We start from the raw sequence: 66,549 nt of genomic DNA on the forward strand, positions 1-66,549 counted from the left end.
GATGGTCTCAATCTCCTGACCTCGTGATCCACCCGCCTCGGCCTCCCAAAGTGCTGGGATTACAGGCGTGAGCCACTGGGCCTGGACTTCCTCAGCCAACTCTTGTCTATCCTCACTGTCCCTAATGAGCCCTCTCAATGTTCTTGCTTTAAGTGCTTTAAATACCATTTATAAGCTGAAGATTTTCAAATCTTTAGCTCTGTTCTTGACACCTACTCTGAGATCCAGAAAGACTGCTCTGTGTCTCTAATATGCAATAGACACCTCAAATTCAGTTGCCCCAAATAGAACTCAAAATCCTCCCTCAGTCTAAAGATGAAAACAAATGCAAACAAATATTGAACTCTATTTAATAGATTGTTTTTCATGGTGATATGAATTAGCAATTCTGAAACTACTTTGCATACATTTCAGGACTGAGCAAATGGTTGATATATTGATAATCATGGGAACTAGATATCTCTGTTACAGAAGAAACTACAAATATGGGAATGAAAAAGTATAGACTGGAATGGAAAGCATTAGCATGAACTATGATGTTTGACATAGACGATAGAATGTAAATAAATATAGTTACACACCACAAACACACACACACACACACACACACACCTCTTTCTGCTGAAAAGACAGTAGCATTGACACCCCAGGAGCAATGACCTTGCCTAGCATATACATTTTGATTTCAAAATACCATTCCTCACAATAAGGAACCAAGGAATCTTGGAAATCATGAAGCACCAAAAGTACATCATAAACCTGGAATATCTTGTTCCAGAAAGTAAGCAATTGCTCAAAGAATAATGGGAGCATACAAAAAGGCTGCAAGAATTAGCATGAAGATGTTCTCAATGGCTATACTTCTTGAGAAATTGGAGCAGCAAAAATAATTAATGAGAATAGATAATAATCCATTGAATAAAGCAAAAATCCATAAACCAACACTAATATAAATACATAAATGAATAAGTAGTATATGCAGGAGAAAGTATAGCTTTATCTTAGAGTTGAATGCCAATCCATGTAAAAGCAATGACAGAGTTAGGGGAAAATTATCATTTTGCAACTACCCTATAAGAACTGATTTAGGTCAAAATCACCAGTGGCATGTTTGATGAGGAACAGGGTATTTACATAACCTCTGAGTATCCGACAAAGGGAAATATAGTCACTTTACAGTGGAGCCAGCTGGTAGACGGCTTAACGTAGAAATCAAAGTTAGTATCACCAATAGTGGGCAGCACTTTATCACATGCTTTCTGATATGATATACTGAGAAACACTTAACATTATTACTCTAATTTCCCTGCTGAAAATACATAAGTGAATCTAAGCATGAGAAAGCCATAGATAAACCCAAATTGAAGGACATTCTAGAAATTGCCTGTCCTCTTAAAATATTTAAAGCTCAAGAAAGACAAAAAAGACTGAGGAAATGAAATGTCCTAGATTAAAGGAGACTAAAGATATGGGAAAACTAAAAACAAATCATCACAGTGGAATACTAGGCTAGGAAGAAAAACACATTATTGGGACAACTAGAAATTTGAGTATATGAGTTAGATAAGAGATACTTAATATTTAGTATCCTGATTTGGATCATTTTGCTGTAGTTATGTAAGTCCTTATTCTTAGGAACTGCACCCAGAAATGTTTAAGGAGTTAAGGGGTGCTTTGCAACTTAATTTTAAATAAATCAGAAAAAAAAGAAGGAGAAAGCAAGAGGGCAGAGTGTTAATAAGTGCTGAATGTGAATATGGAGAAGGAAGTTGTACTATTTTTGCAAATTTCTTATGACATTGAAATTGTATTAAAATTAAAAGCCAATTGTTTTTAGAAGAATTGGGAGCAGCAAAGATATCATAAATAATGCCAGCAGCTAATATCAAGTTAAGCAAGAATAAGAGAATTCAAGTGTGTACTAAGAAGGAACTTTAGAGTTTTACCTCATAAAGGAAGCTATTCAGAAGAAGATACAGTCTAAATTATGGTAATGGTTGATTTTATATGTCAACTTGGTAGGCCTAAGGGATGCCCAGATAGCTGGTAAAACAGTATTTGTGGGTGTGTCTGTGAGGGTGTTTCTGGAAGGGATTAGCATTTGGGAGTAGACTAAGTAAAGAAAATTGTTCTCACCAATGTGAGTGGGCATGATCCAATTCACTGAGGGCCCGAGTAGAACAAGAAGTGGGACAAATTTGTTCCCTCTGCTTGAGCTGGGACATCCATCTTCTCCTGCCCTCAGACATTGACACTTCTGGTTCTTGGGCCTTCAGACTCAGATGGGGACTGATGTCATTGGCTCCTCTGGTTTTGAGGCCTTCGGACTTCAACAGGAACTACACCATCAGCTTTCCTGGGTGTAGCTGCAAGATGGCTGATCATGAGACTTCTTAGCCTCCATAATGATGAGTCATCTCCTCATAATAAATCTCTTTCTATGTAGAGTTGGTTCACAGTATCCGTGGGTTTGGTATTAGTAGATTCAACCCACCATGGATCAAAAATATTTAGACTTTAAAAAATAACACTATAAAAATAAAAACACAAATTAAAAAACAGTATTGGCTGGGCGCGGTGGCTCAAGCCTGTAATCCCAGCACTTTGGGAGGCCGAGACGGGCGGATCACGAGGTTAGGAGATGGAGACTATCCTGGCTAATATGGTGAAACCCCATCCCTACTAAAAACACAAAAAATTAGCCGGGCGTGGTGGTGGACGCCTGTAGTCCCAGCTACTCGGGAGGCTGAGGCAGGAGAATGGCATGAACCCAGGAGGCAGAGCTTGCAATGAGCTGAGATCGCGCCATTGCACTCCAGCCTGGGCAATAAAGCGAGAATCTGTCTCAAAAAAAAAAAATGTATTAAAAATATTTTAATATCAACCAAAAATAGTTGACATATTGCATTAAAAATAATATAGTATATCAACTATTTAAATAGCATTTATATTGTGTTAGGTATTACAAGTATACTAGAAATGATTTAAAGTATATGGAAGGATGTATGTAAGTTGTATACCATTTTATATAAGGCACTTGGGCATCCACAGATTTGGGTATCCACAGGGGTCCTGGAACCAAATCCCTCTGAGATACTGAGGGACGAGTGAATGTGTGTCCTACTTCCTACTGGTTTTGTTTCTCTGGAGAACCCTAATATACTGATAGTTTTAAAAAAGGAAGCCCAAGGTCTTGGCATTGTGAAAGTCAAGGAAGAGAGGCCAGTCATCAACAGAGAGCTTGAATTCTACAAATATGATAACAGTGATTCAGCTGTAGAGAAAGACTCTTTTTAAGTTGTTGAAATCTTTAAGATGGAATTAGTCAATCATAGCAATGAGGATGGAGAGAAACTGATCCAAGTGGAAAATATTGGGCATCCAGAGAAAGGCACTAAAACAAGAATGAGCTAGGGTACAGTGAGGGAGGAACAGAAAATAGGACCCTAACATGTATGATCTTTCCAGGATCCATGAGAAGTTAGAAATAAATCCTCTATTTAGTAGCGCAGCCAGGAAGTGATATATTATTGGGGAGAACTAAAGTTCTTCAAACAAAAAGGAGTACAAAGTGTTCCAGAGAAATATTGAAACTATGGGGTTGTGTATTAATTTGTTCTCATGCTGCTCTGAAGAAATACCTGAGACTCAGTAATTTAAAAAGAAAGAGGTTTAACTGACTCAGTTCCACAGGGCTGGAGAGCCCTCAGGAAATTTACAATCATGGAGGAAGGGGAAGCAAATACATCATTCTGAGAGACAGGACTAGCTGAATTTCCCAGGCTGACTAAGAAGTCCTAAGCCTAGCTGAGGAAGGTGAACACAACTACCTTTAAACACAGGGCTTGTAACTCAGCTCACACCTGACCAATCAGGTAGTAAAGAGGGCTCAGTAATATACCAATTAGGCTAAAAGCAGGAGGTAAAGAAATAGTCAAATCATCTATCATCTGAGAGCACAGGGGAGGGACAATGATTGGGACATAAACCCCAGGCATTTGAGCCAGGAGTGGGCAACCCCCTTTGGGTCCCCTCCCATTGTATGGGAACTCTGATTTCACTCTGTTAAGTCTTGCAACTGCATACTCTTCTGGTCAATGTTTGTTTTGGCTCGAGCTGAGCTTTCACTCACTGTCCACCACTGCTGTTCGCCACCATCACGGACCTGCCATTGACTTCCACCCCTTGGGATCCAGCAGGGTGTCCACTGCATTTCTGATCCGGTGAGGCATCCACTGCCATTCGCAATTGGGCTAGAGGCTCGCCATTATCCCTGCATGGCTAAGTGCCCGGGTTTGTCCTAATTGAACTGAACACTGGTCACTGGGTTCCATGGTTCTCTTCCATGACCCACGACTTCTAATAGAGCTATAACACTCACCGCGTGGCCCAAGGTTCCAGTCCTTGGAATCCGTGAGGCCAAGAACCCCAGGTCAGAGAACAAAAGGCTTGCCACCATCTTGGGAGCAGTCCGCCCCATCTTGGGAGCAGCCCGCCCCATCTTGCCAGCAGCCCGCCACCATCTTGGGAGCGCTAAGATAAAAGACCCACCACGTAACATTTGGTGGCCCCTACGGGGATTCTTCAAAGTGGTAATATCGAACAACTTTCGTTTGCTATTCTGTCCTGTTCCTTCCTGATAATCGGAACAAATACCGGGCACCTGTCAGCTGGTTAAAAACGATTAGCATGGCCACTGGACTTAAGACTCAGGTGTGAGGCTTCCTGGAAAAGGTTTTCTAACAACCCCCAACCCTTGTGGGTTGGGAGGGTTGGTCTGCCTGGAACCAGCTCCCACTTTCACAATTTCCTGAGGGAAGCTGCGGGCTGACTACAGGCAGAAAGCTGTCATTCAGAACTCCCGGCATTGGCCAGTCAAGATCATGGCACAGTTAGAAGTCTCTACTCAACAGTCACCTATGCGTGCGCACCTACCTCTCCTTCTGACCCATACCTCCTGGGTCCCAAACACGACCTTCTTGAAAGTGTAGGCCCAAAATTCTCCTTACCTCTGAATCTACTTCCTCCTAGCCCCGCCTCCTAGATACTAATGCTTCAGACTTTCACTTCTTCTCCCAAGTGTTAGAGCAAGTTGTATCTCCAAAGGGATCTTGGGAAGCTCTACACTGCATCCTTAGGCATCTAGGCTATGAACCCAGGGAGTCTTGTCCCTGATGCCCCTCCCAATTTAGGTATACAGCTGTCGACATGGGCAGTTATGTGGGACCTGTTCCCCACCACCTTTGTTAGGGCCCCAAGTTTGTAAATGGCTAGGAGGATTGTTCTCCCATTGTGTAAGATGCTCTCCTCGCCCAATTTCTACCCAGCTTATCCCTCTGCAATACAATCTCCAAGCCTTGGCTCTTTGGCCAAGGCATTAGAACTGATAACCCAGTACTTTAAGAACTAGAACTAGGTCTACGACAACATAATAGATCAGGATGAAAGTGAATTGAGTAAATTAAAGGGAGGCACATATTCCTATACTGGCAAATGGGGGCAATGAGAGAACGTCCTTCGGCTATATTCCCAAAATCCATCTACAAAAAGAGAGGAAAGAGATAGAGAAAAGAGGGGAAGAAGGGAAAGAGAGAAGGAAAAGAGAGAGAGAGAGAGAAGACAGAGAGTAGAAAGAGAGAAATAGAAGTAGTAAAGAAAAAAAAAAAACAGTGTACCCTATTCCTTTAAAAGCCAGAATAGGCCGGGCACGGTGGCTCACGCCTGTAATCCCAGCACTTTGGGAGGCCGAGACAAGTGGATCACGAGGTCAGGAGATCAAGACCATCCTGGCTAACACAGTGAAACCCCGTCTCTACTAAAAATACAAAAAATTAGCCAGGCGTGGTGGTGGGAGCTTGTAGTCCCAGCTACTCCGGAGGCTGAGGCAGGAGAATTGCTAGAACCCAGGAGGCGGAGCTTGCAGTGAGCCAAGATCGCGCCACTGCACTCCAGCCTGGCGACAGAGCGAGATTCCATCTCAAAAAAAAAAAAAAAAAAAAAAAAAAGCCAGGATAAATTTACAACCCATAATTGATCATTGAAGATCTTCTCCAGGACCCTATAACACTTCCATACCAACTTGTTGTCAGTGTAAACAAGGGCGTAGCCTGAAAGCACTGAGACCACTGACAACCTGTAGCCTTCCTATCAAAAATCCTTAACCCAGTAACCCATGAATGGCCCCAAAGCATTTAATCTGTACCAGCAACTGCTTTGCTAGCAGAAGAAAGTAGAAAAATAACTTTTAGAGGAAACTTCATTGTGAGCACACCTCACCAGTTCAGAATTATCCTAAGTCAAAAAGCAAAAAGGTAGCTTACTAACTCAAAATTCATAACGTATGGGGCTATTCTATTGGAAAAAGGTGATTTAACATTAACCACTGAAAATTCCCTTAACCAAGCAGGTTTCCTAATGAGGGATTAAACCTTAATTACCATACAAAGGTCCGACCAGACCTAGGAGAAACTCCCTTCAGGACAGGAGGATAGATGGTTCCTCCTGGGTGACTGAGGAAAAAAAACACACACAATGGGTATTCAGTAATTGATAGGGAAACTGTTGTAGAAGCAGAGTTCAGAAAATTGCCTAATAATTGGTCTGCTCAAACGTGGGAGCTGTTTGCACTCAGCCAAGCATTAAAGTACTTGCAGAATCAAAAAAACCATCTATACCAATTCTAAGTTAATTTGGACTAAACAAGGTCTTATTAATAGCAAAGGATAATTGAAATCCCAAACTTACAAGGTTTTCAACAAAAGTAAAATTTGCTAAAAGTTAACAGTGTAACCTGTATTATCCTAACTTCTAATCTTGTGGCCTTAGACAGTCTAGTCCACAGACATAAACGAAGTTCGCTTTGGAAAAAATGCTTACCATCTTCAAAACAGAACTATCTCAATCCTGACTCAAAAGGTTACCTACACCCTCTCTGAAATGAATTTGCATAAGAACTGTTGTTTATGGGAATGCATCTTGATGGGGCAGCTGGGTTGTTATGAAATACTCAGGAACCCAGCCCAGCTCTAGAACTCACCTCTGAGTGCAAAGCCAATGTTGGACATGCTGGTAAAGGACCACTAGAATCCAGCAGCCTGGACCCCTTTCTTTGTAGTCAAGAAAGGCAGGAAAACAGGTGCAAGACTGCTACATCAGTGAGCGTCACAAACCTGATAAGCAGAGGTCCATGGGTGGTTACGCACCCTGGAAAGGAATAAGCACTAGGACCATAGAGGACGCTCTAGGACTAATGCTCATCGGCAAATGACTAGAGGTGCTGGCATCCCTATGTTCTTTTTTCAGATGGGAAGCATTCCCCCCAAGGCAAAAACACCCCTAAGATATATTCTGGAGAGTTCAGCCCAGTCAGAGTGTATGGACCTTTTCCTCTCTCAGACTTGAAGCAAATTAGAATAGACCTAGGTAAATTATCAGATAACCTTGATGGCTATATTGATGTTTTATAAGGGTTAGGACAATCCTTTGATCTGACATGGAGAGATATAATGTTACTGCTAGATCAGACACTAACCCCAAATGAGAGAAGTGCTGCCATAACTGCAGCCTGAGAGTTTGGCAATCTCTGTTATCTCAGTCAGGTCAATGATAGGATGACAACAGAGGAAAGAGAACAATTCCCCAGCAGTTCCCAGTGTAGACCCTCACTGTGATGCAGAATCAGAACATGGAGATTGATGCTGCAGACATTTGCTAACTTGCGTGCTAAAAGGACTAAGGAAGACTAGGAAGCAGCCTCTAAGCTGTCCACTCTAACAGAGGGAAAGGGAGAAAATCCTACTGCCTTTCTGGAGAGACTAAGGGAGGCACTGAGGAAGCATACCTCCCTGTCACCTGACTCTAGTGAAGGCCAACTAATCTTAAAGGATAAGTTTATCTCTCATTCACTTGCAGACATTAGAAGAAACTTCAGAAGTCTACCTTAGGCCCGGAGCAAAACTTAGAAGCCCTTTTGAACTTGGCAACCTCGGTTTTTTTATAATAGAGATCAAGAGGAGCAGGTGGAACAGGACAAACAGGATTTAAAAAAAAAAAAAAAAAAAAAAAAAAGAGGCCACTGCTTTAATCATAGCCCTCAGGCAAGCAGACTTTGGAGGCTCTGGAAAAGGGAAAGTGGGCAAATCAAATGCCTAATAGGACTTGCTTCCAGTACGGTCTACAAGAACACCTTAAAAAAGATTGTCTGAATAGACATAAGCCACCCCTTGTCCATGCCCCTTATGTCAAGGCAATCACTGGAAGGCCCACTGCCCCAGGAGATGAAGGTCCTCTGAGTCAGAAGCCACTAACCAGATGATCCAGCAGCAGGACTGAGGGTGCCTGGGGCAAGTGCCAGCCCATGCCATCCCCCTCACAGAGTCCTGGTTATGCTTGACCATTGAGGGCCAGGGGTTAACTGTCTCCTGGACACTGGTGCAGGCTTCTCAGTCTTACTCTCCTGTCCTGGACAACTGTCCTCCAGATCTGTCACTATCTGAGAGATATCCTAAGACAGACAGTCACTAGATACTTCTCCCAGCCACTAAGTTGTGACTGGAGAACTTTACTCTTTTCTTATGCCTTTCTAATTATGCCTGAAGACCCTACTCCTTTCTTAGGGAGAGATCCTAGCAAAAGCAGGGGCCATTATACACTAGAATTAGGAGAAAGAAAAAGGGTAAATATATATATAATCTCTAAGTATGCTTACCTAGTCCTCCATGCCCATGCAGCAATATGGAGAGAAAGGGAATTCCTAACTTCTGAGGGAACACCTATTAAACATCAGGAAGCCATTATGAGATTATTATTGGCTGGACAGAAGCCTAAAGAGAGGGCAGTCTTACACTGCTGGGGTCGTCAGAAAGGAAAGGAAAATAGAAGGGAACCTCCAAGCGGATATTGGAGCCTAAAGAACCGCTCGATCTCCTGACCTCGTTGTGATCCACCCGCCTCGGCCAAAGTGCTGGGATTACAGGCTTGAGCACCGGCCCGGCCGCAAGAGGGGACTCTCCATTAGAAATGCTTATAGAAGGACCCCTAGTATGGGGTAATCACCTCCGGGGAAACCAAGCCCCGGTACTCAGCAGAAGAAATAGAATGTAGAACCTCATGAGGACATAGTTTCCTCCCCTCAGGATGGCTAGCCACGGAAGAAGGAAAAATACTTTTGCCTGCAGTTAACCAATGGAAATTACTTAAAACTCTTCACCAGACCTTTCACTTAGGCATTCATAGCACCCATCAGATGGCCAAATCTTTATTTACTGGACCAGACCTTTTCAAAACGATCAAGCAGATAGTCAGGGCCTGTGAAGTGTGCCAAAGAAATAATCACTTCAGGCCGTACATTTCAATCCCTGTATCTTTAACCTCCTTGTTAAGTTTGTCTATTCCAGAATCGAAGCTGTAAAACTACCAATGGCTCTTCAAATGGAGCCCCAGATGCAGTCCATGACTAAGATCTACCGTGGACCCCTGGACCAGCCTGCTAGGCCACGCTCTGATGTTGATGACATTGAAGGCACCCCTCCCAAGGAAAGCTCAACTGCCTGACCCCTACTACGCCACAATTCAGCAGGAAGCAGAGCAGTTGTTGGCCAACTTCGCCAATAGCACTCGGTTTTCCTGTTGAGAGGGGTACTGAGAGACAGGACTAGCTGAATTTCCTAGGCCGACTAAGAAGTCCTAAGCCTAGCTGGGGAAGGTGAACACAACTACCTTTAAACACAGGGCTTGTAACTCAGCTCACACCCGACCATTCAGGTAGTAAAGAGGGCTCACTAATATACCAACTGGGCTAAAAGCAGGAGGTAAAGAAATAGTCAAATCATCTATCATCTGAGAGCACAGTGGGAGGGACAATGACTGGGATATAAACCCCAGACATTCGAGCCAGGAGTAGGCAACCCCCTTTGGGTCCCCTCCCATTGTATGGGAGCTCTGTTTTCACTCTATCAAATCTTGCAACTGTACACTCTTTCGGTCCATGTTTGTTCCAGCTCGAGCTGAGCTTTCACTCACCGTCCACCAGTGCTGTTCACCGTCATCACAGACCTGCCATTAACTTCCACTCCTCCAGATCTGGCAGGATGTCCACTGCGTTTCTGATGCAGCGAGGCTCCCACTGCTGCTCCCAATCGAGCTAGAGGCTTGCCACCTTTCCTGCATAGCTAAGTGCCTGGGTTTGTCCTAATTGAGCTGAACACTAGTCACTGGGTTCCACGGTTCTCTTCCATGACCCACAGCTTCTAATAGAGCTATAACACTCACAACATGGCCCAAGGTTCCATTCCTTGGAATCTGTGAGGCCAAGAGCCCCAGGTCAGAGAACAAAAGACTTGCTGCCATCTTGTGAGCAGCCCACCACCATCTTGGGAGCTTTAAGAACAAAGACCCACCCCGTAATACTTTTCACACGGTGGCAGGAGAGAGCAGTGTCCAGCAAAGGGGAAGCCCCTTAGAAAACCATCAGATCTTGTAAGAACTCACTATCATGGGAACAGCATGCCCCACCCTTGATTCAATTATCTACACCTGGTCCTGCCCTTGATGTGTGGGGATTATTACAATCAGGACGAGAGTTAGGTAGGAACACAGAGCCAAACCATATCAGGTTGTCTCTTCAACAAATGCTGCTCAGTAAATGGAATATCCACAAGAATGAAATTGGTCCTTTACCTTACGCCATATATATGATAAACTGAAAATGAATTAAAGGCCTAAATACAAGAACTAAAACTATACAACTCTTAGAAGTAAACGGAGTAAAATCTTCCTGACACAGAATTCAGTAATGATTTCTTAAATATGACACCAAAAAGCAACAAAAGAAAAATTGGACTTTAACTGCTACTTCAAAAGACAAACTGTACTTCAGCACAATTTGAAACTTTTGTTTATCAAAGGACACTATCAAGAGAGTGAAAAATCATCCCACAGACTGGGAGAAAATATCAGCAAATCATACATCAGTTGAGGGTCTAGTATCAAGAACACACACTGAACTTTTACAATTTAACAACAAAAATACAAAAAAAAACCAATTGCATGTGTGTGTATATATATATGGATTTATATACAAGTATACATATAAATTATCCAAGGATTCCATAAATTCATATATATAATTATATATACGGTATGTTCATATAAATTGAATGTTATCTTGTTGAGACTTCTATATGTATTCTAAATGCATATTTAAATTCACATATATATGAATTGAAAACAGATGTTCAGAAACTTGTATACAGATGTTCATAGCAGCTATTCACTATAGTCAAAAGGTGGAAACATCCAAAGTGTCCATAATGGGTAAACAAAAGGTGGTATATACATACAATGGAATAGTCTTCAGTGATATAAAAGGAATATCTGATTCATGCTGCAACACTGATACATGCTGCAACATGGATGAATGTTGAAAACATTATGCTAAGTAAAAGAAGCCACCGCATAAGGCCCTATCTTGTATTATTCCATTTATATGAAAAATCCATAGTAGGCAAATTCATAGAGACAGAAAGGGCTGGTGTGTGGAGGAGAAAATGGGGGGGGGGATACTTACTGGTTATGGGCTTCCATTAGCAGTGGTGAAAAAGTTCTGGAACTGGATAGTGGTGATGGCTGCATCACATTATGAATATATTTAATGCACTGTATTTTACACTTTAAATGGTTAAAATAGTGTATTTTATGTTGAGTATGTTTTACCACAATTTTTTAAATCTGGAGTTCCTTCTGGGAACATAGTGGAGGGCCCTAGAGAGGTGTGAAGTTGTATCAGCTGTTGGAGGGATGGGGAGCAAGCTGATAGGAGGAGGAGTTGCATAAAGACACCAGAAAGGAAATTTGGGACCAAATTGGAAGAGGCCTGAACGTCATATGAGCTTGTGTATTACCCTAAAGACTATAAAGAACCATTAAAGAATTTTAAGTTGCAGGGTAAATGGATCTGGCAGTTCTAAAGTTTCTGTAATACTTTTTTGAATGGAGTCCTGGTAGGGTATCTAAGCAGCTATCAAACACTCTTTTACTGAGAGTTTCATTAGTAAGCATAATTAAATTATCCCCCGCCCTTTTCCAGGAAGCCAGGGCTAAAATGTCCTCTCCTAGTGTATAATTTTTGCTAAATCTTTCTTCAACTGTAAGCCAAAAGAAGTAGCCAGACTGGTGACCATCTCTAACAAAGTTTTAATACCTCTCAAAGAATACTTTTTGTAAAAAAGTATGAAGACTAATGCCGCCATAAACAATGAGTGGATTAAAGGCCTAGGCCTAGGCCATGTTAAAAGGAAAAAAAAAAAATTTGCAAAAAAGTTTCCTCTGCTCCCAGGCAGCCCTGAAACCTCCTCCCAGCTGTGGGATGATCCTCTGTACATAAGCACAAAAGCCAGGGCTGTTAACATTACAGGGCAGAAAGTCAACTCTGCCGCCTGCAAGTCTGGCATGTAAGGCATATAGATGTATCTTTAATGAAAACCACAAGCAGCTGGTACTTTGGGCACCCTGAGAATGCAGGCAGGAATTCTCCATGATCCAACCCTGGCCATAAGCGCACATGAGCACCTGATGCTGACAGACTTTGGTAAGATCATTGGTAAGTCTCTACCGCTGTCAATAGTCTAAGCGCTACTCTGTTTAAGTGAGATGAATTCGTAAATATCATACGGAGGCCTCATTACCATTGCTCCCCATTTGCAGGCCTTTAGTAGACTTTAAGTAATGTTATAGTTTCAGATTCAAATATCCAACAAAATAATACTTCTTTTGTTTTAAAAATCAACCACGTTAGTCAATGTGTATTCAAGACCCTCCTTGAGCTGCTTAGAGTCATTCTATGCTTCTAGACTCATCTCCCGCTGCTCCCCCAGAGAGCTCCGACTTTCACTCGTTTATCTCCTTGTGTACCTACTGATGTGCTGGGTGCTGGAATATGAAGATAAATAAGATATGGCTTCTGCTTTCAAGGTACTATCGTAATCCAACAGAAAAACAGAACTGGGCTATCGCAGGAACAATGTATCTTTCAAATGTATCTCCCCAGTGCTGTTTTAGTGTCTGCCAAAATTCTATGCAAAACATTTTAGAAGCTTTACAAAATTAGTCACCTCTCCATTCTAGGCAGGACCTTACTTTGCATTATTTAAGCACAATGAGATAGAAATATAGGAAAATTAAAGAGACTAGCCAAATGGGCTTTACTGTCTCTTTATGGCTGACAATGCTGCGCCAAGCAGTACTTCGATAATACTAGCTTTGCTCCTGCTCTGAGCATGAGGGTGTCATCCCCACCTGTGCAATTCAGACCTCCTAGACCAGGCACACATTCCACAGCCAGACCTCATGACCTTGACCAAGTCGATGGCATCAAAAGCTGAGGAAGTGCTATATTCTCTTTTATTACCTCCTGAGCCTCAAACTGTGCTATCTAATCACAACTTTCACTTATTTTTGAGTCGTAAAGGGGCAAGTCTCTAACATGTTCTAGAAACATTAAAGAGCAGGCAAACTCTGGATAAATAGTTTTCTCTCAGACATTTTATAAGATCAATATGTTCATTCCCCTGTGCAATATGCAGAATTTATCTTACAGTGACTTATTTAAAAACACTAAACTATGGAAACACTTAATCCTGTTTCCCATGAAAAGATAATAACAATTACATGCCAAGTATCAGGGATTTTGACTGAGGACCTCACATAGCAAACATCAAGCATGGTGCTGGGTGCATAGTTTATATATGTATTCGTTGTGGCCTTGGACGCAAACAATAAATGACAAAGGTCATGTGGAAACATGAGAAGCACACTGTCTGGAAATAGTCAGGCCTGGTTTTGGTCCTCCTTTGCTATTAATGACCTCAAATGACTGTGAGAAAAATCCCATCACTTTTTGTGGTTTTGGTTTCCTCATCTGAACATTAGAAACCGAGCTTAATTTCCAAACTTCTTTCTAACTCTAAAAAATGTATCATTTTGTATTCTTAAGCCAAATCTCCCACCCCATCCTCAGCCTTTCCTCTAAGATGCCCAGTCTTTTTAGTCTGACCACCAGAATATAATGAGCTCCATTAAATCTTAGTAATATAAGTTCTAATTTCTAGTATATGGTAGGCACTCAGTAAATTACATTTCATCTTACTATAGAAAGACAGTAATTTTAGTCCTAAATGTGGGCTTCCATGGAAAACTGGTACTTTTCTCCCAGTTTATACAGATTCTAATTAAATTTCTAAATATAGAACTTTTTTCAATGCCTATTAGTTCTATCCTATTTGCATGTAGGAATTCTACATAATCATTAATAAATTTTATCACTTGCCCCTCACTTCGCAAACTAAAGTCAATCTTACATTTTCCACCTAAAGTCATTAAGGCAGATAGCTTTCTGTCTGATATTTCCACCCTATGTGTCAAATATTCCATACCAATGGAATGGAATCACACACAAGGGAACAACTGTGAACTTCATATGCAGTCTTTGGATTAAGACAAAAAGTATTGTGGGATATATATTCACCATGAATGAGTTTTCATTTTGGCCTGCATATGTTATAGGATTATTATTCTAAGACTACTATCATCTTGAGACTAGAGTAAACTCATATGGGAATATTTCTCTTCTCCCTGCACTGCTACCTGGCAGTAAGGCAGCCCAAGATCCTCCAAGTAGTTAGTAGAATCAGGTCACTGTATGTTTTGCAGACCCAACCTTCTCCAAGGCCAGTTCAAGGCCATTTGGATGGAGGTAGTAGGAAGCCTCTAATATTGCATTCATTGCCAATCAGGGAGCCATGGGCTTTTGGGGTAATAAAACTAACAATTATATTTTATTTGATTTATCTGAATCTGTTTTGTGCTTGTTATTACCCAGGGCAGAAGAGAGGTGATTCCTTGGTACCCCAGGATGCCAACAGGTTTAGAAGGCCATTTCTACATTGGCTCAATTTTACTTTTCAGGACATGTTTTTATAACTTTGCGGGCAAAAGAACATAGAATTAGAGTGAACACTTGAATCCCTTAGCTCTAACTCTTCCTTTCCCTAAATATACGCAAAATCTATAGTTCAGAAGGCAGATCAGAGTTTAGAATACCAGACAAATCTGTGTGTCTCTAATTTACTTCCAAAGAGAAGGAGTGAGAATCTATTAAAGGGAAAATGATAAGAAATATGGGAGGAAAAAATAGGTAAATAGCCACAGAAACTAGAAAATTCAATCTTAGCAAAAACAAAAATTCTTATATTGAGAACCCTTAGAAAAGAAATGAAACTTATCGCTAGAAATACAATGCTCAAGCTAGGTGGTCATGTCAAAGGGCTCTAGATGAGATGTACAATTTGAAGGAGAAATTAAAGATTCTCTGAGATCCAAATACACGACACAGTCAGAAGACAACAAGCTGCCGTCCAGCCCATAGCACAACCTAGAATAACTCTCTTTCCTCACATAACAAGAGAGGCCACCAGGTGTCAGTGAAAGCTAGAAAATAAAAACAAGACTTTGGGCATTTTGGTTGTTTTGTTTGAAAAGAGCTTGCCTAAATTTACATGAGGTGGTAACATTCTGGATATGTTTGAGATTTTAAAAAATGATGTATCTCAAATATAGGAAATCTCAAATACAGAAATTCACAAATGTCAAAAAAAAAGTTTGTTAATAAACATCATGATGTACTCCCAATTTTTTACATATCAGAGAATGTCTATTTTAGTTAACCAATGCCACATTTGAGATGAAGAAACAAAGTTTTCAATTGGTTAGAGGCACAGGAGATAGTAAATTATTTTAATCAATTCGATTGTCAGATGCATCCCCACCCAGGATCAGTGCAAGCATCACGTGAAAGAGGCAGTCGTTTGAGGATCCCAACTATTGATTAACTCCAAGACATTTTAGCTGGCTTTTCCATACCACACTGCCCTCCCCCAAGCTCATGACCTTGCTTCAGATTGTTAATGACAATTTAGAGAAAGTACCATTTCACAAATTGTTGTGCCAGAAACAATCTAGTGAAAACAATCAACTCCCTTCCCCCCAATGGATCTTAAATGTACCATGCTTGGAATACATTAGAGCCTCCTAGAAAGCAATTTTCTATCTTTCTACTTTAGAAGCCAATAGGTCCCTGAGGGGCCTCACCTGTGCTTTAAAGTTAGCCCTGTTCTTGACTTAACTGCCTCTCTTTGCCTCAAAACCAAAATTATTCCTGAGTAAATAAAAACCAGCCTTTTTTAACTCTCACCTTATACTTACAGGACAATACATTCACTCATATTATTTGACATTAGCAGCCATTCTATTTTGTAGCTAAAATAATACATCCCTGTTTTATAAATGAGACTGAAACTAAATAATTCATCCAAGTTTGCACACTAACTTCTTAGCCTCAATTTCCAATCTGCAAATTTTTCTGACTCAGCTCCAAGAGCAAATATAAATACAGAGCAATGTTATAAAAAATATTTTCCGTTTCCAGAGAAAACTGCTATACAAAGGTAGAATAGAGACAAATGTGAATCTGGTTATCTGACAGAAAAAAAAAAAATTCAATACTGACAACAAAAGCAATATTAGTCAAATTTTAGCAAGGAGACTAAATTTGTCATGAGCCTATAGCACTATAAACAAAATAGAAAATGGCTACGTATTTTTTCATGTCTTTGGCAGAAATAGGGTGGGTTGTGAGGCAAACTCTGTGTTTATTTAAAAGGCTAAATTTTATATTTTTCAATTGTATTACCAGGAAACTGCAAGAAGCAGAAAAGTAAAAATTATGAAGACTTGAGAAGGAATGCCAATAATATAAATAATTTACCCACCTGGATACTCAACTGAGCTAAACAGAGAGGTCAGCAGATGGGGCTGGAAACATGTGCTTTATCACTGCGAGCTGTGGGAGAAGGTGGCATAGGTGGGAGGCAGCGCTGCCTAAATGATGGTCTCTAAACAGATTCACCTGAAGCAGAACCCAAGCCAAGGATTGGACTAGAAGTGGTTCATCTGGGAATTAATCCAAGAAGGGGAGTGAGGGAGTGAGACAGGGAAGAGAAGAAAGCCAACAAAGAGAATGTTCTAAAGCCCGATATTGCTGCAGGCAGCCTGAGCTCACTCCATCTGGGTAAGGCTGGGAGAAAGCACAGAACACAGCTCTCAGAGTTATCTCAGCCTAGGCTCCGGGAAGCTGGCATATTTATTCATTGACTCCTGGGCTGTCGTTGTTTGAGGGCTACTTCTAGGGACGTGAACTCTTAAGTACTTACAGCTTGTCTTATGCATGGGCCAAGAATATTCCTGTGGCCAGAAAAAAACAAACAACAAAACACACATTCCAAAACAAAGGGCAGGTGTTTGTGATAAACACTCTTCTGTGTGTAGAGGTGAACACTGGGAGGAGAAGGATGGGGATCCGGCAGCATTTGTTGTATCCTTCAAATCACAGGCAGAGGGCCTGGCGTGGCGGCTCCCACCTGTGATCCCAGCAGTGTGGAAAGCAGAAGGGGGAGAATCACTTGAGGGCAGGAGTTTGAGACCAACCTGGGCAACATGGGGAAACCCTGTCTCTACTAAAAATACAAAAATTAGCCAGGCGTGGTGGTTCATGCCTGTAATCCCAGCTACTCAGGAGACTGAGGCACGAGAATCCCTTGAACGTGGGAGGCGGAAGTTGCAGTGAGCTAAGATCACGCCACTGCACTCCAGCCTGGGCAACAGTCAGAGTGAGACTCTGACTCTGTCTCAAAAAAAAAAAAAAAAAGTCACAGACAGAACTGGCCAAACTCAGGATCCACCCACCACCCGAACACACACACACACACATAAACACATAAGGCAGGCACTTCACTCTAAGCTTACCACATGGCCAAGAGCGGAGAGAACAGACATTAGGTGTTCCTGAGCGAAGAAGCAGCAGCCGAGCCATGTATACTCAGGTCTTCACCCAAATTCATTGCTTAAATAACACCTCTGCTGGGGGGAATGAATGGGGAGATGAAAGGGGCCAGGGGCATGCTCTGATAGAGCTGGAGAAAAGGGACTTCTCAACAAGGGTAGTTCTGGCTAAGAATTACAGCAGGTGAGGACTATCTTGAAAAATCACCCAGCATGTTTTCACTCACCTTTTTACCTCTTGTTACTGACTATAGAGAAATCCTGAGAAAACCGCTTTTTCTGGTGTAACTTAGGTTTCACTGAGGTATTAGCACATCTCAACAGAAATAGCAGAAGGTATATTTTAGGCAGTAGAGATCCAAAATACATACGTTTAATAGAGAGTCAACTGGCATAAACATTACTTTCAGACATTAACATTTTTCCTCTACGGGAGAATTCAAAACTATAATCCAGCTATTGGGTAGTAAATCAGGCTATCTTAAAATATTTTTATAACTCCCAGATATCAAGTAAATTGACTTAAAAAGGTGAGAAGAGAATAAGCAAAAACAAATAAATGCTATGAACAGCAAATAGTCTTATTTATAACTTGTCAGAATTTTTTTAAAGTTTTTATAGGATTATAGCATACTTTTCCTAGGACCATTTACATAACATGTGGAAAGGGAAGCCTTTCTGATATATATTTGGCAGTATATATATCTATATATAGATACATGCACATATATAATGTGTGTGTGAATGTATTTATGTGTGTATACCACTGACTTATTGAGTATAGGTTTGAATAATAGATTTGAGTGTAGATTTAAATAATAGCCTTTGGCAATTTTCAATTCCATAGAAAGTTGAGGAGACAATCAAAAGAGACGTATAAAATTCCCATAAGAAAAGCAAGTATGTGCTATGAGAGACAATGGACCACCTTTGAGGGCCAAAGACAACTTATTCAGCATTGACCAAGGGAGACTGGGGAAAGGACAGAAAGAGATCATATTAGTTATCTATTGCTGTGTAATGAGTTCACCTACAATGTAGCAGCTTGGAACAAAAACAGTTGATCATCTTACAGAATTTATAAAGGTCAGGAATCTGAGAGTGACTTAGTTGGGTCTGACTAAGGACTCTCATGAGGTTGCAGTCACCTGAAGACTGGGCTGGAGGATTCACTTCCGAAGTCCCACTCCTGGGACTTTCGGCCATAATACTCAGTTACTCACTGCACGGGCCTCTCCCTAGCACTGCATGGAAGCCAGCCTCCATAGAAGCAGGTGATCTAAGAGAGAGAGCAACCAAGAAGGAAGCCACAGTGTTGTTTACCATCGTAGAAGTGACACACCCGCACTTCTGCCACATTCTATTGATCACATAGACCAACCCTGCAACAATGTGGGAGGGAACATGTATAAATACCAGTGCCCACATTAGCAGGCAGGATCACTGGGGGCTATCTGGGAAACTGGAAGAAAATAAGTACATACAGGCCTTGGAGCCTTTCCATCACAGCCAAAGAGATGATAACCTCAGTGAAACCTTTCTGAAGGATGAGGTCTTGATGCAAGAGCAAAAAGATTGTCAGAAAAAGCCTGAAAAATTGGAAAAGGTAGACTATTGCAAACCGATAAGACAACACAGAGAAGCTGAAGGAGGAACCGGTTGGGAAAGCAGTCAGGTCTATTGTGAACTGCTAGTGCAGAAAGCAGGCATTTTCTAAGCAAAATTGTGGTTCTCGCTTTGGAAATTTTATATCCGATCCTACTTAGAGTAGAAAAGATGTCCTGGGATTTTCTGGTTTTTGTTTTTCTTTAGTATAAGCCTTCATTTGTCATGCATTGCAACATGGCCAACTCTGGCTCCCAGCTAAGGAAGCCCCACAGGTAATCCTTGGGCACACAGAGATGAAAAGGAGGAACATCCGTGAGATTCAGACGGGTCAATGGTTCTGAGCAGACAGAATGCAATTGTATCTCTTAAGATCATTACCAAAAGCCTCCAGAGCACCAACCATGTATAGAACGGTGATGCATAAAATGTCACTATGGGGAATGTTAGGCTCCAGACATTCAAACAATACCACATGCCTGACACGGTACCAAAGGCAAATTTGTTTCTTTTGGCCGCAGATCTAAATTACAGGCTTTACTATGACCAAGGATTTGAGTTTTTTTCATCCTAAGAGCAAGGCCTTTACCAATGAAATGAGTTTGACCCTGCGGTGGTTGTAAAACATGCCGCCGATCGTTTGGCATGTCTCCCAGCAGAGGCAGATCTTTTTTTTTTTTTTTTTTTTTTTGAGACGGAGTCTCTCTCTGTCGCCCAAGCTGGAGTGCAGTGGCCGGATCTCAGCTCACTGCAATCCTTCTTTCCTTAAGCATGGGCCAGGCTTACTAACTTCTTCCTAACAAACAGAATGTGGAGGAAATGACTTCCAGGGCCAGGTCATACAAAGCAATATGGCTGCCGCTTGGCTGGCTCTTGAGACACATGTGTTTGGAGCCCTGAGTCACCATGTGAGAAGTCTGGCCGCTGAAGCCACCACGCTGAACAGAGAGCCCTGGGAGAGGCCACAGAGACCCAGAGAAAGATGCCCCAGGAGAGACTCAGTGTGGCAACCCCAGCCCACAGCAGAACTTTGAGTTCGGAGGCCTTCGAGAAGACCCAGCCTCAGCCATTATGGGACTGCAGTCCCACAAGAGAACCTGAGCGAGAGCCGCCTACCTGTACTCAGCCAAACCTCAGCACTTTCAGAGATAATCATCGTCAGTGATCCTTCTTGCTTTAAGCTGTTACCTGAGGGAGTTTTGTTAAACAGTCATAGATAACCTGAGACAGACTTCATTAAAAGTAAAAAGTCCTTCAACCACAACTAATGAGAAAAGGGGACTGAGAGGGATTGTTTATTTGTATGGAAAAGGACTTCATTTGATATGTTTTGGTCAGGTTTTGTGACCCTGAGAGCCACCGATTTCCTTCTTCCCGCTTCCTCTCTTCCTCGTAAGCGCAGGCCTCTTGCAGCGCTTTCTCTCCTGCAGATCTCAGCTGTCAAACTTTCCCAGTACAAAACAAGTCACTTTCTTTTCCTTCTGTTTAGAAATTCTAGTGGCCATTACCCTCAGAAATGGCTGTTTTAAGGGAGAAAACAACCAAATAACTGTGAAAAAGTGATATTTTACTGGAAGATGACAATATCCAAAGGGTAATTTTCAATACAACATTAATATAAATTGCATTAGTCTCTTTCGTTGTTGGGTTTTTTTTTTTTTTATTTTTTTTATTTTTTGTTTGTTTTTTGAGACAGAGTCTCACTTTGTTGCCCGGGCTGGAGTGCAGTGGCACAATCTCGGCTCACTGTAACCTCCACCTCCCAGGTTCAAGCGATTCTCCTGCCTCAGCCTCCCAGGTAGCGGGACTACATGTGTGTGTGCCACCACGCCTGGCTAATTTTTGTATTTTCAGTAGAGACAGGGTTTTGCCATGTTGGCTAGGCTAGTCTCGAACTCCTGGCCTCAAGCAATCTGCCCACCTCACCCTCCCAAAGTGCTGGGATTACAGGCGTGAGCCGCTGCGCCTGGCCTGTTGTTGTTTTTAAGCGACATATAAAGCATTCATACATTCACGGGTGGCTCCTTTTAATCACTGCAGCAGGAAGTGTTGTGTGGATTGAAAGACTTCGAATGCGGGAGATGGACAGGATGCATTTGCTTCCCAGATCTAATTTAGAGGATGCTAGAAGTGCAGACAACAAAGCAGTCTCAGGAATGGCCAGTGCAGCAGCTGCCAATGAGAGACACTCCAGGAGCGCCAGGAGAGAAGGAAAGCCAGGGTTGGGGGCAGCCAGTGTGCAAAATAAGAGGGACTGGGGGGATAGATAGGGGGGATGAAGTGGAATACCGGAGCTTCTTACTCAAAGTAACATCAACTGTGTCTCCTACACCTGTGACGCCTCTCCTACATGAAATTAGTATTGTCACATAGGACAAATATGAACTAAGTGGCCCAGGCCCTCCTTTCTACAGATGCAGAACATCAAAGTAAGCTTTGCCCGAATGTCTGATTTGCTCTGTAGGACTCAATGGCCTTTGTGGCAGATTTTTGACATTTGCATACTGGCCTTGAACCTTGGGCCAATTCTACCATTTATTACAAATGCAACATTTAAATGTGGCCATGAAGTTCCTTTCTGGGATCACAGTTATTCTGCATGTTAACTCCTAGATGCTCATATCAACCTAGAAAGGTTCCTTGATTTGACAGTATCTTTACTTCCTAAAGGAGCACTAGAGATGGGATTTCTCATGATATGTTAAAACTGAATAACAGAAGAGTGTTGGAGAAAATGTGAGTTCTCCACACATGTGGTTCATGTGCCTGTGGCCTTCATTGGCATGCTTGGTGGTGATAATCTCTACAATGGTTGTCCTCAAGTCTGGCAGCACCTTAGAATCACTGGGAGAGTTTATAAAAAATAGTCCTGCCAAACCCTCCCAGACCAATTATATTCAAATCACTAGGGTTAAGACCCAGGCATTGGTGTTTTTTAAATCTCTCTCGTGATTCTAATGTGCAGTTAGGTGAATTTCTGCTTTATATCATTTTTATCTACAATAAATTCTTCTGGTTTTCAGAGTAAATAAATGTTTTCAATGCCTTCTGGTACCATAGGGCTGTTCACCCCGATCATTCATCTTTAAGTATTGCTACAGTTGGTACTAAAAATGGCCCTAAATCCTTATTGAAAAGAAACATTGAAGAGGATTAGGAAAGACAGAACTCTGAGAAGAAGCTGATGCTTGAAAGTGTAGATCTGTACTCAACATGATCCTGAGTCTAGTCATTTTCCTTAAAGACTTGACAATGGCTTCAAAGAATCTTATGTAACCCAAGTTAAACTGGGTACCCTCTAGACCAGAACCAGCATAATATTGTATCCACAAGACAGCTCAAAGATACTTCCAAAAAGCCTTAATAGATGGTATAAGTCTTTACTTACATTTCTTGAAAATTGAGAGATGAAACTATGTAGCCACATATGCTTTAAAATACTGTCACCTCAAAATCCTACATTACAGTATAGCAAATGCCTCTAATATTGATTCCCTGCTCTTTCTAAATACCCTGTCTTTCTTTCTTTTTTTTTTCTTCTTTGAGACAGAGTCTCGCTATTGCCCAAGCTGGAGTGCAGTGGCGTGATCTCAGCTGACTGCAAGCTCTACCTCCTGGGTTCACACCATTCTCGTGCCTCAGCCTCCCAAGTAGCTGGGACTACAGGCGCCCGCCACTACACCCGGCTAATTTTTTTTGTATTTTTAGTAAAGATGGGGTTTCACTGTGTTAGCCAGGATGGTCTTGACCTCCCGACCTCGTGATCCGCCTACCTTGGCCTCCCAAAGTGCTGGGATTACAGGCATGAGCCACCGCACCCGGCCAGTACCCTGTCTTTCAAAAGCTCAGCGTACTCAGGGTTTTTGTTTCTCTCTCTCTTCCTTTTCAAATCCATTCCTTTCTCCTATAAATAGCTTTCTGTCTCTTGAATATTTCACCAGTCATCAATATCTTTTCTGCTTTATGCCCAGTATCCATAATTTCTTTTTCCCCCAGCTGAATTTCGGTATAATTGATAAATAAAATTGTGTACATTTATGGTACGCAATGTGACATTTTGATATCTATATACATCATGAAATAAATCAAGCTAATTAACATATCTATTGCCCCTCATGCTTATCCTTTTGTCGTGAGAATGTTTAAAATTTACTCTCAGCAATTTTCAAGTGTGCAATATTATTAACTGTAATCACCATGCTGCACAGTAGGTCTCCAGAACTTATTCATCCTAACTGAAACTTTGTACCCTTTGGCCAACATCTTCCATGTCTTATTCTGTTAATGATACAAGCATTTTTCTTAATCAACCTTGCCTCTCTTAAAAGTGTTTCCAGTGGAGCTGACCAAGCCTGCCTCAAGGGCCAACCGTCAGAGGGCCAATCATGAGATCTGGTCAGTCATCTGCACCCCACAGCGATCTGTTTAAGAACAAATGTCCCAGCAAGGCGAATTAAGGGCAATGGAACAATTCCAAGATTGTTTACATTGTTAGACAGGAAGCTTGCTTTCTTCTGAGGATACTAGTCTTAGGAATAGATAGTTGATAACTGCTGCAAGTGACTATGAGAATTCTAAGAATGAAGCCAATGACAAGGAAATAGAATTTATGGGTAGAAAGAAAGTACACCTGGATATGACATAACTCTAGTAGGTTAATCCCAAACCTGCTTAGCTTTTGATGGAATCCAGCTGTGCTTCCAGAAAAACTATCCTGTGTTACACATATAGAAAACAATGAACTATTTTAAAGTAGACTGAGTTTGGTTTCTATTACTTGACACTGAAAGAGTTACATCTAATACAGAAACCAGTACTTGGAAATAAGGTGTTATAAATAAATCCATAAAATGTGGAATTGGCCGAGCTGTGATATGGTAGATGGCAGTAAAAATACCCATATCCTTACTAAGGATTTGGAAATGTTTGCTACAAGGTGCTTGACCTGTCACTTATCGTACCTCCGGATGCAGATAATGTGCCTAACAAGGCTAGAATGTTAGAAAACTTTGCAGAAAAACTCTAGAATGTAGGAATACATTGGTTACTGCTTGCAGCCTTCACTGAAGTCCAGCAACAGAGACACTTTGTTTATGAAGAACTTAAATGCATGCTAGCCTATCTGGAGACAGAGAAGGAAAACAGTAACACTTTGCTAAGGAAGACTTTTCCTGTGCACAAGTAATCGAAGATGTTTTAGAACCTGTTTGTCTTTTTATAGCAGGGCTAGAGATACTAAATTCTTTGTCCCAGACTGAAGTTAGAATTGAGGCTAAAAGTGGAACCAGAGATAAGATAGACACCCAGGAGGAAGAGTCAACACCTTCCTCCCTTGGGCTTCTTTTAAGCACTCTGACCTGTGAGCTCCCTGTCTACATAGGAGATAACCCCAAGGGAAAAAGCCAATCATTTGTCTGCAGGTTGGCAACAAGGGACAGATAAGATAGAATTTTTGAACTATCTTGAGACAAAGGTGGAACTGGAAAATATGAAGCTAATCACTGGTCTAATGTGCAGAGCTCTCCTTAGGCCCCGTTGTCCCGAATCTAAATTCTGAGACACTGACTTGACAAGATAATTAACCTTATCAGGACTAAAATGGACACACCTACCAAACTTTTAAGAGATGTGTTTTCAGCGAATTCTCAGTCTGTTAAACAAAGGTCAATACATGTATCGTTCTGAAGCTTTCCTTCTTTCAGTTAGTAGTAGGTTTTATCTTGTGGAAAGGTCTATACTAGTCTTTACTGTCTTAACTCTCTCACATTAATTTCTGCAAATGGTATTTCATTGTATAATTTATTTGTCAAATTCACTATTTATCTTTATTTTCAAGTCCACTATTGCTAACCATGACTGCTATCCAATTTAGGTATATCATAAAGAATGATCCAACAGATATATTTTACTGTATTTATGGAAATAGTTTTTTACTTAAGTCTCAAACCTGGTACTCTTGGAAGGGTTAACATATCCTAGCTGACAACTTCTTTAAGCTCAAAAAAGCATTTGTTCAATAAACAAATTGATGGCTATCATTATTACCATGAGTGTCATACTTTATTCCCTCATCTGAGAGTCTTATAAATATCCTCCATAATACTCCAACCAAATACCCCATTGATGGAAGAGCAAAGCGCCCCACGGACAGTGAGTTGAGGTCCTGGCTTTTTGTGGAGCCCACCAGCACAGTCTCACACCGGAGTCTTTTTTTTTTTTTTTCTAGTTGGTTTTGTTAAAGTCCCATGGTTTCCTAATGTGCCAGCAGTATGTTTGTTTTTCATTTGCTTGTGGGTTATTAAAGCCACAGATGTGGGTGGGTGGCAGGAACTCAGCACTTTGCTTCCTTAGTGATAAGTACCGCCATCAACTGCACACACATGGCTCCTATTAAAGTCAATGGAAGGCACGTGTCTAATTTGGAGGGCAAAATTGGCAAAACTGAAACAGTTGTAGCTATTGACCCTCTGTTTTGAATGGGGTGAATAGTTCAGTTCCTTCTTCTAACCTGTTTATATGAATTCCTCATTGCATAATGGTCATCTCTTTCTACCTCTATTCACATATCCTGGGATTTTCTCTAGGCTTTTCTTGGGTCAGTATTCACTTCTTTCTTTTTCGTTATGAAAGAAGAAACCTAGGAAAGCCATTTTGGATCAAGTCTATGAACACCAATGACAAACGATAACCCTCTAGTGCCAACAGAAGCTGGGTGACCAATTGTTGAGATATTTTAGAGGAGAATTAAATATCTAATTGGAGCAATGAATTAAAGGTAATGAGAGGGGAAGCCAGCTGGATTTCCTGGGTCGAGTGGGGACTTGGAGAAGTCCTGTCTAGCTAGAGGATTTTCTGTCTAGCTAGAGGATTGGAAACCCACCAATCAGCGCTCTGTGTCTATTGTAAATGCACCAATCAGCACTCTGCAAAAACACACCAATCAGTGCTCTGTGTCTACCTAAAGGATTGTAAACGCACCAATCAGCACTCTGTAAAACGGACCAATCAGCACTCTGTAAACTGGATCAATCAGCACCCTGTAAAATGGACCAATCAGCAGGATGTGGGCAGGGACAAATAAGGGGATAAAAGCTGGCCACCCCAGCCAGCAGTGGGGTCCCCTTCCACACTGTGGAAGCTTTGTTCTTTTGCTCTTCACAATAAATCTTGCTGCTGCTCACTCTTTGGTTCTGTGCCACCTTTAAGAGCTGTAACACTCACCATGAAGGTCCATGGCTTCATTCTTGAAGTCAGCAAGACCAAGAACCCACCTGAAGGAACCAACTCCAGACACAGTAAGACTCCTTTTGCCCTCAATTTGTCTATGATTCATTGGCTAATTTTGTGAACATTTTTTGAACATCTTAACTTGCCAGTTACTGGTAGAATCAGGACACATAACAAAACAAAGACAATTTCTATATCCAAAGATTTTACATTCTAGGAAGGACAGTCAAAAAAATTGTCTCCAACATGAAATCATAACAACTTGAGGGTGGGGAACCTATGCCATTACTGTCATGTTGTCAGTACTCAATAATTACTTATTATTCTTATTAATAAAATAATTGCAATGTGTGGGAAAAGGTCAACTAGAGATATTAGAGACAAGGTCTGAGAGTTAAAAGAATGCTTCAAACTTAGATGGAGAATTACAAAGCATCACCATAGAGGTTATAGAGAAAATGTCAAAATGAATAGGATTGATCATATGAAGCCTGGCCAGCTTTGGAGCAGCTGATGACCCCTATGAGACAGAACAAGAACAAGGAGTTATCAGGACACGTAGAGATATAGGATAAGAATCTGTAAAATCTAATGCCACAGAAGGCAAGGAAGAGAGAGGAATATCCAAGAGGGTATTTGTTACAGAGTTACATATGTAGAAAAGTTACAGAGTACATATGTAAAATGCAAACTAAAAGTGTATGTTTAATAACAGGGATTGAAAAAACATAAAAAAGTGAAAACCAGGCCAAAACTGTAAATAAGAAGTAGATGAGAGAAAGCAAAACATAAGCTTAGAGGAATAGGGGGTCCCTATGCCCATCCTTATAAATAAAAGCTTCTTTTGCACCACTCCACAGAACCCAACACAAAGATTATTAAAGCAGTCTCCTATGAAATTCAGATATATTTCAAGGCCAGGCTCAGTGGCTCACACCTGTAATCCCAGCACTTTGGGAGGCCAAGGTGGGCAGATCACTTAAGGTCAGGAGTTTGAGACTAGCCTGGCCAACATGGTGAAACCCCATCTCTGTTAAAAATACAAAAATTAGCTAGGCGTGGTGGTGCATTCTTGTAATTCCAGCTACTTGGGAGGCTGAGGCAGGAGAATGGCTTGAACCCATGAGGCAGAAGTTGCAGTGAGCCGAGATCACGCCACTGCATGCCACAGTGCAGTGGGTGACAGAGGGATAGTCTGTCTCAAAAAAAAAAAAAAAAAAAAAGCTGGGCATGGTGGTGCATGTCTGTAATTCCAGCTCCTCAGGGGCATGAGGCAGAAGAATCGCTTGAACCCGGGAGGAAGAGGTTGCAGTGAGCCAAGGCGGAGGTTGCAGTGAGCCGAGATCACATCACTACACCGCAGCCTGTGTGATAGAGTGAGGAAAGAGAAAGAAAGAGAAAGAAAGAAAAAGAAGAGAGAGAGAGGAAGGAAGGAAGGAAGGAAGGAAGGAAGGAAGGAAGGAAGGAAGGGAGGGAGGGAGGGAGGGAGGGAGGGAGGGGGGGAGGGGGGAGGGAGGGAGGGGGGGAGGGAGGGAAGGGAAAAAAGGAAAGGGAAGGGAAGGGGAGGGGGAGGGGAGGGGAGGGAAGGGAAAGGAAGGGAAAGGAAGGGAAGGAAAGGGAAAGGAAGGGAAAGGAAGGGAAAGGAAAGGAAGAAAGAGAGAGATAGGAAAGAAAGAAAGAAAGAAAAAGGAAGGAAGGAAGGAAGGAAGGAAGGAAGGAAGGAAGGAAGGGAGGGAGGGAAGAAAGGATCAGATATATTTCAATATTTCAAGTTGAACAAAAGGTATTGTATCACCTTAAAATAAAATACTGGTAGTTTTCCCCAATTTGCAAGAAAAATAAAGGGTGATATGTTGTTAATTCCATTTGTCTCATATATTTGTATTACATTTTTGGCATCCGCTCCATACTTCTGCTCTCAAGTGATAAAGGATGAAAAATAAGGGACTAAATAGCAATCAATATTAAAGAGGGAAACCTAGGAAGAAGTTAACCATGTTGGTTTGGTGACTTTATTTCATGGACACATATGCTCAAGATTGTGATTTTATACTACAAACTTAAAGTATGCTCTTAATACATGTGATAGAATTAACTAGTGCTTTTTTTTTCATGGTGATCTGAAAAGTACCATAAAATTTGAGCACTGTTATCTCCTAAAACAATTTAAGAACCATTGGCCTAACACATTAATTGGCATAAAGTAAGCAAACAAACTTCTAAAATCATTTACCTAGATTTCTATGATAGCAATCAGAGAAATGATGGTGCACCAGTGTACTGAAACTGAAGAAATGATGGCACAGCCCAGGTCAATTTTACTTTTCCCCATGTATATTTCTTGACAGAAGCCTCATAGTGAATTCAGTGTGGAATGCACACTCTGGTGAGAAGCAGCTTTCATCTTTGGGCCTACAGGAAGATGATTATTGCCAAGAACGTGGAATCTTCTAGACTGGGAAGTGAGACTATTGGGAGAGATTGGAAAAGCTAGATAATTGAAAAGAATCAATATTTTAATAAGTATTACTGTATACTATTGAAATGGGAAAAGTTCCCTTGTCCCCCTCGCAGGACGTGCAATGGGGGTGTGGCTCCCTTCTTCAGTGCCCTGCTGCTTAAACCTCTAGGGGAGCACACAGATGGGCAGGCGGTGGGGTTCTGACCCCACCCCAGTATCTAGGGGTGAACGTTTACAGCTCCTGAAGCCCCAGTGGGCATGCATTACAGGGTCTTCTTTTAGTTTTTCTTTTATTTTGCCATCTATAGGAAGCTTGTATTAACCAGCTCAATTAGACCCTCTACCTGTCGCAAGGACAGAGGGCTTTCTGTATCCCGTGGTTTCCTGCCTTGATGTACCAGAAGAATTGGATCATACTGGACTCGGAGAATCAGAGGAAGGTTTCATTGAGTAGAAGTAGCTCTCAGCAGATGGGGGCGCCAGAAGGGAGATGGTTTCCCCAGGAGTAAGGCTGCTGAGCAGCCCAGGCTCTTCTCCGACCGCCCCAGCCAAACTCCACATTGTTGCACCAGTCAGTGGCCTGCTGGCCTGCTGGTGGCTGTCAGTGCACTCTTCTGCTGCGTGCTCCTCTTCGTGCCCTCACGACGTCCAGCTGCTTCTGTTCTTCTGCTGCCAATGTGTTCCTCTGACTGTCCAGCAGCTTCTTCTGTCTCTGCTCTGCTAGGGTCTTGGGTTTTTATAGGCCCAGGATGGGGGCGTGGCAGGCCAGGGTTGTCTTGGAAAATGCAACCTTTGGACACGAAGGCAGAAGTGCCTGTCCTCACCTAGGTTCGTAGGGGTAGAGCCCTAGCCAGGGACCATGCCCTCCTCTACCCAGCACTTCCCTTCCCCAATTCCGTATCATTTAAAAGGACCATGCTCTTCCCTTCCCAGCACTCCCTATTAACATTCTCAAAGTAGCCCAAATACTTGAATTTTTTTCTAGATTCCTTTTGAGTATCTGGATTGTATTTTTTGAATGTAAAACTACTACTTAAATGGGCCTACATGAGTCTCTGAGTTCAAACACGTTACACCTAGAATTTCAGGTTCATTGGGGTCACTCTGGCAGATCTCCAGGTTTAACAAGCCTGACTTCCTGGGTAGAAGACTTCCTTGCCAATGATACATTGATACACACATTCTCTTTGTATCACTGTAGATGCTGGGCCTGCCACCTCTGAGTGACTAAATCCTGGACAAAGGGCTGTGTCCACCTACCTTGCTTTAATTCGTCACTAAGTTTAAAACCAGAAGGCTTTCTGTTTATCAGCAACATGTATAACCTACTTCCTGTTAGTATCCAAAGGAAGCTGGATACCATCATGAATAAAAGGAAATGTTCTCTAAGACCTTCAAGGAGGCAGAGCTGAAGGAAAGACATTTGAATACTATTGCTATGGTTGGTCTAAATAAAAGAGTTGGTCTCTTTGGTCATGCTCAAAGCTTGTGATCTTTAATATTATATACCAAGAGATGACTGCACGCAGAATCTACATTTAGAAGAAATTGGTGTCCCAGTCTTAATCAAACCTCTCAGGTAGAGAAACCAGAGCCTTGTATCCCATGGTGAAAATTTACTGCTGCATCATTGGTAGGCTATCATTTTCCACACAATCATCAAATACGCTAGAGCAATTTCCCATTTTCTCCACCCTTGGGAGAAGTCACTGGAAGAAATAGACCTCACATTGATTTACAATTCTAGACAGTCTTTCCCACCTATGTGAGAAAGTATTTCTCTTAGGGCTTTTTTCAGCTGTTGTCTTTTCCTGACACAAGTGTCCAACACTCTGGCAGGTGAATTCTGCGCCCCTCGGTGGCCTTGGATGCTGGCATTTGTAAACCAGTGTATTTCTGTCATCACCCACACGCCCAAGCTCAGAAGAAAGCTGCATGTGCCTTGGAGGAAAGACAGCTGCCTGATCCCTGGAGGAAAATGCAATTAAGAAACCTTTCACCACACAGCCTCAGCAGAGCTAAGGGAGTTCAGGCGAAGGGAATGGACTCCCTGGGACCAGATATATGTCCCTGACCAAGAAGCCTAAGGAGACAGCAAGTAGAACAAAAGGGTAAAAGATCAGTGTCTCATCTTGTTCCTCATTTTACCCAAACCCTTGTCTGACGCAGCACCCAAAAACTGCTTCCTTTGATTCTGTATGGCAAGGCACCCAGGGTGAAATTAATTTCCATTACACTTAATGTTTTGTAAACATAGCATGAACTGATTGAAACAAAAGGAGCCAAATCTACACAAAAGAGTCATCTACCCTGAGCCTGGTTACCTGTCCGGTGAAACATCTGACACTTTCCTGGAAGGCAATTAATGCTTTTTCTACTTTGTCAAACAATAGAGTGTGTAAAACCATCACAGGGTGAAGTGACACTTTACACACTGAAAATATTATAGAATGTTAGAGACGGAAATTACCTTAGAATGAAGATTTCTAAGCCCCTCATTTTGGACGAGGAATGTGGGTCTCAGTAAAGTGAATTCACCAAGTTTACACAGCCAGTTAGTGAGAGTCATAAACTTTATATAGCTATTTAGCAAAAAATCATTTAGTGATATTTCCAGGCACGATGCTGAAGACTGAGGGTACAAAGGAGAAATAAACAAGTCTGGGTTCCTTGAGGTCAGGGGCTATGGTTTTCCAACTGGGAGGTCAAAGTTGAAGTATTACACCAAGAATCATCCAGGTATGATGATGGATAAATCCAGAAGTGGATGAGTTCATTCAGGTACAGTGTACAAAGGGGAAACAGGGGACTCACAACCCAGTCTCTTCATGAGCAATCCAAGGTATTTTCCACAAGGTCTACCTCAGCCAATACTTTCAAAAGAAAAACAAAGCAATCCATGCAGCATCACATTGTAAAATCTTGTGATTTAAGAGAGTTTTCTGTGAATCAGGAATGTCATATTTGTTACCAAAATGCTCTGAAATCTCATATTGTATTGATTGCTATTAAACAGATCTTGGAACATTACATAAATAGCCCAGACTTCATAATCTGTGAGGTCCCACTTCCCTTTAACACACAAATCACAATAGTTGGAACCTTTTATCCTTCTAATGTTCAGTCTTTTGCCAGATTTTCTTCTAACAGTTTCTGAATATCTCAGTCTCTGGTGTGTTCCCTGTATTAGTCAGGGTCCTCTAGAAAAACAGAACCAATAAGAAATATAGAGATATGTGGCCAGGTGCAGGGGCTCACGCCTGTAATCCCAGCACTTTGGGAGGCCGATGTGGGCAGATCACGAGGTCAGGAGATCGAGACCATCCTGGCTCACACAGTGAAACTCCGTCTCTACTAAAAATACAAAAAATTAGCCGGGCATGGTGGTGGGTGCCTGTAGTCCCAGCTACTCAGGAGGCTAAGGCAGGAGAATGGCATGAACCCAGGAGACGGAGCTTGCAGTGAGCCGAGATCATGCCACTGCAGTCCAGCCTGGGTGACAGAGCGAGACTCCGTCTCAAAAATAAATAAATAAATAAATATTTAAAAAAATAAAAAAAAAGAAAGAAAGAAATATAGAGATATGTAAGAGGGAGATTTACTAGGGGAATTGGCTCACAAAATTATGGAGACCAGGACATGTTGCCATATGCCATCTTCAAGCTGGAGAACCAGGAAAGCCAGTGGTGTAATTCAGTCTGAGGCTGAAGGCCTGAGAACCAGGAGCTCTAGTGTCTGTGGACAGAAGATGGATTTCCCAGATCAAGAAGAGACAGCAAATTTGCCCTTCCTCTGCCTTTTTTTTTTTTTTTTTTTTTTTTTTACCATTTTGGGTCCTCAAAGGATTAGATGATGCTTGTGCACATTGGCAAAAGTGAAGCTTCTTTAATCAGTCTACAAATTCAAATGCCAATCTCTTCTGGAGATAGCCTCACTGGTACACCCAGAAAAAAATGTTTTACAAGCTATCTGGGCATCCCTTAACCCAGTCAAGTTGACATATAAAATTAATCAATGCATTCCCCAGACCCCTTTCACTAGCCATGTGTTCTGGACTCTGTAGATTGCATCTTCCCATTCCAGGGCAGCCATCTTCAAGTACAGCAGAAGCTATTTCCTTCCATTTCTGACAAGATACTTTTTGAAAAACTAAGACTTTTCCAAGATATTGCACAGTCTCCACCCTCTTCTAGGTCCCTTACAAAGTAAGTTGACGTCGTATCTTCTATCCCAGGCCACTTCCTCAGGCCCAGGGGTTTATCCTACCCCTAACATCTATACGTGTTCTTGGTTCCTTTCGCTCCAGATCTAGGCTAAATTGACCCAGGCCTTGGAGAGAAAAGAAAGTGTTTTCCTCACCCTTTCTAAGACTCACCCAGGAATGACTTCTTTCCAAAATGATTGGCAATTGAAATATCCACTTTCATTAGAAGCAGACTTGTTCCTATGTACAAGGCTGCAGTTGAGCTACTCCCAGGAAAATTCTATGACATGCGATATCAGCACATCCCCCAAAGCCTCTGTTCTTTAGTTTGTCCCAGTTCGTAGGACATCAATAGCCCAATGGAAGTTAGGTGGTGCCAAAATTAGTCTTATTTTGTGATAGGCAACATAATGGCTCCCAAAAGTATCTATATCCTAGTCCCTGCAACCTATGAATATATATGTTACCTTACATGGCAAAAGGTACTTTGTAAATATGATTAAGTGAGAGACCATGAGATGGGGAAGTTATCCTGGGTTATCTGGGTGGGCCCAATGTAATCACAAGCATCCTTAAAAGCAGAAAGCTCTTCCTGGCTGTGAGGAAGACATAACGATAGAAGAAAGGTCAGAGAGCTGCACATTACTGGCTTTAACATGGAGAAAGGGGCCACAAGCCAAGGAATGCCGGCAGCCTAGAGAAGTAGAAAAGGGCAAGGAAATGAATATTCCCCCAGAGCATCCAGAATGAATTCTACATTGCCAACACCCTGATTTTAGCCCAGTGAAATCTGTACCAGGCATATGACCTACAGAACTGTAAGATAAAAAATTTGTGTTGCTTTAAGCTCCTAAATTTGTAGCAATTTGATATGGCAGCAATAGAAAACTAAAACTTATTCCCTTTCAGTCTCTTTACATAAACAATGCAGAAGGCATGGAGGAGCAAGTCTCACCCAGAAATATCCTTGTAATGTGAGTTCATCTTGGGTGTGGTTTAGTGGGTTTTGATAAGCAGCAGCTCTTTCCTAATCCCAGTCATTGTCAGACTCAAGAAAATCATCTAAATCAGTAAATAAGGTTGAAGTCAATAGAGAGAAAATTTAAACCAATTAGAAATAGATTCTCTAACCTAGGATTTCTCAACCTTAGCACTATTGACATTTTGGACCAGACAATTCTTTGTTGGAGGTGGGGATGCTGTCCTGCTCATTGCAGGATTTTTAGCAGAATTCCTGACCTCTACCTACTTGAGGCCAGTAGCAACCCTTCATCTGTGACAACCAAAAATATCTCCAAATATTGCCAAATGTCCCCTGGAGGGGCAATCACCTGTGGTTGAGAACCACTGTTCTATCCCAAAAATCTCTGGGAGAAAAGCATTGAAGCTGTCTGATAAAAATAAATTGGATATTTCAGGATATGAAATGTTTAGTTGAGAAGTAAACACTGGGAGGATATGTGTGAATCCCATAGGCCTTTACATTTCTGGAACATGAAACAAACAGAATCAGGGACATAAATATCTATTTCCAAGTGATTTAGGTATCAAGACCTTCTTGAATAAATTATCTGTGCTTTCCTCCACTTTTAATACAAGCTTTCTTTCCATGAGTCAATCATTTTTCCTGGCAAAGTGACTTGGAATGGCATTAAATGAAGCTAGGCACTGTGGTTTCACTTGTAAGGACATGGCATGACTTCTTAGGATATTACACACCAACACAACCAACTGCAGGTGGCTTCAAGTTACACAGCAGAGGCCAGTAGACAGTGGGGGGTGTCATCATAGAGCAACCTACTCAGAGGCGTGGAGGCCTCCAACATAGCTAAATTAACTTAGACTAAAACTATGAGGTGGAATCTCTTCCTAGAAAAAAAAACAAAAACAATTGAATTCAATGTCACAACCACAACCAGCCGCATACTTTCATTCTATGAATGAGATTTAGCTACAAGAGCCCTCAATGCTGGCACCTCAAGCAGCCACATGCCTAGGAAATCAAAGGTTCTCTATTCTTCTCAAACATGGTAATGATCTAAAAATAGGGAAGTGATTTAGGAACTAAACAAAGCAACTGAGTTACTTGTTTGTAACCTGTAAATAAGTCAGTACATGAATTCAACTGACAGCAATTTGAAAAGGAAGAATTCAACCTAGAACAAAATGTAATCTATCATCACAATCATATTAACAAAACTAATACATTAATGGAGCAAATGATCCAAGGTTTGGGTCTATAGCAAAACAGCTAAAGATGTGGGTGACATTTTTTTCAGAACAATAATAAATTTATCTGGATCTCTTTTGTGGGATTGAGACTTTTCAAAATTGGAATTTTCTGTAAAGTACATTTCAAGGTCTATTACATTAAAGGAGGAATAAGTCCTTATGTATTTTTCCAGAACTAGGGCCCATAAATGGAAGTTTTAGAAAATCAGGTTTCAGAACAGAATACCAAAAAACATTTTTGTCCTTGTTGACTAAAAATTGCTTCACAATGGACTGAGCTCTTCTATGAACCAGTTTTCCAGAAGGGGTTGCATCATCATTTATTAAAAATGGTGGCCGGGCGTGGTGGCTCATGCCTGTAATCCCAGCACTTTGGGAGGCCAAGGCGGGTGGATCACCTGAGGTCTGGAGTTCGAGACCAGCCTGGCCAACATGGCAAAACCCGGTCTCTACTAAAAATACAAAAATTAGCTGGGCATGGTGGTGGGCACCTGTAGTCCCAGCTACTTGGGAGGCTAGGGCAGAAGAATCGCTTGAACCCGGGAGGCAGAGGTTGCAGTGAGCCGAGATCATGCCATTGCACTCCAGCCTGGGTGATGGAGCAAGAATCCATCTCAAAAAAAAAAAAAAAGGTGCATGTGGGAGCCCTGATTTAAATGAGAGGTTAGACTAACAGCCCTTAACGAGGCCTCTTCATGGGTTTTGGGGAGGTCTACACTAAGATAACAGCATCCAAGAAGTGACTGCCATTGAGGGCTTCCAGTTCCTGGGTTCTAATGTACCAGATGACCTTTCCCTGCCCTCAAGTCCCAGAGGAACCTGCTACTGCCCCCAGGAGAATCGGTGACAGGGGGCTTGTCCTTGCTTCTATGATGGAGCCACTGTATTAGCACTCTGTCAGTTTGCACAGGTTAGCAGGGGATGAGGAAGGGCCCATCATCCTCTCTCTTCTCTACCTCTTGCTGTTCTCGACAATATTTTTTTGGGGGGTGGGGGGTAAATTCAGTTAAGGTTCAATTCCTAATAATTTAGTTCCCTTATTGATGTTTTTAAGTTGGCTCAAAATTTCAGCTCTCACTTGTCCCCTTTGTATATTATAAACTGAAACCATTCTTTCAATAAATATTCATTAAGAATCTACTTATGTTGGATACTGCAGCAGGCACTGGAATTAAAATGGTGAGCAATATAGGGTGACCCCTGCCCTTCAAGGTGTTAACAGTCAACAGAGAATAATGCAAACAAGGAGGCAGCAGCATCAGTGAGGCATCAGAAGGGCAACAGAGGGCCTTAGCAACCTCTCACCTCTGGGAGGTGAAAGAAAGAAAAAGATTATATTTTAGATGTGATCATGGTATTATAGATATATTTTTTTAAATAAGAGATTTATGTTTTAGAAAGATGGGCTGAAATATTTATCAAAAGAATGATATGCTCTCTAGGGTTTATTTCAACAGAATCTGACAATAGAGAGAGGATAGGTATGTATGTAGATAAGTTTGGCCATTAGCTTATGAGTCTGGGTGATGGGGGCTTGGGGTGAATAGAATGTAGTATGCTGTACCCTTTACTTTTGTTACATTCGTAACTTTGCCCAATATGGAGTTTTAAAGGATATAATTAGTAAATACATACACTCTTCAAAAGCTTTAAAATATCTGAAGTCTTTTAAAACACTTTGATAAATACCATTTCACCTCATGAATAAAAGAAGAACAAAGACTTGATAGTACATGTTGTATTCAACAAATCAAAGATTGATTTTGGAAAACCTGCTACTGTGGATCATAGGTAAGTGAAAATTTAGGCTCAGAAAATTAAAATTAGATCACATACAAAGAAGCTAAAATTAGTAGAGAGATTTTTAATATTATGTATTCTTTCTCGGCAACAATACTATTGGGTTTACTTGTAGATGATCAGTATTGAACAACAACAACAAAATTTACATATGTCCTGAAAAGTTTTGAGTCTAGTTCTGCCTAAGTACACAGATATAGTTCCAAGTCATCTTGGATCTCTCAACTGAGTTTCTGTGTAAATGAGACATAATATGAACTCTCTCAGAGACATTCTTTCTGTTCTATTGAGGGCCCGTTTCATCCAAAAAAGAAGCAGACAGAAGTTTCATTATAGAAGCCCAAGGGACTGGAGATGCTCAGTTTTAAAACAATGGTGTAGAGAGATGTGGCAAAATTCAAGTGACTCCTAACCCTATAGATTGGGCTTGCTGTCAATTGTGAGAGATAAGTGACTACTCCAGTGAGCTGATCATTTCATTCTAACTTAGAATTTAGGTGTGTGTCACAATCCAAGTTCTTAGAGCTCTGTTCATAAAAATTCTGGCAAAGTTTTCATGTCACACTTCAACTGTCACTGAGGAACTGTACTGGGGACAGATAGACATTGACCACTTGGAACAGTGCCTGGCCACTTTCAGGTAGGAACGGAGTTTAACAATGAAATATTGAGTACTTGCTGGGTGCTAAGCACTTCACCCGCATTATCACATGAAAACCTTTCAACACCCTTATTACCGTCTTCCCAATTTACAAATAAGGAAACTAAGGCACAGAGAGATTCAGAAAGTCACCTGAGATCATACAACTGAAATCATGGGGTCAATTGAGATCATGGAGAATCCTGGATTTAAAAGATATGAATAACTATAGAATATATATTCTTCACCAGCACACAAGCCTATTTGATTAAATACAACAGAGATATACGAAATATATGAAAGACCACGTTCTCTCTGGCTTTGACAGAGTAAATATTAATACATATCTTTTTGTTGATTCATCAGGCAAGTCATGGGCTGTGTCCTTTCTCCCTTGCTGCAATTAACCTCTAGTGCTGTGAAATTCCTTTTCATGTAGAAGCTCACGGAGCTCCAACCTGGGGTATGGGAAAGAACCACTCATACATCCAAAAGTAGCCACTGATTTTACACACACAAACACACACACACACACACAAACACACACACACACCCCACACTGATTTGAAAGAGACAAAGACCAAAGAATCCCTGAAAATGATTGCTGAGTCAAAAATAGCTTCTGATTAGAATTCAGAAGAGAGCCCAATCTAAGGCGGAGTTGACTTCTTAACTTGCCAGAGAGTTTATTTCCTACCCTGGGAGAAAATAAATCTAGGCCTGCAAGTATGTGGGCAAGAAGGCTACACATGACTTGAGAAGAAACTAGGAAAGGAGTGATTCATTCAAATAGAGTCTTTCTCAGGACTAAGAAGAAAGGCTGACCTTTTCTCTGCAAGTAGATTTTAAGTGGATCTAGTTACAAGGTCCTTGTTAACCCTAAAGGACAAGCTACTTGGCAGAAAGGCTGAACACAATCCTCACTTTTGAGTGATGTAAATGTTTACCTCCCGAATACCACCTGAACAGCAATCTTGTGGCAGGCAATATCCTCTATGTAAAGATTTACCGTAGTACCCAGCAGCACAGTATAGTTAATTAAATGACAGCTTCTCCATGACATAATATTTATGCCACCAGACCAGAAGCATTTGAAAATAAATAAGGCATCTTATTTCCATCTTATTTCCAGTTTTTTTTTTTTTTTTTTTTTTTGACACTCATTTGGGTTGACTATACTCAATTCATAAACTCTATTTTTAGGGGTGGAGGGGGCATTATATTATGTGTTTCAGGAAGACCTATTAGGTTTCGTATTCTGTTGTACTTTGTATTGAGATTTTTCGTGAATGATATTGACCAATTTTTTTTTATGATGCTTGACCGTAAGACATTCTTAGGTGTGGTAAATTCCTTATTTAATTAAAATGTTGCCCAGACTCATGCTCTCCCATAGTAATTAGATAAACGGCACAAAATAATATCTAATTGCATTTAAGAAAACAAACATTTACATGATTTTTTTCTTAAAGCAGAATCATGGTTATTCCTAGAATGTCACTCTCACTGGCTTGTATTTTATTAAATTCCAGATTTTACTTGATTTTACATGACAAAATTTTTTGCAAGATGGCTTAAACAAAAAAGGGAATTTATTGACTAACAAACTGAAGAGTCTCAGGAGACTACCCCCATCAGATACAGTTTGGTCAAGGTGCTAAACCAATGTGATGGGGAATCTGACTCCATCTTTTGGCTTTGCTTTCCTTTATGTTGATTTGATTTGTATGTAGACTTTCTCCATGAACTGGCAAAACAGAGTACCCATTATTTAGCAACACCCACAGAAAGAAAATCTCTCCTTCCCAGTAATTCCAGCAAAACTCAGGGATTGAGTCTCAATGTATCGATACACTCATATGTTCATTCCTGCCTCCAAGGGGGATAAGAGATGCTAATTTCCTAATCCAGCGGGAGGGGAAGAACTGGGTAGGTGGAGGGTTTTCAGTCCCATTCAACTACATAAGTAAGGAGTAAGATGATTTCCCAAAGAAAAATTGAGATTCTATTTCCAGAATAAAAGAAAAATAAGAGACAAACAGATAAAACCAACAATAGTTAACTCCATACAGTAGGGTGTTTTAGCAAAAGCATTTGTGAAATGCATGTACAAACCAAGCTTATCTTTTTTTTTTCTTTCCCTAACTTTCATGATAGCAGCAGCTTTATAAGTTATAGTGGTATTTGTGGGTTATAATTTCATAATCCCTTTGAACTTGTTTTCTCATTTTATTAATAGATAAGCTTTGAACGAGGAAGAAAGGAAGGGAAAATGCAGAAAGAGTAAGTACTATACCCGCATCTACATTGACTCTGATGCGCTTATGCAAACTTTGCTTAAACTTACATCCACATTTTTTAAAGTGCCCTCTATCATGTGTGTGAAAGCAGATAAAAGTTTGAGAGCTGCTTTGAAACCTCTGGAAAATAAACCTTAGGGTACCCTTACTCTGCCATAAGGTAAGCCTCCAGCCTACTAAAGATTTTTCTGGACTCTTAGTTTATGGTGTTTTGGAGTATCCTGTATTTTTTTCTTAGATTTTCAACATACACTAGCACATTATGTAGAAATTGCCATAGATGTGATGGATATCAACTGATTATAATTTGCATAAAGATTCATGCATTGGCTGGGCACAGAGGCTCATGCCTGTAATCCCAGCACTTTGGGAGGCCGAAGTGGGTGGATCACCTGAGGTCAGGAGTTCGAGACCAGCCTGGACAACATGGTGAAATCCCATCTCTACTAAAAATACAAGAATTAGCTGGGCATGGTGGCAGGGACCTGTAATCCCAGCTACTCGGGAGGCTGAGGCAGGAGAATTGCTTGACGCCAGGAGGTGGAGTTTGCAGTGAGCCAATATCGTGCCACTACACTCCAGCCTGAGTGACAGAATAAGACTTCAAACCCCCCCCAAAAAGATTCATGCATTAAAATGAGGGTAGAAATAAATAATTATTTCATTGCTTTATACATGTAGTACATGTAGTTGCCTTTTCACGGTCCTAATACAATACTATCTGGTTTAACATTGTCATAAAATGAGATAGATATTCAACATCAGAAAATTTTCCAGTTGATTATTTTAATTATGTGTTTCTTTGACATATTTTTCTAAAGTGCATTATTTTCTTTAGTAGCTGGGCCAACATACACATCTGGATCATAGACAAAAAAGAATTAAATTACTATGACCAAAACCAGTGGCAGCCTCAGGGCTTATGTCTTACCCAAGTTTGCAAGGATTGTTAGCCAACAGATTAGATGACTTCAAACTCACATGTTACTAGAATTGTATCTGCTGTGGCCTCTGTCATTGCCAGATGGTCAGCTGAGGCTTCTTAGTGTTATATCTTCTTTTTTGAGGTTTCCAATTTGTTGGAGAAGGGATAATACACAATTGAGTTTGTTAGACTTTTCTCTAAAATAAGAGTACCTAGATTTCATGTGATCATGTAATGGGCTCTGTAATGAATAAGGTATAACAGTTTTAGTGCATTGGTTGCGGTTACGTCAACCCCCGCACTCTAAAATCTAAGAGAGCAGAGGCCAACTCTACATTCTTAGAGCCTGATAGAGTGGCTGATATATAATCAGCACTCAATAAATATGTGTGGAATGACTGAATTTTTAGTTTGGCATTTATTCTGTCTGAAACTTATAAATGTACTTGCATATTCTTGGCTTTGTTCCAGATAGTGAAGATTTAGATAGGTGCATTCTGCAGGAACTATTACTGACAGTTCATATGAGGTGAGAAAATGTGTATAAAAATCACCTAGCTTAGTGACGGACATGTAATATAATGGGTGCTCTATAATAGTTGAATCAGCATCTTCCTCACCCAGGGTACACTTTAGTTTGTTTTTAAAATTGACCTTCATTGCTCACAGAATTTTTAGAGTTTGCATGATATATCAGGAAAACCAGTTAATCAGGTGTCAGAATCCCAAGTTCAAGTCCTCCCTTTCACATATTGTTTATCTGGCTATTAACATAATTTCTGTTTTTTTGCTTTTTTTTTTTTTTTTTTTTTTTTTGAGACGGAGTCTCACTCTGTCGCCCAGGCTGGAGTGTAGTGGTGCAATCTCAGCTCACTGCAAGCTCTGCCTCCTGGGTTTATGCCGTTCTCCTGCCTCAGCCTCCCGAGTAGCTGGGACTGCAGGCGCCTGCCACCACGCCCGGCTAATTTTTATTTATTTATTTTTTTGTATTTTTAGTAGAGACAGGATTTCACTGTGTTAGCCAGGATGGTCTCGATCTCCTGACCTTGGGATCCACCCACCTCAGCCTCCCAAAGCAACATTACTTCTTTGAACCTCAGGTTCTTCATGTGTAAAACAGAAGTAATGATTCAACCTAACAACATGTATTGAACTCTAGTCAGTGTTGAGATGTACAGAATTAAAAAATGATCTATGCTTTTCTACTTCACATGGGTTCTTGTGAAATTCAAATTAAATAATCTATTATATGTAAACTATGAATCAATATTCAAAAATTAAATATTATTGGTATTATTTTTCCATGAACTCTAATGTATTTTTTGCTGCTGAAAATCATCTAAATCCATGAGTTTCCCCCCTTCACTGTATTCTTCTGAGAAAAATCAAAATCAGTAATATTTTCTTTTATTGAAAGTTTGTCTTTATTTGCATTTGATCTGATTTTCCCAAAGTCTAAGTTCTAGTTTGCCTTTCAATTTGTTCTATGAGATTCAGCTAAATACTTTATGAAAGTTTTGGAAATGTTAAGAATGAATATTTGTTTAGAGGATCTTGGGGAAAGGTTTGCAGCATTTTAATAAGTAGATTTGATTGATCTAGGGAATCTACTTTCTGTACTGAATTAACAAAAAGCCAAGGAATAAAGTATGGAGGGGATGATAAGTAGTTTCTTTGAGACCAGCCCCATTCTTTCTTGGGTAGAGATTCAGGATACTCTGCTAGGTGGCGAAATTAAGCAAATAAAAACAGAAAGCAGTTAAATTTGAATTTCAGAAAAATCAATGAATACATTTTTAGGGTTAATACTGCTGAATATTGCATGCTGTATTTTATGTGTCAACACTAGGTGAGACAGTGATTTTAAGATTCTTAGAATGCTTCTTGTCTAGTTGAAAGGGTTTATGAGTTATGACCTTCAGTCTTTCAGGAGCCTTAACAAATCTGCACCCTTCAGATGATCTTCACCTTGTTAAAATGTAGGGTAAATTTGCCAACAGGATAGAGGGGTCTGTTCTTTGACTAGGGTCATCTGGAAAGTTATCTTTGGGCTCTCTCAAGTGGTGCAATGACATGACTACTGGGGCTGGGAATTTCTGATTGCTCATCTAAGGATGACATCCAAGAGAGCTCACTCATAGGGCTGACTGTTGGGCTGGGTGGTGACCAGGACCTCAGCTGGCAGCTATGGACTCAAAGTGCCTGCATATAGCCAATCCCCATAGCTTGGGCTTCTCCCAGCACAATAGCTGTGTTCCTAGAGGAAGCATCCTAAGAATGAATGTTCCAGGAGCTGAATCCTTTTCTTTTGCCTTCATACTAAAAAACTCACTGGAGTTGGTGATACCACCAGCACCTGCTTCTTATAGATGATTGATATTGTTATGTGGCTTGTTAAACAACTTCTAGTCTCTAGGAGAATATTTATTTCAATGACTAGGAATAGAAAGACACAGAGGAGAGATCAAAGCCGAAGATGTGAAGTGAGGATTGAACAAGGAGTAGCAGAGGGACTGAGGAAGCAGGTGTCCCCCTAAAATTCATATGTTGAAATCCTAACCCCCATGGTGATGATACTAGGAGGTGGGGATTTGAGGAGGTAATCAGGTCACGAAGGTGGAGCCCTCATGAATGGGATTGGTGCTCTTCTAAAAGAGTCCAGAGATGCCCTTGCCCCCTTCTACCATGTGAGGTTATGGAGAGAAGATGAAGCAGGTCCTCACCAGACACAGTATCTGCAGGTGTCCTGAACCTGGGCTTCCCAGCCTCCATAACTGTAAGAAATTAAATGTATGTCGTTCATAAGTTACCAGTTTATGGTATTCTTTTACTAGCAGCCTGAACAGATAAGACAGCAAGTTCATAAAGCAGATATGTAGTGTTTGAGAAATAGCCACCTCTGCTGGATCAGGGTATTAGGTAAAGTGGGAGAGTTATGGATTACATTGGATTGATACCTGCATTTTCTAGGATAATTCTGAGAATAAAGAGAACAGGTTTAAGAAATAAGTTGACCTCTGGGGAATAAAAACTAAGAACCTAGCATATATTTTTTAAAAATCTCAGTCTGCCCAAACATTGGGTCTGAAACATTAGAGGTTCATGGTTTATCCTTTTACAAATTCTCATTTGCTTTTATGTATACTTTTTTTCATTTAAGTCTATGCCTGTTTGCTTTAAAAAAAAAAAAAAAAGGCTACTTTTACTTAAATGCATTCAAAAATGGCAATTAACCAAAGGAGCTTGCCTCTTACACAGATCTTGGCTTATATCTTGAATTGTATTGTAACATTTGGTGCACTGCTATTTCCTTTCCATATTTCATGGATGTCCCACATGTAATCTGAGAGTCCCAAAGGCACTTGGGAGCCTGAGTGGGTATAAATCCCACACTACTGAGGTTTCAAATCACAAGTTCTTGACATGCTTAAGACACACTGTATGTACAGAAAATGTTTGATTGAAGCTCACTATGATTATAGGTTAGCCACAGAGGTTACTTTTAGTTAAATAAGTATTAGATCTGTTAGAAGGGCACCTTTTCCAACCACAACATAGCTGCCTGCTGAGCAAAGCAGTTGGTAGCTAGAAAAGCAATGAATAAGAACATATTGTGCCTGTTGCTATGAAATGTGAAAGGAGGTAGCTGATAGCAATTTGCTCTAAGAGACTTTGAAGAATAGAAAGGTCAAGTAGCTCAACTTTATTTTTATGTTAAAATGAAACTGAGTTGTTTCTCAAAGCTTAGTCTAGTGGGGAAATGTAATAAGAAGGAAAAATGAGATTGTATTGTCCATCTACTGACTGAAAAGTCAGGCGGTGCTCTTAGGGTCTGCCACTGTATCAGAATTGACAGTTTCACCAATAGCATTCAGTATTGGGGCCTGGAAAGTCACTTGCAAGGGAGAGAAAGGTAATAAGAGTGTGTATTTCACTAAAGCAGAATACAGGTGGCCCTGGAAAATAGTAAACTAAAACTGGTCATCAGTGAACAATGTATACATCTGTGAATGTGGGCTGGCCATTACCAACTAAAAGAAAGTTTTACTTGGAAAATGGGAATTAGGGATGCAAAAGAATTACTCTCATAATGAGCAAAGAATCAGTTTGATGCCATAGAGAATACAGTTCAAAATAAATCTGTCCTAAGATGGCATTTCTGAACAACCATTGAGGTGGATACTAAGGCCTAAATATTTAATCTTCAGTCTCCTTCCCTGTGAACTAGTCTTGATACTGGAGCCATTCAGATATGCTGGAAAACTAAAGTGAATCTTTACTACAGGAAATGTTGCTTTAACCTTGTCACATTATTGCAGCAGAAAGAGGAGTGATTCATTGATAGATATTTGAAACTTCAGTTATCAGTCTTCCCTCACTTAAAGAAAAATAACTCATGAGCTTTATCTGACTCAATTCATAGACTGTTTTTGTTTATCTCCCAGAGAAGATCAAACTCTTCTTTATTCCTGTGAGTTTGAGGCCAGCTTATCATAACCAGCAAGGTTTGTTTCTATGCAGCCAAATCCTGGCGTTCTCCAAGAAGTCGTTCTGATAATATTTTTGCTCTCATCAGATTACTGTTTTAAAGCATTCAGAGGGATTCCATTTCTTTTCTATCTCCCTTTCCTGTCTCAGCAAGAGTTTTTTAGCAGCTTCATTAAGGTATTCATTTTTCCAAACATCAGGCCCCATGAAGAAGTTTTCTAGGTTGGAACTTCACAGAGCAGAGGCAGATTAGCTGACATTTTTAGAGTTTGAGATGAAAAATTAAGGAAGCACGCTACAACAGAAAGAAGAGAAAATACATCACAATCCTTTTTAATACTGCTCTAGGTCTTAAAAAGGTGAATCACTGAAACTTCACCAGCATCACAACTAGTTATAAACAACATTGTCCATGGGTGACACTCAAAATACTGAACCACTGAGACTGCCTGAGCACTGAGTTGAAGCTGACTCTTCAAGGTGCCACTATGCACTGGGTGTTGACCTTTGAATGCTGGATCTAGGGTGTCCAGGTGGGGTGTTGAACTTGGGTACATATTTTAACAATTTAAGCAACTCTGATGGCTGTAACTGTGTTTACCTGAATCATATTAGTCCATATTCATATTATTCCTGTTTATCCCATGCTGCCCCCCAAATTGTTTATTACCAGACACAACAGGAAACAAATATGAGTGTATAATCTAGATTCTGTACCTTTGTTGTGATTTTCTTATGTGATTGTACAATTTACTTAATCTCTTCGTGTCTTAGTTCCCTTTGTATAAGATAATATTTTCCCACCCTAAGTCAAGGTATTGTGAAAATACAATGATAGTGAAAGTTTTCCGAAGGAAAATCTGTCATCTAAAATTATTTTTGTAACTCTCTAGAATTGTTTGTCATTAAAAAGTTATTTAGGAATTTTTGTCACGTAACTTTCCTAACATAGTCCATTAAAAATGCCTACATACAAATTTAGCTGGATTTAGATTTTTTAAAAAGGTCTACTTGTTATCATCAATATCATTATTATATTCTGTGTATATTTAGATATCTTCAGTTTCTAATAATATTATAAAGAAAAGTTTATGCTCACTTTTATCACTATCACCAAATCAAGTTTTGTTTTTGTTTGTTTGTTTTGTTTGTTTTGCTTTTTGAGACAGAGTCTCACTCTGTCACCAGGCTGGAGTGCAGTGGCGTGATCTTGGCTCACTGCAACCTCCACCTCCTGGGTTCAAGCCATTCTCCTGCCTCAGCCTCCCAAGTAGCTGGGACTACAGGCGCACACCACCATGCCCAGCTAATTTTTGTATTTTTTAGTAGAGACGGGGTTTTACCACATTGGCCAGGATGGTCTCGATCTCTTGACCTCGTGACCTGCCCACCTCAGCCTCCCAAAGTGCTGGGATTACTGACGTGAGCCACCATGCCTGGCCAAATTAAGTATTTTTAAGTAGGTTAAAAACATACTCTACTGTGGCTTTTGTCACTAAAACAACTACAAAACCCACAGTTACTGATGTTGGCCTCTTGGGGTTAAAATATGTTTGGAATCCAGGAACTTATAATACAAGGATGTGTTAGGTTGTTGCAAAAATAATTGTGTTTTTTGCCATTACTTTTAATGGCATAAACCACAATTCCTTTTGCAACAACCTAATGAATAAATACTACGTATATGCAGACACCTGTAACCTGTATATTAATTGAGACATAACTTGTAATCATCAACACTGTACATTAAATTAATTAGTGAATATAAAATGTACATATGTACATATGAATACATTCTATTATCATGCACATCTGAGGACAACATATAATTTCACAATTCAGCCACTTCTTCAGCAGGGAAATGTAAGAAAAACACATTTGCATTAGCAACAAAACTTAAAGCTTTGGTTGATAAAAGAATGAAAAGTAAAACATGTAGTGAGAGAGATAAACCTGCTTCTCTATCATATCCTTTAGTGGCTTAGGAAAGGTTTCTGTGGGAAGAAAAGGTTGTGAGAATTTGGTTGCACATTGCAAAGGATGATTTATGAAAGTTCGATTACAGAGTGACCCCATCTGTGGTGTCTGCCAAGAACCAAATGTGAGTGTCTTTGGTAGAGTAGAACAAAAAGCATTTCTAAATGAACATTGAGCTTCAAAACAAAGAGCAATATCACAAGAGGCTGCCAAATACAAGTGTCCTGAAAGGGCATTATAATTAAATATATCTAAACAGAATTCTAAATACAACATACAAGGTCATTCTAATGAGAAGGTAACCCAGGCATTCACAAAGAATGACAAAGATACTAAGAATGTAGGTGTCTGGAATTGCATTGCATATGAAGGTTTATGTAAAGGCTAAAAAAGTAAGTGTCAGAAGAAAAGATGGAATTCATCTCCCATTCTAATTTTATTGTCACGACAGCAGTTGTGCTGCCACTCAAAGGCTCAGAGATCTGCCCTCACTTCTGCATTGTTGATACCTGCAAGCAATGGTGTATAATCAGAACTAACATTTTACAAGTCTCCAAAGTTTCTGTCAAAGAGAAACAATGGATGGTTTATTGATTGGCAGGTTAGGAGGGGTAGACCCAGAAAAAAGACACAAGAGCTGAAATTTGCCCTGAGAAATGTCTATCCTCCACCTTAGTTTGTCCCTTGCCACATAGCAAATAGCTCATGATGTTGTGAGAATCCAGGCATGAATCAAGATGCAGGACTTCAGCTGGGCACAGTGGCTCATGCCTGTAATCCCAACACTTTGGGAGGCCAAGGTAGGCAGATCACAAGGTCAGGAGATCGAGACCATCCTGGCTAACACAGTGAAACCCCGTCTCTACTAAAAATAGAAAAAATTAGCCAGGCGTGATGGTGGACGCCTGTAGTCCCAGCTACTCGGGAGGCTGAGGCAGGAGAATGGCATGAACCTGGGAGGCAGAGCTTGAAGTTTGCTGAGATCGCGCCACTGCACTCAAGCCTGGGCAACAGAGCGAGACTGTGTCTCAAGGAAAAAAAAAAAAAAAAGAGAGAGATGCAGGACTTCAATTCCAATTCCATTTATGCAGTCAATTTCCTCCATGACATGCACAAATCATTTCCTCTGCAGCTCCACCTAACTGTCTATAAAATGAAGATAATGGTGCATATTTTCACACTTTGGATTGTAACCAACAGATGCTTAACAGATTCTTTTAGGTGAACAAGCCTGATACAAACAGTGACATAGACTTTAGCAGTGTTTAACTATAATTTTAGTGAAGCTAATTCAATAGACACATTTGCATTTATATCCTAGAAGCTCATATGCATAAAATGCAACATAATTTTTTGACCTCCATTCATTTTTCCCACACTGCTTCAGCTCCCTTAAAAAGCAGTTTTTGGCCAGGTGCAGTGGCTCATGCCTGTAACCCCAGCACTTTGGGAGGCTGAGGCAGGCGGATCACAAGATCAAGAGATTGAGACCATTCTGGTCAATGTGGTAAAACCTGGTCTCTACTGAAAATACAAAGATTAGCTGGGTGTGGTGGTGTGTGCCTGTAGTCTCAGCTACTTGGGAGGCTGAGGCAAGAGAATTGCTTAAACTCAGGAGGTGGAGGTTGCAGAGAGCTGAGATTGTGCCACTGCACTGTAGCCTGGCAACAGAGAGAGAAAAAAAAAAAAAAAAAAAAAGCAGTTTTCAAAATAATTACATCATGTAAGTGTTTGTATCAGATAAATGCTATAATAATACAATTTACTGAGTACTTATCACGTGCTAAGCACAGTTTTAGGCATTTTACACCTGTTACTTATTAATCTACAAAATAACCCTATGGCTAATTTTATCCCCTTTTTATATTTAGACAAACTTGTCAAAAGCAGATAAACAAATTGCCCTAGAAGTATTCGTTTTCTATTGCCATGGAACAAATTAGCATAAGTTTAACAGCATAACATGGTATTTATTTATTAACTTATAGTTTCTGTGGGTCAGAAGTCCAGGCATATCTCAACCGGCCCTTTGCTCGGTGTCTTACAAGACTATAATCAAGTTGTTAGTTGAGCTGCATTCTCATCTGTAGGCTCAACTGGGGAAGAATCTGTTTCTATGCTCCTTTAGGTTGCTGGCAGAAATCGTATCTTTGCAGTTATATGGTGAAGGACCCTGCTTTTTGCTGGCTATTGGCTGGAGGTCACCCTAGGGTCCTATAGGCTGCCAGCAGTTCCATGTGGGCTTCTCCAACACAAAGCCATTTATTTCATTTATTTCATCAAGCCTGAAAGGAGAGTGTCTCACCTCAAGGAAGGTCCACTCCCTCTTTTAAAGGCTGTTCACCTGATAAAGTCAGGCCTGCACAGAGCACTCTCCCTTTAACTCATAACCAATTAATTTTGGAGGTTAATTATATCTGCAAAACCTTTTCCCCTTTGCCCTCTTCCATTGGGTAGAAGCAAGTCACAAGCCCCATCCATACCCAAGGGGATAGGGTACACAGAGGCATGAACAATATGAGGTGGGAATTACTGGAGGTCACCCAGGGTGTTTCTGTGATACTAGGTTAGTGCTCCTCAAACTTTAATGTACCTACAAATTATCCAAAGATTGTGTTAAATGCAGATTCTGATACAGTAGGTCAGGGATGTGGTCCGAGAATCTACGTTTCCAATAAGCTCCTACATGATGCTAATGCTACTGGCTCATCTGGGAACCACCAAAACTCCATAAAGTTGGGACTGGAACCAGTAGTTTCGGCTCCAGGCCAGATACTCTTAACCACTTCCCCTATACTTGTCAAATCTCCCTGGACTTTATCTAAGGTTTTTATCAGTAAGGGATATAGTCTTTTTTTGTTCTGCATTTATCCTAAGGTAGTTAATGTAGTCAACAACTGATTGATTGTTTCTTTTCACATTTATGGGGTGTTTTTGTTGTGTTGTTTTGTTTTGTTTTGTTTGAGATAGAGTCTAGCTCTGTCACCCAGGCTGGAGTGCAGTGGCGCCATCTCAGCTCACTGCAAGCTCCGCCTCCCGGTTTCACATCATTCTCCTGCCTCAGCCTCCCAAGTAGCTGGGAGTACAGGCGCCCACCACCATGCCCAGCTAAGTTTTTGTATTTTTAGTAGAGACGGGGTTTCATTGTGTTAGCCAGGGTGGTCTTGATCTCCCGACCTTGTGATCCACCTGCCTCCCCCTCCCAAAGTGCTGGGATTACAGGTGTGAGCCACCACACCCAGCCTATGGGGTTTTACAGAACAAGCTTTGCCACAGGCAATTTGGCCTTTGAATCAAAGCTCAGGCATTCTCCAGCTGGACCAGATGTCCTCTAGCTCTTTCCTCAGGCAAGTGACCATCTGCCCTGGGCTAGGTAACACTCCCTAGGGGGAAGATTTGCCTGTTCTAGAGGCCCCACGTTTTACCTGCTGAGGAGTATTGGACAAGTGTCTAGGCTGTCATCTCCTTTCGCTAGATGGAAGAAGTTTCTTCTTCTTTTCAAATTTATTTTTCATTGTATATATTTGAGATGTATGTACAACATGATGTTTTGACATACATATAAATAGAAAAATGATTACTACAGTCAAACAAATTTACATATTCATCAAAAGAAGTTTCTTCTTGTTTTATAAATTGGGTCTCCTAGGGACTTTTCATTCGACCTAAGTGTTTTTACCAGAGAAATATTTCCTTTTTTTTTTTTTTTTTTTTTTTAGAAAATAAAAGAAGCGAAGATTTTAAACACTAGTTGGCTTTTGAAGAGAATAAGTATTTACTTTGAAGAAAAGACTCATGAGGACTTAAAACATCTTCATTAACTAGCTACAAATAGCTCCTCCCTGGACTTTATGTAGGGGTGAGAAGTCATTCTCACCAAAAGAGTAAGGAAAGGTTGAATCAAAGTTTCCCTTTCAACAATCTTTCCCAGTTAGGGAGCTGTTATCTGTCTTCTTTGAAAAGTGCTGCTTATACCCTTGCAACTTAAATTTAGCTCTGAGGCAGCCTCTCCTTTCTCCCTGTGGGGTAAAAGTGGTGCTAAATGGCAGACAGATGTTAACAAAGATAACTTCCCACACAGCTTCCTTTGACTCTTTAAGGAAACTCCAATCTCTATTTTTTAAGAAAATTACAAGATAAGCCTGTCAGAGGCCTCTGAAATTAACATAATTCAGGCCGGGCGCGGTGGCTCAAGCCTGTAATCCCAGCACTTTGGGAGGCCGAGACGGGCGGATCACGAGGTCAGGAGATCGAGACCATCCTGGCTAACACGGTGAAACCCCGTGTCTACTAAAATACAAAAAACTAGCCGGGCGCGGTGGCGGGCGTCTGTAGTCCCAGCTACTCGGGAGGCTGAGGCAGGAGAATGGCGTAAACCTGGGAGGCGGAGCTTGCAGTGAGCTGAGACCCGGCCACTGCACTCCAGCCTGGGCGACAAAGCGAGACTCCGTCTCAAAAAAAAAGAAAAAAAAAAAAAAAAACATAATTCAGACCTCCTGCCAGTGTCCTAAATCCTAAAATAGTGAATTTCCAATTGTCTGCTAGCAAGCTGCAAGGCTTTCAAAGCAAAGCAGCATTCCCAGATTGGAGTAAACCCCCAACACTAACCTGAGCATTGGGAACTTGAAGGCAGAGGAACCAAGATAAATGCCTCCTTGTATAACTTGTATAACTACACATTGAAAAGCTGGAGTCCTCCTGGTCTCTACTGTTAGAGATTGCTAACCACAATGAAATAATATCACATATTTATTGAGCTGCCCTAGGAACTTTACGTTCCATGCCTCATTTAATCTTTACAACAATCCTGTCAAATGTTTATTTACAGCTCCCATTTTGATGGACAACTCAAGCAGAGAGAAGTTAAGTAACATGCCCAAGGTCACACAGCTAGCAGCTAGGCAGAATTCGATCCAAAGTCAACCTATAGTGCTTTTAAAGAAGACTAAACACACAATAAGATGCTAAAAGAAAGAGGACACTTGCTTTCTTCTGAAGTGGCTGAATGGTGTTCCCCTAAAAGACATGTCCATGTTCTAACTCCTGGATTCAATGAATGTGACTTCATTCAGAAAAAGGGTCATTTTGGATATAATTAATTGAAGAATCTCAGGATGAGAATATCCTGGACTATCTGGCTTGGCCCTAAATTCGATGACACGTGTGTCTGTAAGATAAAGGCAGAAAAAGATCTGACTTTGACAGAAAAGAAGACACAGACACAGAGGAGATGACCATGTAAAGACAGAGGCAGGGATTGGAGTGATGCTGATACAAGCCAAACAGGCCTGGAGCCACCAGGAGGTGGAAAAGAACCAGAAAGCCTTCTCCCCTAGAGCCATCAGAGGGAGCATGGCTGGGCTGACACCTTGAGCTTCTGGTTTCCAGAACTATACAACAATAAATTTCTATTTTCAGCCACTAAATATTTGGTAATTTGTTATATGCAGCCTTAGCAAACTAATATACTCATGCACCTCTTGTTTCCATCACTGACTAACCACATATAAGACCATGGTCCCATGAGATTAGAACACATCTGAACATTTCCTGTCACCTAGTGATATTCTAACCATTGCAATGTGTCTGGAGTTGGTTCCTTCCAGTGGGTTCTCAGTCTCACTGACTTCAAGAATGAAACCACGGACCTTCATGATAAGTGTTACAGCTCTTAAAGGTGGGACAGAACCAAAGAGTGAGCAACAGCAAGATTTATTGTGAAGAGCGAAAGAACAAAGCTTCCACAGCATGGAAGGGGACACAAGTGGGTTGCCACTGCTGGCTGGAGTGGCCAGCTTTTAGTCCCTTATTTGTTCCTGCCCATGTCCTGCTAATTGATCCATTTTACAGAGTGCTGATTGGTCCATTTTACAGAGTGCTGATTGGTGCATTTACAATCCTTTAGCTAGACACAGAGCACTGATTGGTGCATTTTTACAGAGTGCTGATTGGTGCATTTACAATCCTTTAGCTAGACACAGAGCACTAAAAAGAAAAGTTCTCCAAGTCCCCACTCGACCCAGGAAGTCCAGTTGGCTTCACCTCTCAATCCCCCCTTTAAACAGGACACCCCAACTGCTGTTGGGAATTGGGCGATGACCGCTTTAGCTACTTTCTGCTGGATGGGAGCGAAGAAGGGGCCCTGCAGTTGTAGTGTCCTCCAGAGGGGAACTCTTTAGGCCAAAGGACCAGTGGGTTGATCCAGGGGTCCTTGGTAGAAGTTGTTAGTTGTGCTCATTTGGGGTTCCATTTGTAAGACCATCTGTAGCTTGATGGCCTCAATCCTAGAGGAAACAAATTTGACAAGGAGGGCCTGAATACAGGGCCTAAAGGCGAGTAATAGCAAGATGGCTGTCACAGTACCTAGAAAGGGGAGAAGCCATGTCACCCAACTCCAGAGGTTGGTATAAGAGTTTGAAAGGCGTTGTCTGATTTCTGAAGCCTTTTCCTGTAAATGCCAGGTGGCATCTCATACTATCCCTGACTGGTTAGTGTAAAAACAACACTCTCCCCCTAAGAAGGTACAGAGTTTGCCTTTCTCAGCAGTGAGGAGGTCTAGGCCTCAGTGGTTTTGGAGAGTCACTGCTGCCAAAGAGTCTGTTTGGGATTGTAGAGTAAGGATAGATTTCATTATTTCCTGTAAACTGTCTGAGAAATCCTTTGAGGGTGTGTGGTAGTAGAATAATGAAGTAGATAAACTGGCTATTCCTGTTCCTGTAGCAGTAGCCATTCCTAACCCTGTAAATAAGGGTATTAGTTGTATGGCTCTGTGCTGACGGACTTGAGCTTTGAGGGGGACTGATAGGGTTTGATTTCCTGGGGCAACGTTAATGTTGGGACTTAGGAAGACTAAGGTGCAGGTGCCTGTCCAGTTAGTGGAGAGGCAGATATAGGTTGACGTTCCACATAAGAAAAATATGCCTTGGCTGGGTAGACAGAACTGGTTGTGTATGTTAAAAAGGTATGTGAGTTTGTTGTTTTAATTTTCCCATACTCCTAGAGTATTTGCCAAGGTAGCTCTGGTGAGCAGCTGGAAAGAGGTGTTGGGAGCAAACTGAGTGGCTCCCTGTGTTTTATTTTCCCACTGGAGTAAAAACCATTTTGTATCTAGTAGGAACCATTCAAGAGAGTGATTGGAAGAGGGGATGAGAAGGAATTCACTAGTGGTGGGGGTGCTGTTGCAGGGGGTGCAGGGGTGAATGGTCATGCAGGGAGTATGTTTGCCATTACAAACCTGGACTGTTTGTTAAGCAGAGAGGAGGTGATGAGTCTAAGATCTTACAGTAATCTCCACTGACCATTCGGTTTTTGTACTCCTTGAATTGGGGTGTTGCAGGGACTGCTGCATTTTCTTACTAAGCCTTGAGCTTTTAAATATCTAACAATATCCTGTAATCCTTTATGAACTTCAGGCCTTAAGGAATATTGCCTTTGATAAGGAAAAGTGGTGGGGTGTTTTAGCCTGATTTGGACCGGATGGGCATTTTTTGCACTTCTGAATTGTCCTTCCAAAGCCAAGACTTCAGGGTTGATTCCCTCCTCAAGCAGGGGACTACAAATGGGTAACTTGTTCCCCATATTCATGTAGATAATGGCTCCAGCTTTAGCTAATATGTCCCTCCCTAATATAAAGGTATGGGACTTTAAGGCATAACAAGAAAGGCATGTGAAAAAAGCAAAGTCTCCCAATTACAATGGAGGAGGCGGGAGAAATACCTGGTTACACATTGTCCCACGATTCCTCAGATGGTAACGGACCTTGAAGACAGCTGTCCAGGACAAGAGATTAACACTGAGAAAGTTGCAACAGTGTCCAGGAGGAAATCAACTTCCTGGCCCTCAATGGTTAAACGTCCCCAAGAATCAATGAGGGTGATGACATGAGCTGACACTTGCTCTGGGCACCCTCAGTCCTGTTGTTGGATCATCTGGTTGGGGGCTCCTGGCCCAGAGAACCTTTGTCCTCTGGGGCAGTGCGCCCTCCAGTGATTGCCTCAGCATAGTGGACATGGGCAAGGGGGCAGCTTGTTTTTTGTTGGTCAATCTTTTTTTTTTTTTTTTTTTTTTTTTTGAGACAGAGTTTCACTCTGTCGCCCAGGCTGAAGTACAGTGGTGTGATCTCGACTCACTACAAGCTCTGCCTCCTGGGTTCATGCCATTCTCCTGCCTCAGCCTCCAGAGTAGCTGGGACTACAGGCACCCGCCACCATACCTGGCTAATTTTTTGTATTTTTAGTAGAGACGGGGTTTCACCATGTTAGCCAGGATGGTCTTGATCTCCTGACCTCATGATCCGCCCACCTTGGCCTCCCAAAGTGCTGGGATTACAGGCGTGAGCCACCGAGCCTGGCCTGGTCAATCTTTTTTAAGGTGTCCTTGCAAACCACATTGGTAACAAGCCCTACTGGGTGATTGGCCTGCTCCATTTTCTGTCCTCTCTGAACCACCAAGGTTTGTTTGTCTGAGGGCCATGACTAAGGCTGCAGTCTTTCTCTGATCTCACTTTTCCTTTTTGGCCTGTTCCTCTTGGTCCCTATTATAGGACACCGAGGTTGCCAGGTTTAATAATGCCTCCAGATTCTGTTCAGGGCCCAGGGCTTGCTTTTGGAGCTTTCTCCTGATATCTGCAGCTGATTGGGTAATAAACTCATCTTTTAGGATCAATTGACCCTCAAGTGAGTCAGGTGACAGGGGAGTGTATTATCTTAAGGCCTCCTGTAGCCGCTTACTTGGCTAAGATACCAGGTATCTCCAAACTCTTGGGCTGCAGCTAAAGCTGCATTCTTTTCATTAAAAGCCAGGGTTTGATCTAACAATAGCATGACATCTCTCCAAGTGAGGTCAAAGGTTTGCCCTAGACCCTGTAGGACATCTATATACCTATCAGGATCATCTGAAAACTTCCCCAGGTCTGCCTTGATCTGCTTTAAATCAGAGAGGGAGAAGGGGACATATACCCAGGTTGGGCCAAATTTCCCTTCCCCTACAGCTTGAAGGAGACATAACTGATAGCCCAGGGGTTTTTGTAGTCCCTTGGAGATTTCTTTGCATGTTTCCTTCTGGGCAGGGGAGATTAGACGAGGCTTATCATTAATAAAAAGGGGAGGTATATCTCCCCTTGCTAGGATGCTAGGATATGGGGGTAGGCTAGGATATGGGAGTATGCTAGGATATGGGGGTAAGCTGAGTGGTCCTCCTGTGGAATGTAAATTGCAAGCTTTGCATAGTTGTGGATTCTCTTTCAATGAAAAGAAAGCTCGGACATAAGGTATTTCATTGCATTTGCCTTCCTTCTTACATAAAAGGTCAAGCTGCAGGATAGCATTGTAATTTATACTTTCCTCAGGTGGCCATTTTTCCCCATCATAGAGAGAATATTGGGGCCAGGCCATAGTGTGGAAAAAAAAAATGAGCCACTTCTTTTTCAGGGTTTGTGGGTCAAATTGGTCCCAATGGCTTAGGATGCATTTCAAGGGAACCCACAATGGTCCCTTGACCGTGTTGATCAGAATAGTTGTGCTCACTGACGCAGCAGCAGAAACCCCTTTTGTCCAAGAACCTGCAATGGTCCCTGGACCCTGCTGATTAGAATAGTTGTGTTCACCGATGCAGCACCAGAAACCATAATTTTCCTCTTAGACCACAAAGAGGATGGAGGAAGGTCGGATTTATTGGCCTTTACTGACACATTCTCGAAAACCTGCCAGAGTCCTGTTAGTATTGGGACATTACCCCTATCCTATAAAGATGTTATTTCCCAAAAATGAAGTGGAGGGCCACACCCTGAGGGAGCAAAGGGATCTCCAGGGTTGGAAGAGTGGTGCCTTTTGTCCTCACTTCTCATCACATGAATAGGAAGGATATCATTTCTGAGGCTCCCCATATCTTAGCTTCAGGAATAGCTTTTGTTAGGCCTGTTAGTCTGACGAGGGATCCTAAAATTCCAGATAGTCCCCGCCCACCCCCCCCCCGCACTCCGGCCACCAGGGCTTTGGGCAAAAATTATGTCTTTCTGGCTGGTGAGCCTGGGTGCCTAAAGAAGGAAACACAGTCCTGAAGTTTATACTAGAAATCATTCTTATAGGATAAACTAGAGAACACCATAGACAGGGTGTGGTTTTTAGAAGTGGAACTAGCCTCAGAGAAGAGAGGCAGGAGGAAGTTGTCTGACAGGTGTTAGGACCCAGGAGGCAAGGGTCAGGATAGATAGGATAGATGGAAGAGTCTCACTTGGGTGACAAGACTTTGAGAGTTCCACCCATGGCTACAGGTCAACCAACTTTTTGTGGGGACCCTAGAGCTGAATGGCATTCCTCTCTGTCAACCCTCAGCTCAGCCCAGAAGTACAGGAAAAGTGGAAGCTGATTCCAGGCAAACCAACGCTCCCAACTCCGAAGAGTCAGAGGTTATTAGAGAGTCCTTTCCCAAAAAGCCTGACACCCATGTCTTTAGTCCGGCAGCCACACTGGTCACTTTTAACTGGCCAACAGGTGCCCAGTATTTAGCCCCTGAATTCTAAGGAAAAATAAAACAGAATATCAAGTGAAAGGGGTCCGATGATACTCACTGCTTGGCGATAGTCCCATTTGGGTCACCAAGATATGTCTGGAGTTGGTTCCGTCCAGTGGGTTCTTGGTCTCACTGACTTCAAGAATGAAGCCGCGGACCTTCATGGTGAGTGTTACAGCTCTTAAAGGTGGCATGGACCCAAAGAGTGAGTAACAGCAAGATTTATTGTGAAGAGCGAAAGAACAAAGCTTCCACAGCATGGAAGGGGACACGAGCGGGTTGCGGCTGCTGGCTGGGGTGGCCAGCTTTCAGTCCCTTATTTATCCCCACCCACGTCCTGCTGATTGGTCCATTTTACAGAGTGCTGATTGGTCCATTTTACAGAGTGCTGACTGGTGCATTTACAGTCCTTTAGCTAGACACAGAGCACTGATTGGTGCGTTTTTATAGAGTGCTGATTAGTGCATTTACAATCCTTCAGCTAGACACAGAGTGCTGATTGGTGTGTTTTTACAGAGTGCTGATTGATATGTTTACAATCCTCTAGCTAGACAGAAAAGTTCTCCAAGTCCCCACTTGACCCAGGAAGTCCAGTTGGCTTCACCTGTCAGCAACATCACAGGACAACATGGTACTCATGTGTTTGAGATGGTGCTGGTGTGAAGAAACCTACTGAGCTGCCAGCCCTATAAAAGTCTAGCACACACAATTCTCTAGGGTAAATAATACTTGATAATGATAATAAACGACTATGTTACTTGTTTAAGTATTTACTGTAATACACTTTTTATTGCTATTAGATTGGTGCAAAAGTAATTGCATTTTTTGCCACTAAGGGTAAAAACAGCAATTACTTTCGCATCAACATAATATTCTAGAATGTGCTCCTTCTACTTATTTTTTAAACAGTTAACTGTAAAACAGACTTAGGCAGGTCTTCAGAAGGTATTCCAAAAGAAGGCATTATTATAGGAGATGACAGCTCCGTGTGTGTTATTCACCCTGAAGACCTTGCAACAGGACAAGATGCAGAGGTGAAAGGCAGTGATATTGATGATATTGACCCTGTGTAGGCCTAGGCTAATGTGGATGTCTGTGTTCTCATTTTAGCAAAAAAGTTCAAAAAATTAAAAAAAATTCAAAATAGAAAAGCCTATAGAATAAGGACATAAAGAAAAAGTATTTTTGTACAGCTGTACAATATGCTTGTGATTTAAACTAAGCATTATTACAAAACAATCCAAAGGGTTAAAAAAATAAAAGGTTTAGCCGGGGCGCAGTGGCTCATGCCTGTAATCCCAGCACTTTGGGAGGCCAAGGCAGGCGGATAACGAGGTCAGGAGATCTAGACCATCCTGGCTAACACGATGAAACCCTGTCTCTACTGAAAATACAAAAAGAAATTAGCCAGGCGTGGTGGTGGGCGCCTGTAGTCCCAGCTACTCAGGAGGCTGAGGCAGGCATGAACCTGGGAGGTGGAGCTTGCAGTGAGCTGAGATCATGCCACTGCACTCCAGCCTGGGCGACAGAGCGAGACTCCATCTCAAAAAAATGTATATATAAAAGGCTTATGAGGTAAAACAGTTACAGTAATCTAAGGTTAATTTATTATTGAAGAAAACTATCATTTAATCCATTTAGTGTAGCCTAAGTGTCCAGGTTTTAGAAAGTCTACAGGAGTGGACAGTAATGTCCTAGGCCTTCACATTCACTCACCCTCACTCACCAACTCACCCAGAGCAACGTATAGTCCTGCAAGCTCCATTCACTGTAAGTGGTTTCTCTAGTGTACCCATTTTTAATCTTTTATTCTGTATTTTTACTGTACCTTTTCTATGTTTAGATATGTTTGGATGCACAAATACTTACCCTTCTGTTATAATTGCCACAGTATTCAGTGCAGTAACATGCTGTACAGGTTTGTAGCCTAGGAGCAATAGACTATACTGTCTAGCCTGGACGTGTAGTAGGCTATAGCAGCTAGGTCTATGTAAGCATAGTCTATGATGTTTGGACAATGACAAAATCAACTACCGATGTATTTCATAAAATATATCCCTGTCATTAAGCAACACATGACTGTACAAAGATTTGAGAAAAAAAAATCTTTAGGTGAACTCCAACAGTCCCCTGTAATTATTATTTGTGCCTGTCCTCCTGAATTGCAAGCCCTGAGAGAGCACAGATGACATAACATTCACCTTTGTGCCTCTAACATTCATGACACTGACATGGAGCTCAATGAATGTTTGTCGACTTGAAACAGCAGGAACACTGGTGAGTGAAGACTGTGGAGACCGCAGGCCTGCAATCATCTAAGAACACACAGAGAAGAATGAAGCAAGTCGAATTTTTGTAAAGGGGCCAGATCAGGTGACAAACATCCATGTGGCTCTTCTGCAGAACTGAGAAGAAGGCCAGGAGGCCCTCCGTCCTTTAGGGGCTTGTGAAGCTGCCCCCGGGAAGGTCAGAGCCACCAAACATTTTCGGCCCTTGTCTAATCAAAACATAAACATTGAAATGGAGACTGATTTCAACAGATACTGAAATGGGAAAAAAGTGGGAATACATCTACTGTTCACTTTTTGGTTTTGCTTTTAATTTACTTTTCAAAAAAAATTATTATTAAAATATACAAAAGTATGCAGTGAAGTCTCTCGCCCCCTTACCTATTCATTCATTGAACACATATTTGAGTGTCTACTGTGTGTACTATTCTTGGTGCTTGGCACATACCAGGGAATAAAACAGACAAAAGCAATAGTCCTCATGGCCTTCACATCCAACTGGGCAGCTAGTCAAGGTAATCTTATTTCAGAAGAGAAGATTTTTCCAAAGGCTAAAAGAAGTGAAAGAAATTAGTCAAGGAAGTATCTTTCCCAACAAGCTCTATATTTAGATGTTTATGAGTCCTCCCAGGGTTTCTTTATGGACTTGTCCGCAAATTCAAACATATATTCTTATTTTCCCTTATTTTCAATTCAAAAGACTGTATGTCATATACATCTTGCTTTTCTCATTTAATGTATCTTAGAGTTTTTTATCCAATAATTTTATCAGAAAGTTTATGTATGTATTTATTTATTTTTGTATTCCTGCATAACCTATTTGGGTAGCTATGTAGTAATTCATTTCACCTTTTCGGTATGATAGAATTTAGGTTGTTTTCATTATTTCGAGAAATGTTGTAATGCCTAACTGTGTACAAATATCATTTGAATCCCTTGGATAATTTCCCAGAAGAGGAATTTCTTGGTCAAAGACATATGAATGAATCATTTTGACAAATATTTCCAAATTGCCTTCTATGGGGTTTTACTAATGTCTGCCTCCCCAAAACAATGGAGAGTTCCTGTTTCCTCACAGGTTGCCGATGGACTATGATGTCAAACAAAACTTTGTGAGGTTTCTAGCCATTATGATTAGAAAAAAACCCCATGTAATTTTAAATTTTCATTTGTCTTATTTTGAGTAACAGTCAACAGTTTTCATGTATTTAAAAGCCATTTTTATTTCTTTTCCAATAAACTTTTATTATATTCTTCCCAATATAACTGGGCAAGCAATTGGGAAGTTGGTCTTTTTCTCATCAATATCTATGTGCTTTTTATATACGATGGAGATTATTCTGTTCCATGAATTACAAATTTTTTTCCTGTGGGTTGTCTTTTGACTTTTTTAAATAATTTTTTTTTTACCTTACAGATTTTTAAGACATTGTAACATTTACCATTTTTTAATGGCTTCTGGATTTTTAGCCATATTTTAAAAGATTATACACATCCCAAATTTGAAGAGCAATTTTATCATTTTCTTCTAGTAGGCCTATGATATCAGATTTTACACTTAAGTCTTTGATCTATTTAGAATGTATTCTGGTATATGATGTGAAAGATGAATCCACCTATTCCCCTAGGTGGCTCTCTAGCTTTTGTCTGTGACCATTTTTTGAATGGTTTATTTTCCCTACTGATTTCTGATGACACCCCTATAACACATTATGTTATTAATATGTCATTGGGTTTATTTATTTCCTATCTTGTTCTGTGTTCTGTTTGTCTGTTCATATGTGAATACAATACTATTTAATAATTTAGTTCTCTTTTCAATGTTTTCTTCACTATTTTTGGTTGTTTCATTTTTCTTATACAACGTTTAGTATCAGTTTGTCTCTTTCTAAGGAAAGAAAAAATTGATACTTTTCATTGGAATAAAGTTAAACTTATCACAGAGAGAAATGGTGTTTCAACTATATAGAATTCTCCTATCCAAGATTATGGCTTTATCTTTTCTTTGATTGTATTTAGTGTCTTTCAAAAGTGCTTCAAGTATTCTTCACATAGTTTTTGAATATTTACTAGTGAGTCCGTTCATCGGTATTTTATTTTTATTGCTGATATTGTAAATGGTTCATTTCTTTCATCATATCTTCTAAATGATTTTGTCAAATATATGAATGATATTTTCTTCACTCTCCTTTTCTACCCTACTATTCAGCTAAATTCTCTTTTTGATTTTAATTTTTTGGTTTATTCTTTTGGCTTTGGTTTTCTTAGAGTGTCTTGGGTTGATATTATACTCTGAAGAAAAATATTCATCATTGAATGAGTTAAATTTTTCCAGACTAGCCATTTAAATAAGTTCCTATGGGGAAGGAAGAAGGACCAGAGTAGCCTCCAGGTGTCAAACTCTAAATAACCTTCCAATGCAACCACACAGACAGCTTATCTGCAAAGATGGCACATCTATGTCATGCATTGTGTGATTTTACTGCCTCTGCATCTTCAAATCCGCTGCTTTTCAAAGTGGAGGTCCAGGAGAATTTTTATTCAAGTCTTGCCACCAGATGTCTTCACTCACTGTAGCAAACAAGCCATGTAGCTTTTTCACTAGATGGGGGACCTCTTCCTTTTAGAAAATGTGTTTTTGCAAAATCCACCAAAATCCATCACTTCCAGGACTTCTAAGGATTCCTTTTGACTTCCTTCTAGATGACATCTAACCAATCTCAGTTAGTTTTAGTGGTCATTGTTAGAGTCCGCAGAGTATCTGTGTCCTATTTTGCTAAAATTGGAATTTGAGAGTTTTTTTTAAGATTCTACTTACTATCTTTGGATGGTTTCCAGAAGAGGAGAAAAATCTGGTAAACAAACCCATGTTTAATGGGTTATCTCAGCTACTTCTCAAAATGACATCCCTGAGCTGAAAGGAATACTCCTAGCACAATCAGTTTCAGGATTGGGAGTAGACTGTAACCAGATAGGAAATATACATGCTTATGCACAAGCTGCGTGAGTGTGGCATAATTATGGTTGGCCATTTCCCTCTGGTTTTCTAAACTTTCTATTTCTATCATGACTCCTTCTCCCTGAAAACACACACATAATCACACACACGAGTGTGTGTGTGTTTGTGTAGAAAAGGATGTGTACAAATATATCCAATGCTGTACTATAAACAGTTAAAATAAGTGAGAACTAAGAATCTTTCTTGGATTTGGCAATGAGAAAGCTATCGGTATAACTTTGACTAAATTGAGTTTATAGGCAGAAACCAGAGTTTTTAATGGAGTGAGTTGAAGAGTGAGCAGGAGGTGATAAGTTAAGGAGTATAGACAACTTTTGCAAGACTCTTGGCTATTAAGGAAAGGAAAATTTTACGGAATCAAATAGAAAGTCACTGCTGAGAAACTCTATATTTAGATCCCTGTAAGAAGCTTGTTTAGGGAGTGATGTCACAAGCTTGTAAAGTCCTGCCCTTCAAAGTGGGGGTGGGGAGCAAGGAGGAAGGAAGGAATTTGTGTTCCAGCACAGTTGACAACAGCCCTGACCCTGGAGCCAGAGTGCCTGGGTTTGATCCCTCTGAAACTCTTCTCTCTGTGTGTGTGTGTGTGTGTGTATTTATTTTTATTTTTATTTTTTAGACAGAGTCTTTCTCTGTCACCCAGGCTAGAGTGTAGTGGCACAATCTCCTGCTTATCGCAACCTCCACCTCCTGGGTTCAAACGATTCTCCTATCTCAGCCTCCCAAGTAGCTGGCATTACAGGCGCCCACCACCACGCCTGGCTAATTTTTGTATTTTTATTAGAGACGGGGTTTTGCCATGTTGGTTGGCCATGCTGGTCTTGAACTCCTGATCTCAGGTGATCCACCTGCCTCAGCCTCCCAAAGTGCTGGGATTACAGGCATGAGTCACCGCTCCCGGACCCTTCATAACTCTTATTGGCATATGACTTGGCATGACTTAGTCATTCTGATCCTAAATGATGTCCTAATCTATGTAATAGCTCACATCTTTTTCCTGAGCTTTAATCTCTGTCTACTGGATAATTTCCCGTGGATGTCCTACAGGTACCTCCAAGTCAATATGTCCAAAATATGATCTAATATGTTGTCCAATCCCCAAGCTTGCCCCTACCCTTTGTATTTTTATTCTTTATGAATAAAACCACCATTTGCCTAGAAACCCAGGCCAGGATGCACATATTCATCCCAAATGCCTTCATTTCTTTCATATCTGACATCTAAATGTGACTAGTTCATATCAATCCTCTCTTAGTTTCACCTGTAGGACTTAGGACTTATGTCCTCCTTTCCAACTTATTGCTACCATTTTAGAGCAGGTTCTAATTATCTCCTACCCAGGTTGTTGCTATCACTTCCTAATTCTTAGCTTAGCTTAGCTTCTATTCTAGCCCGCACACCATTCCTGAATCATCCTCCACACCATCAACAAAGTGAGTTTATTAAAATTCTGTGCTCATCCTGCCATTCTGCAGATGAAAACCTACATTTCTTCTCAGGGTATTCACATTTCTCAACAATCCAATCCTAGCTGTGTGACTCTCCAGCCTCAAACCACACTGTATGTCCTTCCTGAGTCTCCATTGCAGACAGACAAAATAAAATAAGGCAGAATTCCACCACCAACCCCCTATTCTACAGAAAAGGAAGCATTCCTCCTAAGAGGAGAACTTCCCTTGTTTAGAAAAGGATTTTAACAAGTCTTTTGAATATGCAGGGGCAAGGGCACCAAGTCTGGTGGGGAATAAGGAGGTTAAGGGGCTAGTGTAGAAGTCCCGAAGCAGATGCCAACTTGGAGATCAGTATGACTGGGGCAGGACAAATAATGGGGTGGAGGAGGTGACAGCAGAGGTAGTCAGGAAGCTAACAAGGGGAGGGAGTTGTAGGATTTTACAGGCCATTATGAGGTTTTGGTCTTTATTCGAAATGAGAGCCATAGAAAGGTTTTGAACAAAGTAATCTGATCTGACAATGTTTTACATGATCTGGCTAATGTTGAAAGCACCCTGTGTGGATAAGAGTGGAAGCAGGGAGACCAGTTAAGTAGACTGTGCAGTAATCCATACAAGGCTTGATGTGGCTTGAGCTATGGACGGCCAGGGTGGGTGGGGTGGAAGATGGTTAATGGTGATAAAGATGGTGAGAAGTAGTTGAATTCTGGATGCATTTCAAGGTAGATCCAGGATATAGTGGACTGTATGTGAGATATATTAGAAGAAGGGTGTCATATTTTTTCAAGATTTTTGGCCTGAGCAATGGGCAGAACAAAGTTGACTCTAGGCTGAAAAGGAGAAGGCTATGAAAAGCTCAAGCTGGAAAGAAGATTGAAAGTTCACTTTTTTGCACATTAGGGTTGAGCTAGACATTAGACAGATATCCTACAGAGATACCTAGCAAGTTGTTTAGTTATAAGCCTGAAGTATAAGGGACAGGTCAGACTGGGGATACATGTGTGGGAATTGTCATCACTAGATGGTATTTAAAGCCTGACCCCACCAAGGAAGGGGGTATAGATTGAGCAATGAAGAAAACTCAGGCTAAGCCCTGCACTCTCCAATGTTAAGAAGTTGAAGAGAGCAAGTAATGACAAAGGAGGCTGAGAAGGAGCATCCAGTGACATGGGAAGAAAGTCAGAGAGAGTTTTGACCCAGAAGTCAAGTGAAGAAAGCATTTATAGAAAAGGTGAGTGTTCCCACATGTTCTCACTCATAAGTGGGAGCTGAACAATGAGAACACATGGACATAGCGAGGGGAACATCACAAACTGGGGCCTGTCAGGGGGTGGGGGGCTAGGGGATGGATACCATTAGGAGAAATACCCAATGTAGGTGACGGGTTGAGGGGTGCAGCAAACCACTATGGCACAGGTATACCCATGTAACAAAACTGCATGCTCTGCACATGTACCCCAGAACTTAAAATATAATAAGAAAAGGTGAGTGTTCTAATGTGTCCAATACTGCTGATAGGACAAGTAAATTTAGG

At 41.0% G+C, this 66,549-nt stretch overlaps 1 long non-coding RNA gene across 1 annotated transcript; it reads left to right on the top strand.

The window, feature by feature from the left end:
* The first annotated feature begins 37,961 nt into the window (after nucleotides 1-37,961).
* LOC126961651 (uncharacterized) lies at nucleotides 37,962-53,168 on the top strand. The gene is made up of 3 exons (XR_007728379.1): nucleotides 37,962-38,061; nucleotides 40,301-40,344; nucleotides 52,580-53,168. It is a non-coding gene; the product is annotated as an uncharacterized LOC126961651 (long non-coding RNA).
* Nucleotides 53,169-66,549: the final 13,381 nt, after the last annotated feature.

Source organism: Macaca thibetana, chromosome 8 (genome assembly GCF_024542745.1).
Source record: "Macaca thibetana thibetana isolate TM-01 chromosome 8, ASM2454274v1, whole genome shotgun sequence".
Taxonomy (NCBI): domain Eukaryota; kingdom Metazoa; phylum Chordata; class Mammalia; order Primates; family Cercopithecidae; genus Macaca; species Macaca thibetana.